Consider the following 72,089-nt stretch of genomic DNA (forward strand, 5'->3'; position numbering starts at 1 on the left):
AAGACCAAAAAAGTTGTGTAATGCTAAAAAAAATTAATTTGGTTAATTGGCAACAGGTCAGTAACATGATTGGGTATAAAAAGAGCATCCTAGAGAGGTGGAGTCTCTCAGAAGTAAAGATGGGGAGAGGTTCACCGCTCTGTGAAAGACTGCATAGGCAAACAGTGCAACAATTTAAGAATAACATTCCTCAATGTAAAATTGCAAATAATTTGGGGATCACATCATGTATGGTACATCATATCATGAAAAGTTTCAGAGAATCTGGAGAAATCTCTGGATACAAGAGACAAGGCTGAAAACTGACATTGGATGCCTGTGATCTTCAGGCCCTCAGGCGACACTGCATTAAAAGCAGACATGTGTCTGTAGTGGAAATCACTGTATGGGCTCAGGAACACTTTAGAAAATCATTGTCTGTAAAAACAGTTCATTAGTGCATTCACAAATGCAGGTTAAAACCATATATAAACAATATCCAGAAACACCGCCACCTTCTCTGGGCCCGAGCTCTTTTACAATGGACTGAGGCAAAAAATTGTCCCGAGGTCTGACGAACCAAAAGTAGAAATTCTTTGTAGAAATCATGGACACCACATCCTCCAAGCTAAAGAGGAGAGGGACCATCGGGCTTGTTATCAGTGCACAGTTCAAAAGCCAGCATCTGTGATGGTGTGAGGGTGCATTACTGCACATGACATGGGTAGCTTGTACATCTGGGAAAGCATCATTAATGTTGAATGATCTATACATGTTTCAGAGCAATATGCTGCCATCCAGACAAATCTTTTTCAGGGAAGACCTTCTTTCTTTCAGCAAGACAATGCCAAACCGCTTTCTGCACATATTAAAACTGCAAGGCTCCGTAGTAAGAGAGTCCGGGTGCTAAACTGGCCTGCCTACAGTCCAGACCTGTCTCCCATTTAAAACATTTGCCGCATTATGAAGCGCAAAATATGACAAAGGAGACCCCGAACTGTTGAGCAACTGAAATTGTATATCAGACAAGAATGGGACAACATTTCTCTTTCAGAACTACAGCAATTGGTCTCCTCTGTTATTAAAAGTGGTAAACGTGCCCCTATCCAAACTTTTTTGAAACGTGTTGCAGACATCAAATTCAAAATGAGTATGTATTTAAAAAAAAACAACAACATTTCTCAGTTTCAACATTTTATATGTTGTCTTTGTACTATTTTCAATGAAATATAGGGTTTCCAAGATTTGAAAATCATCATATTGTTTTTTTATTTACGTTTTACACAGTGTCCCAACTTTATGGATTTGGGGTTGTAGAAGATTCCATTGAACCTCTAAGTCCTGGATACCCATGGCTAAGCAGAACTCAGTTGTGGAAGGCTTATTAAAGGGTGCCTTTACAACACAATTTGTTCAGCATCAAAAGCCTCTGCTCATGCAACCACAACTAAGATCAGTAAGTCAAAGAAGATCAAGCTTACCAGCATTGGCTGGGTTTTTCATTGTTATTAAAAAAGGAAATAGCACTTCGACCCTGTATTGATAATTAGGGCATACAAAAAAAAATGACCATCTTCCACGGTTGTGAGGTTCCTGTTTTTTTTTTAAACCAAATTAGATTTGATTATCATATTCTGAGAAATTGTGATGAAGGGAAGAAGTAGAAAGTGGCTTTTAATTCACCTAGTGGTCACTTCAAATATTTAATGGTGCCGGTTGGTTCAGCTGCCTTACAAGTCTTTGTCAAACCATTCAGTCTATACCTGTATATTTGGATAATGTTAATAATTTTTCTAACCAAACATTTTTAAAAGCAAATTATTTGCCTGTTGGTAGAGATGAAATGTGTTAAATCTCACATTCTTCGAGTTAATATTGTAATGGAGCCTGACATGGTGAAAGCAGGACAGAACTGGTCGATCCCACTGATCATCTGTAACTGCTTATCCTGTACAGGGTCACAGGTAAGCTGCAGCCTATCCCAGTTGACTATGGGTGAGAGGCAGGGTACACCCCGGACAAGTCGCCAGATCGTTGCAGGACTGACACACAGAGAAAAACAACCATTCACACTCACATTCACACCTACGGTCAATTTAGAGCCACCAGTTAGCCTAACCTACATGTCTTTGGACTGTGGGGGAAACCAGAGCACCCAGAGGAAACCCACACAGACACGGGGAGAACATGCAAACTCCACACAGAAAGGCCCCTGTCGGCCACTGGGCTCAAACCAAGAACCTTCTTGTTGTGAGGTGACAGTGCTAACCACTACACCACCGTGCCACTCTTGGTAAATCCCCTCAAGTGTAAAAACAAGTACAGCAGTTTCTATGTTTTGGATACATGTGCTGCAGGTTCATCTTCAATTTTAACTCTATTGAAGCTCTCCTTAATGAATTACCTTGTGGAGCACTCACTTGCATTGAATAGACATCTGAGGTTCAAGAAGCTTTGGAGATAATTAAGATAATTATGTGTTTGACCTCAGAGTCTACATTAGTCCGCCCAGGTCCTGCTCGAACAGTTCTTGAAAAGTGGACATTCCTTTTTTCTCTTCTTCTTTCTCCATGTGCTTTCTTCACATACTGTCACCTACTGAACAAAATCAAGGGGCTAAAGGCAAAGAACTGCTAGCTATCAAATTAGCTAGAAGCCTTTTGCCACTGGATTTAGGGAGCAGTTTACCCATTGGAAGAGATCACTGATCATAACAACCAGCAATACCTGAGGAAAGCCAAGAAACTAAATCCCAATTAGACCAGGTGGGCATGATTTTTCAATCAAGTTAACTTTACTGTTACATACAGTATCAGGCTAGGACAAAAACACAAAGGCTGGTGCTTTGTCTTATCAGTTTGATTTTTCAGGCTTTGAACCTGTCCCAGAGAATGTGATTTCCAATAAGTGGGTTGTGGGCCAAGCTTGTTTAATGCTACAAGTCAGTACATACAGCCCAGCAACTGGACCTAGATCCAGGAGGTGGATTGAAGAGGTGCCTACTTGACCAGTGGATGTCAGAAAACAAATATTACTGTAGGGACATAATACATCTGTGGTAGGTCAACCATATATAATTTATATTAAAAATTATGCTTATGTTAATGCTTATATTGTTTGGGCCTCACAAAAGTCCTTCAACTAGGTATCTGCAAGAATGTTACACCTGTTACCTGTCAGGTTTAGACCCTGGTCACATGCCAATGAACTTCAAAATTGCTCTCCCAACATCTTATAGTTTCACAGCTATTCTAAAAATTGTGGATTATTTTTCTAAATAGCCCATTTTCTGGCTCTACCTCAATTGCCCTGAGCACAGCAAGTGGCAGAAGTGCTTTTAAGAGAAGTAGTGCATTATTTTGGGGGTGCCCATAGAGATTTTCACACTTTGGAGGCCCAGTTCACTGTGGGGTTGTGGTAGGCATTCTAGTCCCTTTTAAACCCATCCCCTGGACACTACCCTCAATCTAATGGCCAGAGAAAAAGACTTCACTAAGAGCTAGAGAAGAAGTTGAGTTGTATAGTGTATGATAAGTCCTGGAGCACGACGTTAATTTCAGCAGTAGTAGCTCATAATCAGTTGATTATCATCGCTAATGGAATGTCACCCTTTGAAGTGAGATATGGTTTTACCCTTCACGTCTTTCTAAACCAGCAGCCCCAACTGTCAGTCCAGTCTGCTCTGTTAATGCTTCTACACACTGAGGTGAAGGATTACTATTGTTGTGTTGTTATCAACCCTATTGTGTGTTTCCAATAATAATAATAATAATAATAATAATAATAATAATAAGTTTAACTTATATAGCGCCTTTCTCACACCTAAGGTCGCTTTACAATTACAAAAAAAAAAGAATTCTAAGTTTATTCATTCATTATTACATATTATTATACATACAGGCCACTTTTTCCATGGAATAAAAATGTATATTCTATTCCCTTCTAGTGGGTTTATAGATAGCATGCAATATTGTTATCATATCGCTGATCTTCCATGGATTACGCCACTCTCCCCAGTGGAGAATGAACGTGCAATATTGTTATAATATTGCATGTTGTCAAGACAACATGACGTCACACATTGAAGCTCATGCGAAGATCCAGTGACAAAACTTTTGTGCTGCGCATGTGCACAATGATTTCTTTGTTGGCCGGGAAAGAGAGAAGATCCAGTGCTAGGTTTAAGCACTAAATAAATAAACTGAAAACTGAAACTAAAGACGTGCTGAGCACCCGAAAGGCTACCGAAACTTCATTATATAGTCTTCACACATATTTACAAGAGAAAAACATACCAACGGACATCGAAAAACTGGAAAAGAGACACATCGGAGATATAAAACTTTCGCCCTAGCAATTGACTGACAGTTTGTACACAAACATGGCTGCAAGGTTTGCTTCACTAAAAGCAGAAGATTTAAAGAGAAAGATGCACTGAACACCCAAAAGGCTACCAAAACTTCACTGGATATTCTTCACGAATGTTTACAAGAAAAAAACTTACCAACAGACATCAAAAAACTGGAAAAGACAGCAACAGCAGAAATATTTTCAAAGTTCTACTTGGAAGTGAGGAAAAGTGATGGAGACTTTTATAAGAGGACTTCACTCATGGACTTCACTCAACAAAGCCCTTTTGTTTTGAACAACTGTAATGTAACAATTAACTACGACCAAAAGTAACGTTGAACTTGAACTGTCAACCTGTATATAGCTTGTACAGTGGGGCAAAAAAGTATTTAGTCAGCCACTAATTGTGCAAGTTCTCCCACTTAAAAAGATGAGAGAGGCCTGTAATTTTCATCATAGGTACACTTCAACTATGAGAGACAGAATGGGGGGAAAGAATCCAGGAAATCACATTGTAGGATTTTTAATGAATTAATTGGTAAATTCCTCAGTAAAATAAGTATTTGGTCACCTACAAACAAGCAAGATTTCTGGCTCTCGCAGACCTGTAACAACTTCTTTAAGAGGCTCCTCTGTCCTCCACTCGTTACCTGTATTAATGGCACCTGTTTGAACTCGTTATCAGTATAAAAGACACCTGTCCACAACCTCAAACAGTCACACTCCAAACTCCACTATAGCCAAGACCAAAGAGCTGTCAAAGGACACCAGAAACAAAATTGTAGACCTGCACCAGGCTGGGAAGACTGAATCTGCAATAGGTAAGCAGCTTGGTGTGAAGAAATCAACTGTGGGAGCAATTATTAGAAAATGGAAGACATACAAGACCACTGATAATCTCCCTCGATCTGGGGCTCCACGCAAGATCTCACCCCGTGGGGTCAGAATGATCACAAGAACGGTGAGCAAAAATCCCAGAACCACACGGGGGGACCTAGTGAATGACCTGCAGAGAGCTGGGACCAAAGTAACAAAGGCTACCATCAGTAACACACTACGCCGCCAGGGACTCAAATCCTGCAGTGCCAGACGTGTCCCCCTGCTTAAGCCAGTACATGTCCAGGCCCGTCTGAAGTTTGCTAGAGAGCATTTGGATGATCCAGAAGAGGATTGGGAGAATGCCATATGGTCAGATGAAACCAAAATAGAACCTTTTGGCAAAAACTCAACTTGTTGTGTTTGGAGGAGAAAGAATGCTGAGTTGCATCCAAAGAACACCATACCTACTGTGAAGCATGGGGGTGGAAACATCATGCTTTGGGGCTGTTTTTCTGCAAAGGGTCCAGGACGACTGATCCGTGTAAAGGAAAGAATGAATGGGGCCATGTATCGTGAGATTTTGAGTGAAAACCTCCTTCCATCAGCAAGGGCATTGAAGATGAAACGTGGCTGGGTCTTTCAGCATGACAATGATCCCAAACACACCGCCCAGGCAACGAAGGAGTGGCTTCGTAAGAAGCATTTCAAGGTCCTGGAGTGGCCTAGCCAGTCTCCAGATCTCAACCCCATAGAAAATCTTTGGAGGGAGTTGAAAGTCCGTGTTGCCCAGCAACAGCCCCAAAACATCACTGCTCTAGAGGAGATCTGCATGGAGGAATGGGCCAAGATACCAGCAACAGTGTGTGAAAACCTTGTGAAGACTTACAGAAAACGTTTGACCTCTGTCATTGCCAACAAAGGGTATATAACAAAGTATTGAGATGAACTTTTGTTATTGACCAAATACTTATTTTCCACCATAATTTGCAAATAAATTATTTAAAAATCAGACAATGTGATTTTCTGGATTTTTTTTCTCATTCTGTCTCTCATAGTTGAGGTATACCTATGATGAAACTTACAGGCCTCTCTCATCTTTTTAAGTGGGAGAACTTGCACAATTGGTGACTGACTAAATACTTTTTTGCCCCACTGTATATAAGTTGGGTTGTTGTTCAGGCTTTTTGGACTTGTACCATTTTTAGTGTTAGAACTTTGACTCTGTACATGTACATTAGATTGACAGAACATTGAATTACATTCAATCAGAATCAGCATTCAATATTGGTAAGTTACTCCCCTGTTCTTAAGTTTTTGTAAAATCTGTAATTGTTCCATCAAATGTGTATGTATAATAATAATAATAATAATGGCTTTTTTTGTGGTATATCAGATATATTCCATTCAGCGAGCATGATATTGAACTCGTCTTTGACTCATTCAATATCATGTTAGATGAATGGAATATATCTGATATACCATGAAAAAAGCCAGCCAATATTATTTAATTATTCACTAACTAATGTGAAATGTCTTGTAAATACTGACAACTAGGATGAAAGGAGTTGAAGAGGGTTAAATAAAGGCCGGAATGGTGTCACAGTAAACAAGTACTCTAAAGAACTTCAAAAGGCATTATACAATAAAAAAATAAAAATAAAAACAGGATAAACACTACATCAAGGTAAAGTTGAACTACTACCAGAGCGTCAGCGATGCAGCAGCTCACAAAGCCTACCAATCACAAACCCAGGGAGTAACTATTGTGCAGACTGATTAGATGTTCCGAACAAAACAATCAGAATCAAAATCCGCTATAAACTCAGGAAGGAGTAGCGATTCTCCTGAAAGTTCGTTAATTGGCCTAATTAGCAACCTGTTAATGAGAAATCACAAAACCAAGGAGTAACTATTGTGCAGACTGATTTGGTCTTCTAAACAAAACAATCAAAATCCATTGAAAACTCAGGGAGGAGTATCAATTTTTGTGAATTGTGGATGGACGGACGCTGGACGCCATGTGATGGCAATAGCTCATCGCGTACGATCGGTGAACTAATAATGTTCTTGCTTCGGAACTCTCGGGTTCAGGGTGCAATCCTGAGCTGTTACTGTTTATGCTGAGTTTCTCATGTTCTCCCTGTGTTTGCATGGGGTTCTTCTGTGTATACCTGTTTCTTTTCACCTCCCAAAAAAACATCATGGCAGGTGAACTGGCTACTCTAAATTGTCCCCAGGTTTGAATGAAAGTGTGTGTGTGTGTGTGTGTGTGTGTGTGTGTGTGTGTGTGTGTGTGTGTGTGTGTGTGTGTACTGAATGGAGTAAGCCTTGCACCTGGTGTCTCCCTGATATACTCTGAGCCCATGTTTACATTAGACCGTATCAGTGGATCATCAGATTAACGTTTTTAAAACGATTAGTGTGCACACAGCAACACCAATACACGATTCGCGTGCACACAACAATACCAATACGCGGATACGCTCGGCTCCGCAGGCATCCTGCGCTCCAAATCACTCCGCCCTGAACAGCGAGTCCCCTCTGGAGGGTGCGCACTCCGGCCCTGCACAGCTCACAGAGCGCGCGAGTGAAGCACACTAGCAGTGTTTTCGGGACTGAGCCGCTGTGTGTGTGATCCCAGCGCATATCACTTACCACTTGCAAGTGGAAGGATGGCAAGCCTAAAGACAATCATAACTACACAATGGGCAGTATTTGCATCAGTATTTGCAGTATTTTCATACTTTTATACTCTTTAATGAAAGGTGATACAAGGCGGAAGTCCGTGCCGTTTTTCAGCAGTCGCGTCACATGACCAACGCCAGCGAATCAGGAAGGTGGATGTCACAGTGACGTTGTCCAATGAGGACGCCAGCTAGAGCTCAGCACAGCGTATTCGCGTATCTCAATGTTTACACAGCACTGGACCAGATACGATCTAGATTGAATACGTGGACGCTGGCGGATTCCCGTTTCCCGGCGTTTCCAGGTGGTTTAATGTAAACGGACAGTGCATCCGCGAAGAAAACGAGACAGATACGGTCTAATGTAAACGTAGCCTGAATCCACCAATCCACAGCACCATGACCCAGATAAAATTACTGAAGTTGAATGAATGACTTTAAAGTAGTTACTGTGAGTGATAAAGCAGTATAATGATGACAAACTGGCTAGACAACAGCTATTAATTGTTAAATGGTTTGGGGTGAGCGACTATATAACGAAATGCATTTTCATAACTAAATAATCATTTGGGGGTGGCATGGTGGTGTAGTGGTTAGCGCTGTCGCCTCACAGCAAGAAGGTTCTGGGTTCGAGCCCCGTGGCCGGCGAGGGCCTTTCTGTGCGGAGTTTGCATGTTCTCCCCGTGTCCGCGTGGGTTTCCTCCGGGTGCTCCGGTTTCCCCCACAGTCCAAAGACATGCAGGTTAGGTTAACTGGTGACTCTAAATTGACCGTAGGTGTGAATGTGATTGTGAATGGTTGTCTGTGTCTATGTGTCAGCCCTGTGATGACCTGGCGACTTGTCCAGGGTGTACCCCGCCTTTCGCCCGTAGTCAGCTGGGATAGGCTCCAGCTTGCCTGCGACCCTGTAGAACAGGATAAAGCAGCCACAGATAATGAGATGAGATGAGATGAAATAATCATTTGATCTTTCTATTTATTGGATATATTTTGATAAGAGTATCCTGTAGGATAATCCATTACCATCTAACTAACTGATTTTGATTCTGTAACTAATAAGCAAGTTATTTTTGTCCAAATGACATTACCTTGTCTTTAAAGTTCTCATGTGTAGGGTAGGGTTTTGTTTTGTTTTTCTAAAAATGACCAAAACATGATTATTGAGTCAAGGTAAAATGGTAGAATGAATATCTTTTCAGTGTGATATTTGTAGGCTGTTGATAATCCATCCATTATCTGTAGCCACTTATCCTGTACAGGATTCGCAGGCAAGCTGGAGCCTATCCCAGCTGACTATAGGCGAGAGGCGGAGTACACTCTGGACAAGTCGCCAGGTCATCGCAGGGCTGACACATAGAAACAAACAACCATTCACATTCACACCTACAGTCAATTTAGAGCCACCAATTAGCCTAACCTGCATGCCTTTGGACTGTGGGGGAAACCGGAGCACCCAGAGGAAACCCACACAGACACGGGGAGAACATGCAAACTCCGCACAGAAAGGCCCTCGTTGGCCACTGGGCTCGAACCCAGGACCTTCTTGCTGTGAGGCAACAGTGCTAACCACTACACCACCATACTGCCCCCGTTGATAATCCTGTAATAGTAATTCAATCAACATTGTGTTAGGGCTGTCAGGTAGCACTTGACAAAAAATTTGTATGCATACATTATATACCAGCTGAAATAGGTCAACCATCATCATGCCTCAACAAAAAATACAAAACAAATCTGACTACATGGTTATTGGCAGGTACTGCAGCCAACCAAGTCAGAGAATGAGCATGATAGAAAACAGGAGTGAGACTGTGTCCAGTGGAAGAACAAAAAAAAAATTACAAAATGTTCTTCCACGAGTAGCTTGCTGCAGCATTTTCCAAGAAGAGAATGTAAAATTAAGTGAAAAAATTAAAATTATTATCCTCATCATAAAATAACCTTGTGCATGATTGCAATGACGAGGTGTTGCAGCACCAACAGAGCATAAACAGGAGACTGGCATATGGTGGAGAATTTACCATGCATGTTAAATAGTTAGGTGATAATGACTTTGCACACTTTCAACATGTGTGTTTATTATAGCTATGCAAAAGGCTCCAAATGGCCAAGGTCGGGACCCATTTATTCAGTTGTCTATTAAAAGTAGATGGCCTTTTGATTTTTAGTTCCCTCTGAAATTTGGTCATTGTGATATATGTTTATTTCTGTAATATCTAACAACAACAAAATATCAGGCCATTCTGTGGCTGGGAAGTTATTTAATTTGAGGGGATTCCCTAGCAAATAATATGCATGAAATTGCTCGCTTCACGCAGTCAAGGAGACAGAGGAAGTTTGCGTGCACATGCACAGGTTTACCTTTTGGCGTCGGCGTCTTCTTCTTTTAGGTTTTATGGCAGTTGGCATCCAGTGTTGCGTTACTGCCATCTCCAGGTTTACCTTGACTGTGCACTGACAGTTACATCATTCTGTTGCTAAACGAACAGCTGATCACACCGAGGTACTCGCTGGCCACCGATATTAATTAATTTGGTTCTGCGTTTCCTTTCTTTCACAACATAATGTCTTTTCTTCTCGCTTTCCATTACTGTAATCAGTCTTTCATGTTTCATTCGCATCCTCCATTTTCCTTTCCTGTTTCAAATTTGTATCTCATAATGCCTTGTGCAAACAGGGAAAGCCCACCACATGATGCATGATGTAATATCTTGTATTGTGTCATGGTGAAGCAAGAAATAATAGCAGAGAATTTAGGGCCACGCGGCCTTAAATTCATTAATTGTTCTATTAAAAAAAACTAATAAAATTGGAAGTCTGTGACTTGAATTCAGTAGCTTTCAGTCCACCCAACAAAAATAATTGGGTGTCGGGGAAAATTCTTTTTATGACCTAAATCTGAAAAATCTGAAAGTCAGTCTACCTTTTAAAGATACCTTTGTAGCAAACTCATGTACTGATGTCACGCTATCACAGCTTGCTACTTGGAATGTTACACTGTACTGAGGCATGTACCGTAAGCCATGCGTGATGTTCAACAGATGCACAGTTCACATGAAAATATTACACAACACATCTGACAAGAACAGCAAACACTCAAACTTTGAGTTTGCACAGTTCAACTCAGGTAATAGGAATGGCTATAAACAGACATGCAGGATTATCAAACTACATTACTCCAGTGAATGATAGACTCATTCGTGTCAGAGACTGGAGACTAGAGCAGGCATGACATACCCCAGGGCATACCACACACCTGACCAGGACCTTTCCCCTGCTGTCCAATTAAGAGAAAACAGGTTGCATACTGTTTTTCTTCACTTCTATAACCTTCGTTTGATTTTCAGTTTAGCAACACAAAACTGATGCTTTCTCCTGTAGTTGAGAGCACTTTTTTTTTTAAGAAGAAGAAGCCTTTATTTGTCACATGCACATTCAAGCACAGGGAAAGTCCTCCTCTGCATTTAACCCATCTGAAGCAGTGAATACACGCATGCACACACACAAGTGAGCAATGAGCACACACACAACCCCAGAGAAGTATTTGATCTTCTGTATATATACAGGTATACACGGTACTGTGCAAAAGTCTTAGGTACATGTAAAGAAATGCTGGAGACCAAAAATGGCTTAAAAATAATGGAATTAAATGTTTCAACATTAAAATAAATATTATAAACAGCAGTAAGCCCATAATAAATGAAATAAAGTCAGTATTTGGTGTGAGACGACCCTTTGCTTTAAAAAAAAAAAATAGTAGTCTCAGGTACAATGATTGCAGTTTTATAAGGAAACAAGAAGACAGGGTCATCTATATCCCCCGCTCTATATACCAAGTTTCAAGATATTATTTGTCACATTTTTCAAGTTTTGTTGCAGGAAACCAACCCTACCTCTTTACACTGACCTCAGCAGCCTGTGACATAAGCCCACTGGACCTTTGGTCCAGGTGAGCTAAAAATTAAAATTTCTTAGTATCAAAAGGCACATATATAGTACATTACTTAATCAACACATACACCAATTTTCAAGACCATACCACTCATAGTTTTGAAGTTCTGCTCTGGAAACAAAACCTACCCCTAAGACTAAGCTGAGAGACTAAGTCTGGAATTGTTTCCATGGAAACATGAAAAATTAAAAATTCTCAAATTTCTTAGTATGAAAAGGCATATCCACATCACCTTATTAACATGTATACCAAGTTTCAAATCTGTATCATGAATAGTTTTGGATATATGCTCTGGAAACGAACATTGCTCTTAGAAACTAAGTCAAAATGTAATTTTTTATGTAAAAATTTGAAAAAGTACTTTTTTTCAAAAATCCAAAGTAGCAAAAGGCATCAGTTCACATGCTGCTTGATATGTATACAAAGTTTCACGAAGATATCTTCAGTAGTTTTAAAGGTATGGCCCAGAAACGAAAACGTGACCGGACGGACAGACGGAACCCATTTCTAAAAGGCACATATAAAAGGCACATAAAACCCGTTTCTATATCCCCCACCAAACTTCGTTTGGGTGTGGGATAATGAGCTGTAGGTTTTACTGAGCATCTTACAGAACCAGCCACAGTTCTTCTGGACACTTTGTCACACTTGCTTCTTAATTTTGCACCAAAACCCAGTAGCCTTCATTATGTTTTCTTTTTTAATCTGAAAAGTGCTCTCTTAGGTAATATGCTGCTCAGATACAAACTTTTTTTTCTGTAACATTTAATTTTGTGTTGGAAAATTAATGTTTGGAACTCCATAATTCTTATATTTTTGTCATCAGTAATTTCATCTTTTAATATTTTTAGCAAGCAAGAAAAAAGATCTTTCACTGGGTCATCAATTTCCAGCTTCTCCAATAATTACAGCACCCACTTAGCTCAATCCTGAGCACCACACATTTGATATACACAGACCATCCAATTCACACGTCCTCCTAATTTGAATTCGTATACTGTATGTACCCAGTAAGGTGTCAGACACTTTGGCATAGTTTTGTTGTGATCATAACTGTTTTACCCAAATAATACCCTGTCCACACTAGGGATTTTGTACCGATACGATACTACTTTCGTACCGCAACACCTGTCCACACTAGCAACTATACCGGTACTGTAGCGGTATAACTGTATCGGTACGAAACCCACAAATGTATGGGTTTTGTACCGGTACAGTATCGGTACTGTAGCGCTTCGCTGTAGTGTGGACAGATGAAGCGGTTCTGTATCGATACAAATATAATGCGCATGCGCAATGAACCGTTCCTACTTCCAGCAATACGCACGTACTTTCCAGCTGTAAATACGTCAAAATGGCTCAAAACGACTGTGGAGCTACATGGAGCAAAGAAAGGGGGGAAAAAGGAGGGAGGAAGAAAGGAGGAAGAGGGGAAAAGGGAGAGAAAGGGAGGGGAAGAGAAGGGAAGAGGGAGAAAGTGTTTGTTTCTTTCTCAACTGCCTTGCGCGTTTTATACGATTCGACTGAATAAATGACCACCAGAAATACAGACTGTACATTGACAACAAAAAGCACACACACGTTGTTTCATCCGCCATATTCTCGGAAGGAAGTTACTCGGTAACCACGGAAACATTTCACGCGCATTTCAACTACCGTGAAAGAAAACCGCAAACATTTCTCGCTAGTGTGGACAGATGCACTAAACTGTACCGGTATACTTTGTATCGATACAGTTATACCACTTTCGTACCGGTATAAGTGTGAACACAGCATATCAAGCACTAATTTGCATGTGCAATCAGATAAACTGTATGAATGACATCACTTAAAAAGTAGAGGTAGAAACCAATAAGTGTTTGAGGATTTTGCATGATCTAAGTGTTCTTTGATCTCAAACTGACTAGCAGAATTGTAAAACTAAAATGAAACTGAAATATAAAGGCAATTAAAGGTGGTGAGATGCTGTGTAATGAAAAGAGTGCTGACGTGAGTGTGCATTTTATTAATAAGGAAAATGTACATGAAAACCTTTTCAAAGACTCTGTTTAAATACTGCTGACACTGGAGGTGTACATCTGTCATGTCAAAGCTGGGATCGACATCAATAAAAGTGTGCCGTGAGACAGTGGGAACGTGAACAAACAACATATTTTCTGGTTGTCCATGAGAATCAAGTCAAAGTCCCTCTCATGCCAGAATCTGGTCTTCCCAGGCAGCCTCCTGTCCCAGTACTAACCAACTCTTGTGCGACGTCGATCTCCGTTTCGGTAGCCCTCAGCCTCTCGCCTATACAGCTAGGGTTACAGTGGGGGGCTAGTCCTCTGATAACCATGAGAGTTTGACTTCCCCACTCGCATCTGTATTGCAGCGTGCCTTGCCAGACAGTAGTAGGTACCATTTTTATGATGGTCTTTGGTATGACCCAACCGCGAGTAGAACTCACGATCTCCCAGTCGAGAAGCAGACATGCTAACCACTAGGCCAACTCACAGTCTCCATGAGAATCACTACGGTACAAATAGTTGCTGTGCAACTGCATAAAAAATCGTTCAAGGTGAATTGACATTAAATGTCCTCAAGAATCCAACGGAATCCACAAAATAAGAATCCACAAAAATAAAAAGAAAATGAAAGAAAATCTCTGTTCTAAAAGAAGTGGGTTAATTAGATGGTTTGAACTGGATCTTGAGTAGCACAAAAGCAAAGCATTCATTTTACTGTTGGGAGATCATGAGTGCAACTGAACAAATGGTACAGATCATGCTTTCTTCACAATTATTCTGCTTTGTGATACAGTACAAGCAGAACTTTGAAAAGATGCTGTTAGTATCAAGTATCTCAGAGGAAGCATGCTAGCCTTCACCTTCCCAAGTTTGTAACTGTGGGGAGAACTGGCTGGTTGCTGGAAATTGGTAGGTGACCAAATTGAGGGAGAAAATAGGGGGAAAAAAGATAGTTTAAATATTCATGCAGGGGGCAGCACGGTGGTGTAGTGGTTAGCGCTGTCGCCTCACAGCAAGAAGCTCCTGGGTTCGAGCCCCGGGGCCGGTGAGGGCCTTTCTGTGTGGAGTTTGCATGTTCTCCCCGTGTCCGTGTGGGTTTCCTCCGGGTGCTCCGGTTTCCCCCACAGTCCAAAGACATGCAGGTTACGTTAACTGGTGACTCTAAATTGACCGTAGGTGTGATTGTGAATGGTTGTCTGTGTCTATGTGTCAGCCCTGTGATGACCTGGCGACTTGTCCAGGGTGTACCCCGCCTTTCGCCCGTAGTCAGCTGGGATAGGCTCCAGCTTGCCTGCGACCCTGTAGAACAGGACAAAGCAGCCACAGATAATGAGATGAGATTAAATAATCATTTGATCTTTCTATTTATTGGATATATTTTGATAAGAGTATCCTGTAGGATAATCCATTACCATCTAACTAACAGCTGGGAGAGGCTCCAGCTTGCCTGCGACCCTGTAGAAGGATAAAGCGGCTAGAGATAATGAGATGAGAAATATTCATGCATAGATGCCCCTCACCACCTTAATCCATCACTGTTTTATACTCACACTTTGAATGGGGTCTATGGGGTCTATTTACGAGACTGTCAATGACGGCGTAGCTCACTCCAGCCCCGTCTAGCCCAGAAGGAATGATCTAAGGTGGGGTTTACATTAGACCGTATCAGCGGATCATCAGATTAACGTTTTTAAAACGATTAGTGTGCACACAGCAACACCAATACACGATTCGCGTGCACACAGCAACACCAATACACGGATATGCTCGGCTCCGCAGGCATCCTGCGCTCCAAATCACTCCGCCCTGAACAGCGAGTGCCCTCTGGAGGGTGCGCACTCCGGCCCTGCGCAGCTCACAGAGCGCGCGAGTGAAGTGCACAAGCAGTGATTCGGGACTGAGCCGCTGTGTGTGTGATCCCAGCGCATATCACTTACCACTTGCAAGTGGAAGGATGGCAAGCCTAAAGACAATCATAACTACACAATGGGCAGTATTTGCATCAGTATTTGCAGTATTTTCATACTTTTATACTCTTTAATGAAAGGTGATACAAGGCGGAAGTCCGCGCCATTTTTCAGCAGTCGCGTCACATGACCAACGCCAGCGAATCAGGAAGGTGGATGTCACAGTGACGTTGTCCAATGACGACGCCAGCTAGAGCTCAGCACAGCGTATCCGCGTATTCTCAATGTTTACACAGCACCGGACCAGACACGATCTGGATTGAATACGTGGACCCTGGTGGATTCCCGTTTCCCGGCGTTTCCAGGCGTTTTAATGTAAACGGACAGTGCATCCGCGAAGAAAACGAGACAGATACGGTCTAATGTAAACTTGGCCTAAAGTGCACAATAAATGTTCCAAGCTATATACACTATATACAAGCTATATATAGAAGCTATATACACCGTAAGAACACCTGCCTATTTGCCAGAAAGAATCCAATATGGTGAGGAATTGACCAAAAAGCAATTTTTGTTGAACTGTTCATTAAGGCTTAATTAGTCCATAACTTCATTAATAATTGTAATTAAGCAAATCTGGGTAGAAGTTATATGCACCCTAGGTCCCCCATCTTCATGAAAGAAAGAATCAAAATCAGTGAAGAACTGAGGGAGAAGAAGAGATTTGTGTGGAAACTGCTCATTAGGGCTTAATTATTCCATATCTTCATTATTAATTGCAATTATGCAAACTTGGGTAGAAGCTATATGCACCCCAAGCAGACCTACCTTCCTGCCAAAAAGAATAAAAATCAGTGAAGAACTGAGGGAGAAAAGTGATTTTTCTGAAATGTGGACGACGCCAGATGGACGACAGACAACACATGATGGTATAACTCATCACCTGTCGGCCAGATGAGCTAATAAACCATTCAGTTATGGCTAATAAATGTGAATCAGACCATTACATATCATTATGCCCAGGACGTCCTATAATTAATACAAACATTAAAAGTCAAACAAATCTATTTTGTTACATAGCATGGTGTAGGATATTTTAGCAGGCCGTTATATCTACTACTAACACGTTTATGTTCAGTTTAGCCTCCTGAGACCCCACTGTCTTCATATTACTATGTTAGATTTTCTTCCAACTATTTTATGTATATATCCTCATGAGACCCTCATAGCTGGGTACTTTCCAAACAGCTCCCTGCTTAAAGAAACTAATCAATTTCCATTTTCAGGTGCTAATACACAGACATAGTGAGCGTATGGGTGAAATCTAATCATATATCATTTTGAAAATTTCACTACGCTGAAGAGCTGGCATACACTCAAGTTTTAAAGAGGACTGAAGGAGCTGATTTGACAGAATAATGCAGCACATTTCCTGATAATGTGTTCATTGTAACTCCAGTTATATCTGTGTGTGTGTGTGTGTGTGTGTGTGTGTGTGTGTGTGTGTGTGTGTGTGTGTGTGTGTGTGTGAGGTTACCTAATGTGGCAATGAGCACAAAAAAGGATATACTTGCTATATACTCACACATGCCAACAGCAGGATCATTATTTTTGTGCTTACTTTATGACCATGAAAAGACGACTTATTTTCAGTAATGATGGAAGGAAGTGAACAGGGAAAAAAATCACCAAAGAAAGGCTTAGCAAAGCTCCAACTATATTATTTTACATACATAACTTTCCTATTGTTCAGAGAAAGCAGGAGAGGCACTGGTATGAGAGGAAAAATGTAAGATGAGCTAAGTTTCTGTAGGAAACTTCATTATTTATTTTATTTCTTTGATTCACTTTGAAGCAAACAGCTGACATTCTCCATGCTCCTTCCTCCACTTATGTCTCATTTCCCTAACATTTCTGTCTGTCTCACTCTCTCAGTCTTTCTCTCTGCTCCTCCAAGCCTTATTCCATACTGTTGTCCTTTTCTCCTTCTCTTCTACACCATTCAACATGGTCCATTGGAACCCGCGATCTGACACAGGCTCTGAACCCAGACTAATTATCATGATAGGTCACAAGAAGTAGCATCAGAAATTCAGATCATCAGTCAACAAGCTACCAAATAAAAAAAAAATAATTATGTGTCAAATGGGGTGGAGGTGGTGAGAAGTTAATTACGCAAACTCAGAGAATGACATCAACCCACATAGCGCTTATTTTTGGTCTGCACCATTTAGGCCAACAGCCAAATTGACATGTCAGCTCCTCCAAATATAAACTAACACACAGAAAGAGATCATGGCTGAGCTTAAGCTATAAATACGCTGAGATATATAACAGTGCCAATAATGCACTAAAGGAATAAAAAATGAACCAGTGCAGCCCACATCATGAGGGAATAGATTTCATTGCCAATTATTTCCATTGCTCGGTTTGTGAATGACAGTGCCATGGGAAGGCAGGTAAGTCTTTGTCCTTGTTCGGCTGTCAAGAGCTATTCAAGCAAGCTCCATTACAGGTAAAGCTTGCTATCTAACGCTCAACTATTCACATCAACATCAAGGATGCAAACATCATGTATTATATTTCCCAAGCATCTGAAGCTGAATGGCATCTTAAACAGCTGGTGCATGATGAGAGACCCTTTAATAAATAAGCATTTCTGATACCTCCTCTGACAAACACACAATTTTGCTGTTGTTCTTCCTCTCTCTCTGATTGATGTACGTATATTTCATGGGCAGCTTCTGAAGCATCTCCTTTTGAGTTAAAGAAAGCTGCTAGGAGTTGACAGGCTGTCTATTAAATAAATAAGCTCTTAAATATTGCACTCTCTCTGGTGTTTTCACCCCAATTGGAGCACATCCTCACAATCCCTGTACGTCAGATTGCTTTTATTACATAAATAAAATGGCTGTAATGTTTTTGTTTGAACATAAAGCTGTTCCTTTTTTTTTTTTTTTTACTATCTTAACCTGAATAGCAGAGTTAATAATCTCTTAATAATATCTTGACAGAATAGTGACAGTCAGGAAACTTCCAGAGTTTCTGAGTGTGTGCTGCTTTTCTGCTGCCTAATTCTCGAAGGGCATGAATGTGAACATGAACATTTTGTATAAGGAAAGCTCCTATGAGCATGCCAAGCTGGAGAGTGAAACGCATGGAATTAATGGACACCAAATTAGGCAAGCTGTTGTTGTAGACAGAATATATGAAACTGCTAGCACTGCATTGTGCAGAAGCCTGCAATAAACAATGAAAAAATATTCACAAAAGGTGGCATGCCAGATATTAATTGTAGACTGACACCTTTGCTGAAATACCCAAGCATAGACCAGCAAAAAAAAAAGAAAATAAAAAAACCTCCACTACTGTCACAGTGTTAATTATGCTGTGTTAAAATAAAAGAGCATTTGATACTTAATGTTGCACTGCTATAGAGAGTGGTGATTCCTAAAAGTCAGTCTGTTGTTATGAAATTAGCTATATCGATGAGTCAGATTAAAAAAGCTAGTCATGCTAGTCAATACCATATGGCTCCTTTTGCTATATTATAAAAGTGTTATACAATTCAATTTGTATATTTTTACTGCTCCAGATATCTGTATCTGCATTTGAATTTAAACCCAAAGTGGGTGCATTATCATTGGGGGGGGTGTTAATAATCCCTACTACAACCCCGATTCCAAAAAAGTTGGGACAAAGTACAAATTGTAAATAAAAATGGAATGCAATAATTTACAAATCTCAAAAACTGATATTGTATTCACAATAGAACATAGACAACATATCAAATGTCGAAAGTGAAACATTTTGAAATTTCATGCCAAATATTGGCTCATTTGAAATTTCATGACAGCAACACATCTCAAAAAAGTTGGGACAGGGGCAATAAGAGGCTGGAAAAGTTAAAGGTACAAAAAAGGAACAGCTGGAGGACCAAATTGCAACTCATTAGGTCAATTGGCAATAGGTCATTAACATGACTGGGTATAAAAAGAGCATCTTGGAGTGGCAGCAGCTCTCAGAAGTAAAGAGGATCACCAGTCCCCCTAATTCTGCGCCGACAAATAGTGGAGCAATATCAGAAAAGACTTCGACAGTGTAAAATTGCAAAGAGTTTGAACATATCATCTACAGTGCATAATATCATCAAAAGATTCAGAGAATCTGGAAGAATCTCTGTGCGTAAGGGTCAAGGCTGGAAAACCATACTGGGTGCCCATGATCTTCGGGCCCTTAGACGGCACTGCATCACAAACAGGCATGCGTCTGTATTGGAAATCACAAAATGGGCTCAGGAATATTTCCAGAGAACATTATCTGTGAACACAATTCACCGTGCCATCTGCCGTTGCCAGCTAAAACTCTATAGTTCAAAGAAGAAGCCGTATCTAAACATGATCCAGAAGCGCAGGCGTCTTCTCTGGGCCAAGGCTCATTTAAAATGGACTGTGGCAAAGTGGAAAACTGTTCTGTGGTCAGACGAATCAAAATTTGAAGCTCTTTATGGAAATCAGGGACGCCGTGTCATTGGGACTAAAGAGGAGAAGGACGACCCAAGTTGTTATCAGTGCTCAGTTCAGAAGCCTGCATCTCTGATGGTATGGGGTTGCATTAGTGCATGTGGCATGGGCAGCTTACACATCTAGAAAGACACCATCAATGCTGAAAGGTATATCCAGGTTCTAGAGCAACATGTGCTCCCATCCAGACGACGTCTCTTTCAGGGAAGACCTTGCATTTTCCAACATGACAATGCCAAACCACATACTGCATCAATTACAGCATCATCGCTGCGTAGAAGAAGGGTCCAGGTACTGAACTGGCCAGCCTGCAGTCTAGATCTTTCACCCATAGAAAACATTTGGCGCACCATAAAACGCAAGATACGACAAAAAAAAGACCTAAGACAGTTGAGCAACTAGAATCCTACATTAGACAAGAATGGGTTGTAAAGAGAAAAGGGGATGTCTCACAGTGGTAAACATGGCCTTGTCCCAACTTTTTTGAGATGTGTTGTTGTCATGAAATTTAAAATCACCTAATTTTTCTCTTTAAATGATACATTTTCTCAGTTTAAACATTTGATATGTCATCTATGTTCTATTCTGAATAAAATATGGAATTTTGAAACTTCCACATCATTGCATTCCGTTTTTATTTACAATTTGTACTTTGTCCCAACTTTTTTGGAATCAGGGTTGTACTATGCTCTGAGAAACAATGGAAAATAGGCATGCAATGATTCACCCAATTCACACTTTGATTCGATTCACAATACTGAGGTCATGATTCAATTTTCCCACAATATTTTTGAAAAAATATTACATGAAGAAAGCTTTATTACAAAAAAAACACATTTATTTCTGTATTCTTTATCAATATTTGATATCAAAATTTCATTTTATATTAATATCTTTATAAGTATTCCTTTTGTTAAATAAAAAAACCCTTTTGTTTCATTTTCTTAACAACCAACAATTATTGTTTACCCACATTTGTAAAGGTTGGAATAAAATATAATTCACTAAAATATCCATTTTATTAAAATGAAAATAAAAATTTAATAACAAATGTGCCTTTTTTAATAACCTTTTATGGGCATTTACTACTTCCATTTTTCTTCTCTTTTCTTTAGCTTTTGGCAGTCTGTAAAAAGACAGCTCCGATTTTTTGTTAAATCTTTGTACAGTCAATCATACAGCAGCTCTTTCCCATTTTAGATGTATTTTTCATGTGCTTTGGTGGCATTAGCACTGTGTTACTTTCACCTATGGTGAAGTCACTGCATTCGCGCTATTATGTTATACGTTTGAACAGCCCTCTGCTGTTTAAACAACGCAATTACAGCTAGGAAAAACTAAGAGATTACACAGCCGTTGGCATCACTACCAAACCCAAGCCAGGCTTGAGGCAAACCATGTTTGGTTGACTTGGCCAGAATTGCAGCAGTTGGGTGGCGAGTTACTTTCTGCACACTCACCCCCCCCCCCCCCCCCCCCCCCCCATGGCAGTAACTACAGTAGCCAGTTAACCTAACCGTATGTCTTTGGGGGAAACCGGAGCACCCGAAGAAAACCCACGCAGACACGGGGAGAACATACAAACTCCACACAGAAAGGCCCCCATCAGCCACTGGGCTCAAACTCAGAAACTTCTTGCTATGATGTGACAGTGATAATCACTGCACCACTGTGCTGCCCAGCCTGATAACATTTATCATTTATTTCATTGATTTGGATCGACATAAATTTGTATTGTGATTTATTGTTGCATGATATATTGTTACATGCCTACTGAAAAATATTCACAAAAAAAAGAAAAAAAATAGAAATGCCATCACTGTCAGCATGGTCTGTGAATTCTGGCTCTGACAGTCCCTCAACTTAACCCCATTTCATAACTGGTCTCAACCAAAAATGAGTTCAGGACTTTTTTTAAAATCCCACATACAGTACTGTGCAAAAGTCTTAGGCACCCTATTTTCCTGTACAAACTTTGCTATAGATTTCTATTTTATGACTTCTACATTATCGAGTCAGTACAAAAACATTTTAGAGTCCAAACGTTTGTTTTCCAGAACAAAATTAAATGTTACAGGAAAAAAAGTTTGTATCTGAGCAGCATATTCCATAAGAGAGCACTTTTCAGATTAAAAAAGAAAACATAATGAAGGCTACTGGGTTTTGGTGCAAAATTAAGAAGCGAGTGTGACAAAGTGTCCAGAAGAACTGTGGCTGGTTCTGCAAGATGCTCAGTAAAACCTACGGCTCATTTCTTTATAAAACTGCACTCATTGTACCTGAGACTACTATTTTTTTTAAGCAAAGGGTCATCTCATCTCATCTCATTATCTCTAGCCGCTTTATCCTTCTACAGGGTCGCAGGCAAGCTGGAGCCTATCCCAGCTGACTACGGGCGAAAGGCAGGGTACACCCTGGACAAGTCGCCAGGTCATCGCAGGGCTGACACATAGACACAGACAACCATTCACACTCACATTCACACCTACGGTCAATTTAGAGTCACCAGTTAACCTAACCTGCATGTCTTTGGACTGTGGGGGAAACCGGAGCACCCGGAGGAAACCCACGCGGACACGGGGAGAACATGCAAACTCCACACAGAAAGGCCCTCGCCGGCCCCGGGGCTCAAACCCAGGACCTTCTTGCTGTGAGGCGACAGCGCTAACCACTACACCACCGTGCCGCCCCGAGCAAAGGGTCATCTCACACCAAATACTGACTTTGTTTCATTTATTATGGCTTACTGCTGTTTATAGCATTTATTTTAATGTTGAAACATTTCATTATTTTTAAGCCATTTTTGGTCTCCAGCATTTCTGTACATGTGTCTAGACTTTTGCACAGTACTGTAGCTTTTTTTTTGGATAACAAATTTAGTTGGTTCTATTTCACAAAATATATATAACAAAAAATAATAGTCACCTAATTTAAACTACTGTAGCTCTGACCAGACAATTACTAAGGATAAATGAAGAAAATAAATGCATGTTAATGAACATGGTCTTTGTTTGTCCTGAGAGCTTCATATCTGACTCGTATATTAATCCTGCCCTCAGGAAAGTAAAAGCCTCTCACTCATGTGACATTTTTGCTCCATTCATGAAGCAGACCACTGTTCTCAACCTTTATGGCAAACTTTCTTTTTTTTAAAAAAGTATTGCTCCTATTTATAATACATATTTGAATCCATCCATCCATCATCTGTAGCCGCTTATCCTGTTCTACAGGGTGGCAGGCAAGCTGGAGCCTATCCCAGCTGACTATGGGCAAGAGGTGGGGTACACCCTGGACAAGTCGCCAGGTTATCGCAGGGCTGACACACAGAGACAAACAATCATTCACACCTACAGTCAATTTAGAGCCAACAATTAACCTAGCCTGCATATATTTGGGGTAAACCAGAGCACCCGGAGGGAATCCACACAGACACGGGGAGAACATGCAAACTCCACACAGAAAGGCCCCCGCCGGCCACTGGGCTCGAACTAGGACCTTCTTGCTGTGAGGTGGCAGCGCTAACTACTACACCACCATCTCATCTCACTCATCATCTCTAGCCGCTTTATCCTGTTCTACAGGGTCGCAGGCAAGCTGGAGCCTATCCCAGCTGACTACGGGCGAGAGGCGGGGTACACCCTGGACAAGTCGCCAGGTCATCACAGGGCTGACACATAGACACAGACAACCATTCACACTCACATTCACACCTACGGTCAATTTAGAGTCACCAGTTAACCTAACCTGCATGTCTTTGGACTGTGGGGGAAACCGGAGCACCCGGAGGAAACCCACGCGGACACGGGGAGAACATGCAAACTCCGCACAGAAAGGCCCTCGCCGGCCCCGGGGCTCGAACCCAGGACCTTCTTGCTGTGAGGCGACAGCGCTAACCACTACACCACCGTGCCGCCCCATATTTGAATCCATTTAGGAGAAATTCTCTCTTCGTTCCAAACACTGTATTTGTATTCGGTTACATTCCTACATGTTTTCCTACTATACTGTTAAATAAACACCAGAGGATATTTTTTCTCAAATGCAATTGCTTAGTATATATGTAATGATTTGAAAACAAGCTTACTGTTAAACATCTGTTAAATAAACAACAACAAAAACCCCCGTATCTTTTGTTTCTTTCAGAATTTGTAGTGATAGATTATGTACTGTTTCCAACTGGATTTAAGAAAAATCCATTTTTCCGGATAACATTATGATGCACTTTTGTCACATACTGTGACAAACTGGATAGAGTTGAGATTTCTCCTTTTGAGGATGGTCAGCAGTTGGAAAGAGCTGCAAAGTCTGAAGGGGAACATATCATGCAAGCCTAGGTTGAATCTTCGAAGTTTTAAACCATAAATGTGTGAAAATTTTAGGGCATATACCAAAGCACAGTGCTACCCAGCTTACTACTACTGTAGTACAAGTACTTTGGATAAGTTCAAATGGCATTATACAATTAAAAAATAATAAGAATAAAAGCGGGCAGCACGGTGGTGTAGTGGTTAGCGCTGTCGCCTCACAGCAAGAAGGTCCGGGTTCGAGCCCCGTGGCCGGCGAGGGCCTTTCTGTGCGGAGTTTGCATGTTCTCCCCGTGTCTGCGTGGGTTTCCTCCGGGTGCTCCGGTTTCCCCCACAGTCCAAAGACATGCAGGTTAGGTTAACTGGTGACTGTAAATTGACCGTAGGTGTGAATGTGAGTGTGAATGGTTGTCTGTGTCTATGTGTCAGCCCTGTGATGACCTGACGACTTGTCCAGGGTGTACCCTGCCTTTCGCCCGTAGTCAGCTGGGATAGGCTCCAGCTTGCCTGCGACCCTGTAGAACAGGATAAAGCGGCTAGAGATAATGAGATGAGATAAGAATAAAAACATGATAAAGACTACATCAAGGTAAAGTTGAACTATAACTGTGGAGTCATTAGAGGATTGGAGGAACGAGCTCAAAATAAAATGACCAAAGGAAGCGCATGAAGATGAATATATTGCCATGGGTTGTAAATATATGGTATAAGCCTGTTAGCATGTTTGTCATACAGAGAACATTAAAATATTATAGTGTGTTAGGATTTATTATTAGGAGGAATGGCAAAGCCAGTTAATGACCATTAAAATGGGTCACTGCATAAACAGAGCAGGTTTCTACACTACAGCTGCACCAGGTTATATAAATGGATGTCAAAACTAAGCTTGATTTCTATTATTTTATTGCGTCAGAAAGGCACCACTTGTTATACACAGAATAAAAAGAACAGTATCAATCTGTAGATATTGTTATTGTTATGTTATCATGAATGGCAATTACAGACATTCTCCAGCCACATGGGCTCAAGAGCTGTGCTGGTGTATCTAATCACACCATGATCTACCACTCCATCATGCTATACCACTTCTCATGCGCCCAGCGTATCGCAATAAGGCAAAGAAGAGGTAAACCAGATCAAGTACTCACTTGCAGTTGAGTTTGTAGCTAATATAAGGAAATAAAACCCTATAAACATCTCTCGGCTTGATCATGTATGTTTATGTAATTGTTTAGTGTTACTGTTTTTCAAAAAACAAAAATTATTTGCTGTCTAACAGATGGCCCAGATCACTCCCACCTTCCTCTCCCTTATGACTGCACTGTGACTCTTCCTTCCATCATCTCTGCTTGCATTCATCAAACCTCATGCTGCCAAAAAACTGTGGCTCTTTAAACTGCTTCCTCATGCAGAGAAAATTCAATTCACCTACGTCGAGAGCCCTGTGGAAAAGGTAATTTCGCCATTTACAGAGAGAAAGACAGACACAATTAGGGCTTTTGCAAGCATCACACCAGCAGCACTACAGCAGAACTCCCACACAAGCAGACACCACCTTGCCCTTGTTAAATCGCTTGCTTAAAAAGAGTGACAGAAAAAGCTGCTTAAGGAAGCAACTTCATCATTCCCAATGTCATAACCACAGACTGTGCTATGTACAGGTTAATAGCAGAATAACAACTATTCTGGCTGTTCTTTCTTAGCATATAAAGGGGGAAATCAATGGTCATGTTCAGTCCCAGTGTGAAGACCATGTTGATACAATAGCAGCTAGTTTGGGTCACCTCGGCCAGCTTGCTCCATTTTACAATGTATTTCCTGAAACCTTAGTAATGAGAGTGTGTTGTGATGTTATGTTTCTATGTGTGTAACTGTCTGTTGAATAATGCTTTTTTCATTTTTTTATTTTTAACTCAGACTCCACTCACTCGCTTAAGAAAAGACAGTCATGGGAAAATAAAGCCATTTGCAAGACACTAAGGTTGAAGGCATGCGAGGATCCTACATACAGTTGTGGTCAGAAGTTTACATACAGTGACATGAATGTCATCTTGGATATGAATGTCATGGCAATATGTGGGTTTTCAGTAATTTCTCTGAACTGTTCTTTTTCTGTGGCAGAATGATTGTATAGCATACATCTTTAATTTAAAAAAAACACTAGAATTTGGTGCACACGTTTTAATTTTCTTTGGGTTTTCTGAAATCAACACAGGGTCAAAATTATACATACATGGTCAAAAATTTACATACGCTCACTTAGATTATTAATTCAGAGGTGCTGAAACTTCCAAAATGTCTCTTGTCTTGCCAAGGCCGAGGTCTCTTAACTTCCTGTTAGTAATCATGATTGACTACATCTGGTAGCTTCTCTGTGCCTTCATAAAAAGAGTTTGTTTACAGCACTCATTGGATTGACCAGCACACAATAAAATGGGAAAGTCCAAGGAGCTCAGTGCAGATCTGAGAAAGAGGATCGCAGATGTACACAACTCCAGAATGTCTCTTGGAGCCATTTCTAAACAACTGCAAATCCCAAGATCAGTTCAAACAATTGTATGCAAGTTATTGTGAGGTGTAGTCACTTTGCCAAGCCACTTTGCTTCAAGAAAACCCAAACTGTCACCCTCAGCTGAAAGAAAATTGGTTTGGATGGTCAGGAACAACCTGGGAACCACCATGGCACAGCCCTGCCATAAACTGGAAGCTGATAGATCACTATCTACAGTTCAGATCACCATGGACTAAGAGGCTGCTATCCAAGAAATAACCCCCTGCTCCAAAATTGACACCTTCAATCTTAACTAAAGTTTGAAGCTGACCACACAGACAAAGAAAAAGCCTTCTGGAGGACAGCTGTATGATCAGATGAGACAAAGATTGAGTTGTTTGGCCACAATGACCACCATGTACAGAGGGACACTGGACCAACTGGTGATGGTGATGGTGGTAGGGTCATCATGCACTGGGGCTGTTTTGCTGCCAGTGGAACTGGTTCATTGCACAAAGTGAATGAAATAATGAAGAAGGAGGACTACCTCAGAATTCTTCAGCATAAACCATCAGAAACTTGAACACGACTTGGAACTTGGGAGCTACAACAGGACAATGAACCCAAACACGCATCAGAGCTGGTTGCGGAGGATAAAGCAGGCCAACATTAAGCTTAAAACAAGTCCTGACTTCAGCCCAATTGAAAATATATGAACCATGCTTATAAGTCAAGTCCATACCAAGAAAAAAAAATTTAATTGAACTCTACCAATTCTACTTTGAAGAGTCGTGAAACATCCAACCAGAATTCTGCCAGAAGCTTGTTCATGGTAAACAAAAATGTTTGGTCAAGGTGAATCTTGCGAAGAGACATTTTACCCAAATATTAGGTGTGCTGTATGTACATTTTTGACCCTGTATGTATAATTTTGACCCTGTGATTTCAGAAAACCCAAAGAAAATTAGAACTTGTGCACCAAATTCTAGTGTTTTTTTTTTTTATTAAAGACGTATGCTGTACATTCTGCCACAGAAACAGTTCAAAGAAATTACTGAAAGCCCAAATATTGCCATGAGATTCATATCCAAGATGACATTCAGGTCACTGTATGTAAACTTCTGACCACACTGTACTGTAATTGAAAAAAACCCAAACATATTATTGAATTATAAAATGCAATACCTTTACAAATACACAGACATTCTCTTGACGTTTTCAATACTCCATATTCTTGAATAGGTTTCACTCACATTTTCATTCCAGCAAGAGCAAAGCATTCAGAAAAAGCCACTGGAGTGTATTCCACATTCTCTAAGTCGACATCCAAATTCCAGCTGTCTGGGGCAGGGCAAGGGCAAAAGCAAAAGGTACAGCACGTCCCTGTCTTCGTATAATGAAAGCTGCCCTCAGTGGATTTGATGGTCTTCTCTTCACCTCTGGACAATGCAGAGCTGAGTGGAGTGGTATGATAAACCTGGAGTATGAATGTGAATTCACATCCTTTTTTTTTTCCCTCAGTGCATGGCACATATTCTTTCGCAAAAGTGTTATCGCATTTTAAATATTTTTCTCATTAGGCACATCCTTCTTAGCCACAAATACACATTGTTGATTCATTATACATGAAGGCTACTTCCAAATCCGACTGGCTGAGAGTATTTATGATGCCTTCCATAGTACTGTCTTGAATGTTTGATTTTATTTTTTTTTAAAGATATGTATAAAAGATTAAACTGTTTCTTAATTTTTAGGAACTGGGTCATAGTCATAGTACAACTCACAATTCAAACTGGATGACCTGATGTGATGAAACCTTTAGGACCTGCATGTTATCCTTCATTTCATTCAGCAATTTGAATATTACTAAAACTTTTTTGAACAAAAAAATAAGATATTATTAGGAGATCATTAAAAGCCAACACCACTTCAAGTAGCACGTTGAGAAATGCACTGTGTTCATTAGCTGCCTTTAGTCCATCTGGTCCTAACCAGCTAATTAGTGATATTGCTTCTGAGAGTTGTTTTTTTTTTTTTTAACCTAGATTTCACTTAGTAGTAACAACGACTGTCTTATGTTTCAGGCTATTCTGTGTTGTGATGCTGTATCTTTGATTGCTTTAGAGTGCAACATAAATGCACAAAAGCGAAGAAAGTAGAGTTAACCACTGCTGTCATTTAAAACAAGAATGATACTGCTGTTAAGGGGTCAGGTGGCACAGTGGTGTAGTGGTTAGCACTGTTGCCTCACCGCAAGAAGGTTCTGGGTTAGAGCCCAGTGGCTGACGGGGGCCTTTCTGTGTGGAGTTTGCATGTCTGTGTCTGCGTGGGTTTCCTCCGAGTGCTCCGGTTTCCCCCACAGCCCCAAAACATGCAGATTCAGTTAACTGATGGCTCTACATTGACCATGAGTGTGAATTGTTGTTTGTCTCTATGTGTCAGCCCTGCGATGATCTGGCAACTTGTCCAGGGTGTACCCCGCCTCTCGCCCATAGTCAGCTGGGATAGGCTCCAGCTTGCCCACAACCCTGCACAGGATAAGCAGTTACGGATAATTGATGGATGGATGGATGGATGGATGGATGGTTAAGGGATTATACTGATAGCACAGCTGAATTACTCATGAAGGTATCTGTAGCAGATATTCTGTTCCTGGTGATGGAAACAAAAAAGCATTTCACAAACATTTGAACTAATTTTCTGGAGACTATATTCAGTATAAGCAAATTCTGCAGCCGTATGCCCCAAAAAGATTGCATGTCTGTATTCAAATACTGTAACAGTTTCTGTATTCCTCTACCGTAAGCACAGAGACATTTATTCAGAATAGAAAAAGATCTAGCTAACGAAGTCTGCTAAAGATATAATAGTTAACACTGGGATGAGTTCCTACTGCTCGGAGGTGGAATAAAATGTCAAACTGGCTCAGGAAAAAACAGATACTGTACAGAATAAGTCTGTGTGTAAACTGTGTAGTGTAATCTGAACCAGGAGAGGATTTCTTAAGCACATATACCCATGGTCTGATGTGTGTTAGGTTAACATTGGAGACTGTGAGTTTCACGGGCTCATCAAGAACCCGAAAGACATCTTTTGACCACACGAACACAGGTGTGCATTTTATTATATAACAGTAATGCATTTTTATGGCAAGCTTGTGTCATCTGAGTTCAAGTTAAAGAAGTGAAAGAAGTCTCTACAGAGTTCTGCATGACTCATCCATAGTCCTGTTTCACATTCATAAGAAAAACAGTGCATAAGGTATATTTCACAGAAGAAAAAAAAAACAAGCTGTATTGAATGAAGGTTTAGTTGTTTATATGGACACAAGTCATGGGGTCTGCCAGAGACTCGCCTATTCTCTCTGAAACACATGAACATGAAAAATTATTATGAGATTTAAAAAAAATAAGAAGAAATGATTTGGAAGAGCTGTGCACTGGAGACCTCCATGTGTGGGAAATGTGGCTTGCCTTTACAGCCGAATATCGCGTGTTCGAGCCGGTCTCGACAAAATCCTACACCAAAATCACGCTGTCGATTGATGATAAACAAAAGAAAGTGTCTCTCTTACCGTCCAAAGTGCCCGGTGAGATGTGGAGAGACATCCGGACTGACATGTCTGAACTTCCGCGCTCCGCATTCGCTCTGTGCGCTTCCTGAGACGCAGCAGCAGCAGCAGAGAAAAGATGCTTCAGCAGGGATCGACCAAACGTCAATAAATCACGCGGAGAAATTTTGTCCGGGTCTCTCCTTCTCTGCTACACACGACGTCTTGAAAAACACCTCGAGTCTGAATGCAGAATTAAAAAAAAAGACCTGCATAGATAGACAGACAGACAGACAGACAGACTACATATTGTAGGCTAATATGAGTGTGTTATCATGGTGAGCTTGTTCCTCTCAGCCTGCTGCTCAGTGAGACAATACAAAAGATGCTTCAGCAGCCACTATCAGTCAGCTGCTTTTAAGGAACACTGCTCTCCAATGCTGAGAGAGAGAGGGAGAGAGACCCATCAAACAATATTTAGTAAGCGGCACTGTCGTGTAAGCCTCACAGCAAGAAGGTCCTGGGTTCGAGCCCAGCAGCCGGTGAGGGCCTTTCTGTGTGGAGTTTGCATGTTTTCCCCGTGTCCGCGTGGGTTTCCTCTGGGTGCTCCGGTTTCCCCGACAGTCCAAAGACATGCAGGTTAGGTTAACTGGTGACTCTAAATTGACCGTAGGTGTGAATGTGAGCGTGAATCTGTGAGTCTGTGTCTATGACTTGTCCAGGGTGTACCCCACTTCTCGCGCATAGTCAGCTGGGATAGCTTGCCTGCGACCCTGTAGGACAGGATAAGCGGCTACAGATAATGGATGGATGGATGCTCTCCAATGCTGAGAGAGAGAAAAAAATACCCATTAAACAATATTTAGTAAGTGTCACGGTGGTGTAAGTGATTAGCACGGTCACCTCACAGCAAGAAGATTATGGGTTCAAGCCCAGCGGCCGGCGGGGTGTGTGGAGTTTGTGTGTTCTCTGCATGGGTTTCCTCCGGGTGCTCCGGTTTCCCCCAAACACATGCGGTTAGGTTAATATGGGACGGCCTTGGGCAGAGGTGTCCTTGAGCGAGGCACCTAACTCCCAACTGCTCCCTGGGCACTGTTAGCATGGCTGCCTAATGCTCTGGGTATGTGAATGGTTGTCTGTGTCTATGTGTCAGCCCTGCGATGACCTGTCGACTTGTTGTACCCCGCCTCTCGCCCATAGTCAGCTGGGATAGCTTGCCTGCGACCCTGTAGGACATGATAAGCGGCTACAGATAATGGATGGATGCTCTCCAATGCTGAGAGAGAAAAAAAATACCCATTAAACAATATTTAGTAAGCGGCACGGTGGTGTAAGTGATTAGCACGGTCACCTCACAGCAAGAAGATTATGGGTTCAAGCCCAGCGGCCGGCGGGGTGTGTGGAGTTTGTGTGTTCTCTGCGTGGGTTTCCTCCGGGTGCTCCGGTTTCCCCCAAACACATGCGGTTAGGTTAATATGGGACGGCCTTGGGCAGAGGTGTCCTTGAGCGAGACACCTAACTCCCAACTGCTCCCTGGGCACTGTTAGCATGGCTGCCCACTGCTCTGAGTATGTGAATGGTTGTCTGTGTCTATGTGTCAGCCCTGCGATGACCTGGCAACTTGTCCAGGGTGTACCCCGCTTCTCACGCATAGTCAGCTGGGATAGCTTGCCTGCGACACTGTAGGACAGGATAAGCGGCTACAGATAATGGATGGATGGATGCTCTCCAATGCTGAGAGAGAGAGAAAAAAATACCCATTAAACAATATTTAGTAAGCGGCATGGTGGTGTAAGTGATTAGCATGGTCATCTCACAGCAAGAAGGTTATGGGTTCAAGCCCAGCGGCCGGCAGGGTGTGTGGAGTTTGTGTGTTCTCTGCATGGGTTTCCTCCGGGTGCTCCGGTTTCCCCCAAACACATCCGGTTAGGTTAATATGGGACGACCTTGGGCTGAGGTGCCCTTGAGTGAGGCACCTAACTCCCAACTGCTCCCTGGGCACTGTTAGCATGGCTGCCCACTGCTCTGGGTATGTGAATGTTTGTCTGTGTCTATGTGTCAGCCCTGCGATGACCTGGCGACTTGTCCAGGGTGTACCCCGCTTCTCCCCCATAGTCAGCTGGGATAGCTTGCCTGCGACCCTGTAGGACACGATAAGCGGCTACAGATAATGGATGGATGCTCTCCAATGCTGAGAGAGAGAAAAAAATACTCATCAAACAATATTTATTAAGCGGCACAGTGGTGTAAGTGATTAGCATGGTCACCTCACAGCAAGAAGGTTATGGGTTCAAGCCCAGCGGCCGGCGGGGTGTGTGGAGTTTGTGTGTTGTCTGCGTGGGTTTCCTCTGGGTGCTCCGGTTTCCCCCAAACACATGCAGTTAGGTTAACATGGGACGGCCTTGGGCTGAGGTGCCCTTGAGCGAGGCACCTACAGTAACTCCCAACTGCTCCCCAGGCGCTGTTAGCATGGCTGCCCGCTGCTCTGGGTATGTGTGTGTTCACTGCTTCAGATGGGTTAAATGCAGAGAGGAATTTCACAAGCTTGTGATGAATAAAGTTGTGCTTTTTTCTTTCATTACTGTTGTTTTGAATTTGTATAGCAATATATATATATATATATATCTCATCTCATTATCTCTAGCCGCTTTATCCTTCTACAGGGTCGCAGGCAAGCTGGAGCCTATCCCAGCTGACTATGGGCGAAAGGCGGGGTACACCCTGGACAAGTCGCCAGGTCATCACAGGGCTGACACATAGACACAGACAACCATTCACACTCACACCTATGGTCAATTTAGAGTCACCGGTTAACCTAACCTGCATGTCTTTGGACTGTGGGGGAAACCGGAGCTCCCAGAGGAAACCCACGCGGACACGGGGAGAACATGCAAACTCCACACAGAAAGGCCCTCGCCGGCCCCGGGGCTTGAACCCAGGACCTTCTTGCTGTGAGGCGACAGCGCTAACCACTACACCACCGTGCCGCCCATGTTTTCCCACCTTAGGCATGAAATCCCAAACATTATTAGGAATTTCTTTGTCACTTAGGTTGTTTTAAATTCAACCCCATAACAGGACAATTTGATTGCTCTATGAGTGTAATTTTAAAACATATTAAAACCATTTCTTCCAAAGCCTTGGTAATCATGTGTCCCTTGTTAAAAATAACTTATTATAAATATATTTTATTTGATTTTAAATAATAATAATTTGACTGTCAAGTAGGATATGGCAACTTAATGTACAAGTGGTCTTAATAAATCATGAAAATATACTTTAAGATAAACTTTAGATTAGGTTTTCATCTATTTTGTTTTTGTCCTCTAAAATTTGCATACAGTTCAACAAACATTTATCTTATATTTGTTATTATTATCAAAAAATGTGTGATAATATATCAAGTTACAGGGTTGGACACACTGTAACAGGGTTGAACATACTGCAACAGGGTTGAATGAATAACAACATTTAATCAAATTGAAATTGACTTTAATTCATTAAAACAAACAACGGGAAAGAAACATATCATTAGGCATGTAATATTTAACTCTTAAAAATGTCATCATATTTGTATTGAATGGATCTGGCCTACGAGAAGAAAAAATGAAGACCTTAAATGACTGAAAGCTGTATACCAATGACAATTGATGTCACAACACAGGCCCCTATCTCATTCGCCCATCCCTTAGGACTGACTGACCCATGTTCAACTGCTGTTCACATGGAACCCTTCTCCACTTCGGCCTTCAAAGCTCTCGTTTGAATATTTGCTACGACCACCAAGATCTGCACCTGCGGTGGCTCCACCCAGGCTCGCGCCCGAGGCTTCCGCACCACAGCAGCGGCCCTCCTACTTGTCGCGGCTTATGGCCCACACGAGGCGGGGGGGGGCCCCCCCTCTCCACGTTCTGCCGGCAACAGCCGGGTATGGGCCCAACGCTCCAGCGCCATCCATTTTCAGGGCTAGCTGATTCGGCAGGTGAGTTGTTACACACTACTTAGCGGATTCCGACCTCCATGGCCACCGTCCTGCTGTCTATATCAACCAACACCTTTTATGGGGTCTGATGAGCGTCGGCATCGGGTGCCTTAACCCGGCGTTCGGTTCATCCTGCAGTGCCAGTTCTGCTTACCAAATATTCCCCATGAACCAGAAATTCCCAGTAAGCTCGGGTCATAAGCTCGCATTGATTAAGTCCCTGCCCTTTGTACACACCGCCCGTCGCTATTACCGATCGGATGGTTTAGTGAGGTCCTCGGATCGGCCCCGCCAGGGCTCCTCGCGGGCCTTGGCGGAGCGCCGAGAAGTCGATCAAACTTGACTATCTAGAGGAAGTAAAAGTCGTAACAAGGTTTCCATAGGTGAACCTGCGGAAGGATCATTAACGGGTAGCACGGCGGCGCGCGCCTCCTCCTCTGCTCTCGAGGGGGGACCTTAACTATGAACTTTAAACTTGAAATCATTTCATATGTTCTTCAGAGATGTTAATAGAATGAATCTGTCATCTGTAGTATTGGGGCGGCACGGTGGTGTAGTGGGTAGAACTGTCGCCTCACAGCAAGAAGGTCCAGGTTCGAGCCCCGTGGCCGGCGAGGGCCTTTCTGTGCAGAGTTTGCATGTTGTCCGCGTGAGTTTCCTCCGGGTGCTCCGGTTTCCCCCACAGTCCAAAGACATGCAGGTTAGGTTAACTGGTGACTCTAAATTGACCATAGGTGTGAGTGTGAATGGTTGTCTGTGTCTATGTGTCAGCCCTGTGATGACCTGGCGACTTGTCCAGGGTGTACCCCGCCTTTCGCCCGTAGTCAGCTGGGATAGGCTCCAGCTTGCCTGCGACCCTGTAGAACAGGATAAAATGGCTACAGATAATGAGATGAGATTTGTAGTATCAGCAGATACTGCTGTTTATTTATGGTTCTTCATCCTTTAAACAGTCTGTCCCAGATCTCTTTCTGAATTTGCATGTGACGTGAATCACGTCCTGTCACGGGCTGAGGAGGTGGGATGAGCTCAGGCACATCATCAAATGGATACCACAGTACATCCTCTTGTAGAGGCCAAAAGAACCTGTTTTTAGTTATTCCGGCATGGTGCATGCATTTGACTTGAACATCGGTTTTGTCTGTGGCAAGGATTATTCCTGGATACAATGCTTGATCATAAGTGAGCACACACCACTCCCCTATTACCTCTGGGTCATCCCAATTGATTTGTTTGTGCATTTGTGACACAGTAGCTGAGACCTTCCTGACAAAGCTGAAATGCTTTGTATTCCAACATTCACATTCAAGCTTTCCATAGGTAGAGCACATGCAGCTGACATCTCGCGATGTTATCTCCCCTCGAGCAAGAGTGATGACCTGATGAATGCACATGGTTCCTGGGACTGGTGGAATGGTGGACGGCATCCTATGCTTTTCTTTTCTGTCTTTCTTTAGCCTTCCGCCACTCCTTCTGCTTTCGTCTTTGAGCTCTCTTACTCAGGTCATTGATTGATTTCTTTTTCCCTGCTTCTGTATCTCTTTTCCATTGTTCACGCTCTTTCCTGAGGTATTTTTCCCTTCTCTGTGGATCTGCATTTCTTCTTGCCCTGTACTCTCTTTGCCTCTCTGCATTTGATTTAGCCATCTGCTATCTGAGAATAATGGACATGAAATAACATTTAGAGAAAAGGGGCTGGCTTGCTTAAGAACAGTCCAACTTTCAACCCCGTAACAGTGTTTTTTGTTACGGGGTTGAATGTTACGGGGTTGAAGATTTTAGCTAAAAGTAGCCATAAATACACATTAGCTAGGGTATGGAGCACTACATGGCATGAGGAAAACAAGAAATTAATATATTTTTCCAAGACAATTGTATAATTTTTCCCAAACAATAATAAATATTGTTTATGTATTTAACAGTGTTGAAAGGGTGAGGTTGACGATGTCAACTTGATGATAAAAACAATGAAATATAGACCAGAAAGTATGTTAACTCTTACCTCTCTTTACAGTGTGAGCGGGAAAAGACTTGAGTGATGTCACTTCCTGGGTGCTGAGGAAGTTGGACTGAACCATTATTTTTATAAAGGGAGGGATTGGTATGCTGTTACGGGGTTGAACAAAACTGGGGGGCATGATTAAATTGTGCTAATTTATGAATAATTCATACATTTTTCTCATATTTCTTTTATTTAGGTAAAAGTAGACAGACAAATGATTACATTAGCAGAAAAAACTTGTGGTTACTGGCTATTTTTATTTGTTTTATATTCAAAGAAAAAGTAATTTTGGGCAGTGGGGACATGCTCATTTGGCTCACCCCTATGCCTCAACAATCCATAAAACTTTTCAAAACATAATTTTTAAAATAAGTTTGTGTGTTATAATGCAAAGACACATGGATATTTCCATTTCTTGTATTAAAAAGCAATTGTGGTTTACTTTATATGAAAATCTTTCAGGAACACCTGTGGGACACAAAGTGCACCGAATTCAGAGAATAATCCATTTCCATGTTGTTGAAAACACACTTCTTCTTCTTCTTCTTCATCCTTCTCCTCCTCCTTGTCCAGCGCTGTTGCCAGATCAGGGTCTATGTGGACCCTGTTGAGCCACATGTCATATTAAGTGGAGCATAGTTTTACGCCAGATGCCCTTCCTGCCACAACCCTCCCATCTCTAGGCTTGGGAAACAACCATTGATACAGACAATTTAGAGTAGCCAATTAGCCTAACTGCATGTCTTTGAACTGTGAGGGAAACCGGAGCACCCGGAGAACATGCAAACTGCACACAGAAAGGCCCCCATCGGCCGCTTCATTTCTGGCTGAATGAATTTATAAACATTAATGTGACTATGAAACCTATGAAAAATCCAGCTTGGTGTGACCAGCTACCAGCTTCCAAGCTTCTACGAGCTGGTCAAACTAGTAGATCATCTGTGCCAGCTGATAAGCTATTTTCCAGTTTCCTTATTACTTGGCTAAGTTAATCAATAAATATTTGAGGTTTTCTTTTCTTACTGTTGTGTTGTTTTCCTTTTTTTAATTTATAGATAGGTAAGACAATGCTTGTATTCTGTTTGGTGTTTAAAGACTTTACTGTATCATGTACCATTGTTTTGGGGGGAAAAAACAGATACCTTGACATTTTGATGTTAAAACTGATAAAGAATGAAAACTCAAGGTGGAAATTAAAGGTGTGACCACCCATTTGTAGTCAGTTAAATTAAGCCCATATATGTACAGTTAGGTCCATATATATTTGGACACTGACACAAATTTTCTTTTTTTACCTGTTTACTGAAACATATTCAAGTTATAGTTATATAATGGACATAAAGTCCAGACTTTCAGCTTTCATTTGAGGGTATCCACATTAAAACTGGATGAAGGGTTTAGGAGTTTCAGCTCCTTAACATGTGCCACCCTGTTTTTAAAGGGACCAAAAGTAATTGGACAATTGACTCAAAGGCTATTTCATGGGCAGGTGTGGGCAATTCCTTCGTTATGTCATTCTCAATTAAGCAGATAAAAGGCCTGGAGTTGATTTGAGGTGTGGTGCTTGCATTTGGAAGATTTTGCTGTGAAGAAAACATGCGGTCAAAGGAGCTCTCCATGCAGGTGAAACAAGCCATCCTTAAGCTGCGAAAACAGAAAAAACCCATCCGAGAAATTGCTATAATATTAGGAGCGGCAAAATCTACAGTTTGGTACATCCTGAGAAAGAAAGAAAGCACTGGTGAACTCATCAATGTAAAAAGACCTGGATGCCCACAGAAGACAACAGTGGTGGATGATCGCAGAATAATTTCCATGGTGAAGAGAAACCCCTTCACAACAGCCAACCAAGTGAACAACATTCTCCAGGAAGTAGGCGTATCAATATCCAAATCTACCATAAAGAGAAGACTGTATGAAAATAAATACAGAGGGTTCACTGCACGGTGCAAGCCACTCATAAGCCTCAAGAATAAAAAGGCTAGATTGGACTTTGCTAAAAAAACATCTAAAAAAGCCAGCACAGTTCTGGAAGAACATTCTTTGGACAGATGAAACCAAGATCAACCTCTACCAGAATGATGGAAAGAAAAAAGTATGGTGAAGGCGTGGTACAGCTCATGATCCAAAGCATACCACATCATCTGTAAAACACAGTGGCGGCAGTGTGATGGCTTGGGCATGCATGGCTGCCAGTGGCATAGTGTTTATTGATGATGTGACACAGGACAGAAGCAGCCGGATGAATTCTGAGGTATTCAGAGACATACTGTGTGCTCAAATCCAGCCAAATGCAGCCAAACTGATCGGTCGGCGTTTCATAATACAGATGGACAGTGACCCAAAACATAAAGCCAAAGCAACCCAGGAGTTTATTAAAGCAAAGAAGTGGAATATTCTTGAATGGCCAAGTCAGTCACCTGATCTCAACCCAACTGAGTATGCATTTCACTTGTTAAAGACTAAACTTCAGACAGAAAGACCCACAAACAAACAGCAACTGAAAACCGCTGCAGTAAAGGCCTGGCAGAGCATTAAAAAGGAGGAAACACAGCGTCTGGTGATGTCCATGAGTTCAAGACTTCAGGCAGTCATTGCCAACAAAGCGTTTTCAACCAAGTATTAGAAATGAACATTGTATTTACAATTATTTAATTTGTCCAATTACTTTTGAGCCCCTGAAATGAAGGGATTGTGTTTAAAAAATGCTTTAGTTCCTCACATTTTTATGCAATCATTTTGTTCAACCCACTAAATTAAAGCTGAAAGTCTGAACTTCAACTGCATCTGAGTTGTTTTGTTCAAAATTCACTGTGGTAATGTACAGAACCAAAATTAGAAAAATGTTGTCTCTGTCCAAATATTTGTGGACCTAACTGTATATCAGAAGGTCTAATTACATCCATCCATTACCGCTTATCCTGTGCAGGGTCGCAGGCAAGCTGGAGCCTATCCCAGCTGACTATGGGCAAGAGGCAGGATACACCCTGAACAAGTCGCCAGATCATCGCAGGACTGACACACAGAGACAAACAACCATTCACATTCACACCTACGGTCAATTTAGAGTCACCAGTTAACCTAACCTGCATGTCTTTGGACTGTGGGGGAAACCAGAGCACCCGGAGGAAACCCACGCAGACACGGGGAGAACATGCAAACTCCACACAGAAAGGTCCCCGTTGGCCACCAGGCTCGAACCCAGAACCTTTTTGATTTGAGGCAACAGTGCTAACCACTACACCACCATGCCGCCCCAGGTCTAGTTTCAGTTACATGATATTAGTGATGAGAGTTTCATATAATAATATTAAGCTTAATTGTTGGCTTCCATAAAAGAAACAGAGCTTCTTCATCTCTTAAATCTCAATTTAAGCCCTGAGGAAGAGGACATGGTTTAAGAAATGGTTTGAAAATGCTTTTCCATTTTCATTCCATATGGAATACATTGCTAAAATGTAGGCTATCTGAAAAAGGAAAAGATCCTATGTGTTGATCTTTAAGTGCCAACACCACTTACAATAGTACACAGGTTTTTTGTTTGTTTGCTTGTTTGTTTTTCCCCATTAGCCCCTTATTGCATCCTTTCCAAATCAGTTAACTAGTGACAGCGCCTTTCAGACTTTTTTTTTAAAGATTCTGACTTTATATCAGGCTATTCTGTGTTGTGATACTATATTTTTTTTTCCATTGGCGCTCTCTGCCACCCACAGATCACCCTAACGACTCTCGAAGCTGCTAACACCGTTCACACCCGGCCTCCAGTGACCCTAACACCTACAGGATGACTCAATGACCCAGGTGACCTCAACAACTCTCCTTAGGGTTTCTTTTGGTCCAATAGAGGATAAATATCTGGAACTCCCCACTAGTCAGACAGAACTGAAGAAGCCTTTCGGATGAGAGGTGAAACGTCTTCAAGAATTTCAAGCAAGTCCAGTTGCTTTCTTGAGCACCTATGGTTTACTATGACCTGGATGACTGAGAACCTTCACAGACACAGTTCAGTGCTTAATTTGAGCTAGCTGAGCTTCGTTTCCATGAATTCAAAAACCGGTCAAATGCAGAATATTGAGTCGGCACTAAATGAATAATAATGAAATTTTATAAACAATATTTTGTGTATCACATCAAGCATTATTTATCTTCTCTTTTTAGGCATTCTTCCAACTATTCAGAACACATTGCATTTCTGCAGTGCTACAGCTCTGTTTTTTGGAGTTTGCTCCTCGCCAGTCAGCATCTCACACAATAAATGTTGTCTACCGGTACAACCATACAAACACACCATGTTTAGTTCATTTCCTGTATTTGGATCAATTCTGAGTCAAATTGGTTTCTCGTTGCAATTGAAACACACAAGAATTTAGGTGGAACCAGACCGAGACCACCTCACTCACAAGATCTCAGAGCAGTTGTTTCAGTCTGCATCGGAGTGTTGTTTTCACCTGCTTAAACAGACTTGACCAAGGGAGAAACCATACCAGTGTTGGTTTGGTGGTCAGTAGTTTCAGACTTCTGATCGGATTTTTTTTTTTAAATTTATAATAATGTCTATGAAGGGCGGCACGGTGGTGTAGTGGTTAGCGCTGTCGCCTCACAGCAAGAAGGTCCTGGGTTCGAGCCCCGGGGCCGGCGAGGGCCTTTCTGTGCGGAGTTTGCATGTTCTCCCCGTGTCCGCGTGGGTTTCCTCCGGGTGCTCCGGTTTCCCCCACAGTCCAAAGACATGCAGGTTAGGTTAACTGGTGACTCTAAATTGACCGTAGGTGTGAATGTGAGCGTGAATGGTTGTCTGTGTCTATGTGTCAGCCCTGTGATGACCTGGAGACTTGTCCAGGGTGTACCCCGCCTTTCGCCCGTAGTCAGCTGGGATAGGCTCCAGCTTGCCTGCGACCCTGTAGAAGGATAAAGCGGCTAGAGATAATGAGATGAGATGAGATAATGTCTATGAAGCTGACTCGTGGAAAACGCTCAAGAATTCCAATGTACCTGTACTGCAGTGTATTTGTGCAAATGGCAATAAACTGTAAACTAAACAGAAGGTTGTGAGTTCAAATCCCAGCACTGCCATGGCTGGATCCTTGAGCAAGACCCTTAAACTTCAACTACTCAGTTATATCAGTCACCTTGAACAAAAGTGTCAGGCAAAAAGTAAAAGCATGTGCATGGTTTGATTCAAACTGACTAAATGCTGCACATGTGAAAGCACTTTTAAATTGACCTTATCTGACTTTAGTCTCCATTTTATCTCTTACAGCCAAAAACATCTCTGATCTTTGGTAAAACCCTTCTGATCTAATCTTTCGATATTGTGTCTTTTAGGACATTTGTGTTTACTTGTATATTTTTTATCTTTGTTTTTTTTATTGTTATTTTATATTTGTCCTGAGAGCTCATAAACGTTTAAACATTCTCTTGCTTGAATATATATAAGTTATATGATTACAACTGCTACATACTTGGTGAGAACATGCTTTAGTCTCATGAGTGTAGCTCAGTGAAGGATTTAAGGAGGAAATAAAAGCACCAAATGAGCTCAAGAAGGATGTTAATTAATGGCTGGCTTTTTTTCTGCCATAGTGCTGTTAGGATTTTTCTAATTTTTAAACTAAGCCTTTTTCTGAACTTCATTTAGAAGCTGAAAATAATGTCCAGCAGCTCTGGCCCGATTAGGACTCATCCCTGTTTTGAGATTTTTTTAAACTTGCTTTCCTAATTTTTAAAATCCTTTTTTTTTGCTAATTATAGTCTCATCCTCTGAATACCTGTTTGTACATCAAACTGAAAGGTACATTAAGGTACACAAATGTACCTTTCAGTTTGATGTACCTTAAATGGTACAAAACTGGACCTTTGTGGTACGACACTGTACCTTTCAAGGTACAAAATTGGAGAAGGTACGTGTTGGAGAATGGTACTTTGAGCTGCTAGGGGGAGGAGTCCAAAAAGCAACTAACGGTCCTGCTCTAGATGCTAGCGCAAGACAAAATTCTACTACTACTCGCGTGGTCGCCTGAAGGATGGCGACTTTGTCCGCCCTCTCCACCGAAGAGCTTTTGGACTTCTTAGTAAAAGCAGGCCTGGAAATAACAGACGACGACAGAAGGAAATTTACAGGTGAGTTACCATACTGTTGTTCTGATTGTTTGATGCTGAAGCTTTTTACACACATGTAATTATTGTTTTTATTTTTTGGAAGAAAATGAAATTTGTTGTACAATTTCTATGAATATTAATGTGCAGTGTAAATGTCAAAGTTTTATTGTTTTTACATTTGAAAAAAAAATAAACAAGATTTTTTTATTAAAAAATGTGTTAAGTTTGTATGTGCTGGCTTTTAAACATATTTATGTACATTGCTATGGGCAGATCATGTACCTTAAAGGTACAAATTAACTTGTCTCTGTGGTGGTACCATTGTGGTACAGATTTGTACCATTGTTAAAGGTACAGCATTTGTACCATCCACTAAAGGTACAAACTTGATCTTGAAGGTACAGATGAGGCACTTAAAGGTACAAAGCATGAAGGTACAAATATGTACCCCTTTTGAAAGGTACAGCTCTGTACCCTCTAAAGGTACTGCCACAGAGACAAGAGTTTGTACCTTTTAAGGTACGGATCAGTACCTTTTTTTCTGAGAGTCAGAATGTAGAGTAAAAATTATTTCTTGTTTTAATGTAAAAAGATAGTAACTGGGCTGCCTTAAAATTTTGAGTTCACTGAAACACATGTAGGAAGTTAGCACAATGAGGCCATCAATTTAACTGACTATATTAGTTTCAATGAACTCAACATTTTAAGGCAGTCCAGTTCCTAACTTTTTTAAGTTAAAACAATAAATCATTTTTTACGATGCATAATACCATTATTTTCTTCACATATCCAGAAGAAATCTAGGATCAGAGTACAGGGTTAGACATTGAGAGTTAAGGGCATTATTTAAGCTCCAAACTGCCAACATTGTAGTGCTGGTATTGAACCACATCTTCCCATCAGAAAATATGCATTTTCCATTTTATAAATGTCCCTTTTGTATTGTGTGTTTTGCTTTTTTTCCCATTTTAAGTAAGTTCAACAGGCTACAGTATATGGATGTTTGCCAAACCACAGATGAGTGTGCTTTAATTAAAGCCTAGCTGTGCATTATGAGACAATCATGGACAAAATCATGAAGAAGATTTGGCTACATCATGTTATTATGTTATTATGTTATGTTATATGTGCACTCTGGACAAAGTGTCCTGGCTGGGGCTGAAATCCCAGTGGTCACCCAGGGTGGTATATCAATTTTGTTAGAACATCTCTTGCTGCTGTACTGAATTTACTGTACTCCTGGTTAGTCAAAGAAAACCTTCATTAATGGTCAGTCATTGCTTAAAATACCAGAACTATTACCTAAATCTACATCCACAATGAACCATAATTATATCAGTGTTTGCTAAATACACTTCTCTCATTAGGCACAGTAGAAGTAAAAAATCTAGACACCTACTCATTTATAGGTTTGTCTGTATTTTGACTATTTTCTACATTGTAGGACAATACTGAAGGCATCAAAACTATGAAATAACATATGCAACATATATGGAATTATGTGGTAAGCAAAAGAGTGTTAAAAAATGAAATACATTTCATATATTAGATTCTTCAAAGTAGCCACCGTTTACCTTGATGATGCTTTACACACTATTGGCATTATCTTAACCAGGTTCATGAGGTCGTCACCTGGAATGTTTTTCAATTAACAGCTGTGCCTCATCAAAAGTTAATTAGTGACATTTCTTGCCTTCTTAATACGTTTGAGAGAAAACAGTAAATAGTAAATAATAAAAATACAGTAAATAGCCCTATTCCACAACTGTAGTAATGCATATTATGTCAAGAACCGCTCAACTAAATAAGGAGAAACAACATCCATCATTACTTTTAGACATTGTTTATTAATAAAACAAAAATAAAGAAACCCATTGAATTTGATGGTGTGTCCAAATTTTTGACAAGTACTTAGTAATTATTACTTAATCATTACTGTATTCACTCGATGGCAATATTACAGTACAATAATTCATATCAAGGGACTACATATATGATGCACTTGTATGGATTTTAATTATTCATGTTTTATGGATAGTTGGTCACTGTATGTTTATAAGATAAACTTGGGGCATTGCTCTAATTTTGTTGTATGCAGAGCTATACAATGACAGTGAAGGCATTCTATTCTATTCTATTCTATTCTATTCTATTCTATTCTATTCTATTCTTAACAAAACAGAAAATAGACATCATCAGACACACACACACACACACACACACACACACACACAGTCTTTGTGGGGACACTCATTGATATAATGCATTCCCTAGCCTCTTAGCCTAACCTTAACCATCACAACTAAATGCCTAACCCCAATCTTCACGCTAACCCTAACCTCCTAACCTAAACCTAATTCTAAACTGAACCCTAAAAGTAAGTTTTAACTCTCAAACAGCCCTTTGAAGAAATGAGGACCAGCCAAAACATCCTCACTTCCCCAAAACATCCTAACTCTGTTGGTTAAAAATGTGTTCTGGTACTCAATATGTAGCAAGTACACGTGTCTCCCATAACCCGGTACAGAAAGTATGAACTGGAATGGGACGGTACATTACAATAACGTTTCATTTTCTAAATATTCAGGGGTTTTATACTTAACATCTTGTACTCACACATATCACCGTCATGTGTTGTTTGATTATCCAGTATTATTATATCCCGTCACATTGTATTAATGTTATATTCACGATATTTTCAATCGAAATTTATCTAAAAGCCCAGGCTACATCCACACGACAACGGCAACGAGATTTTATTTAAAAAAATATCGCGTCCACATGGGCAACGGATCAGTAAAATATCAGGTACTATGGCAAAGCAACGCTTGCTGAAAACGATGCAATACACATGCCACACCTCTACGTGCGCTGTAAGACGGTCCCATCGGAGACACCAGAACAAAAGAAGTAGGACGCATGCACATAAACCCCTTCCTCTACCCGGCGTGAAGCACTCACAGGAACACACAACAATAAGAAGAAGATGGCTGTGACTACACGAGGAAATCGTGCCTTCTGTGTGTACAAATTAGTTTTATTAGTGTGCATAGTTTTATATAACTTAATTTTCTTATTGTGTGTGAACATTTTGAAAAGCATTTTTATATAATTTATATAACTTTTTATATTGTGTGTGAACATTTTGAAAAGCAGTCTTATCCAATAAAAAAAAGAAATTCAAGAAATGGTTCAGTTACTTGTTTATTTAAAAGAAAAGCTGTATACAAAAGTGAATGCAATGCAGTGGTTCATACAAAACAGCAAGAGTGCTGCTTGTTCTAGTCATGTGGTTGTGACGTCATCGTAAACAAATCCATTCTACTCATCCAGACGACTTCGCAACGGCGCCATTGCCAGATTTTTCCACTCTGGAACCCGTTCTCAAAAAATATCGTTTTGGGTGCCCCAAAACGCCGGTGCCGTGTGGACGCCAGGCCGAAACGATAAACAATTTTATCAGATTCACCTGAATCCGTTGCCGTGTGGACAGCCTCTAAAAGCCTGGAACTCCAATTATGGAATATACCTCAGCATGATGTCACAAAGAAATCCTGTGTGGCGGAACAAGCGCCATCCTTTTGGGATGGGTTCTCACTGGATAGTTGTCTCCACTTTTAACTGTCATGATGGAGATGTTGATGTGTTAGACAGTGGAGGAGGCGACTATCTCAGGTTAACATGTTTAAGGTGGTGTTTACATTAGACCGTATCCGTCTCGTTTTCGTTGCGGATGCACTGTCCGTTCACATTAAAACGCCGGGAAATGACTCCACAGGCGGAACAACTTGAATCCGCCAGGGCCCACGTATTCAACCCAGTTCGTATCTGATCCGGTGCTGTGTAAACATTGAGGAACGCGGAAACGCTGTGCTGAGCTCTAACTGACGTCGTCATTGGACAACGTCACTGTGACATCCACCTTCCTGATTCGCTGGCGTTGGGATCACACACACAGCGGCTCAGTCCCGAATCACTGCTCGTGCGCTTCACTCGCGTGCTCTGTGAGCTGCGCAGGGCCGGAGTGCGCACCCTCCAGAGGGCACTCGCTGTTCAGGGCGGAGTGATTTGTAGCGCAGGAGGAAGCGCTGAGCCGCACTGAGGTTTATTTACACATTTCAACTTATTTACCTCCTTCAGGTGCTTAAACTCAGTGAGAACATGAACATCACAGCCAGGTGTGTTTATCTGCTGGAGAAGGTGTTCGCTTGCCATCCTTCCACTTGCAAGTGGTGAGTGACTTGCGCATGCCCGATATGCACTGGGATCATGTGACGTGCCGTCTAATTAGTCATGTGATTAGCATATCCGTGTATTGGCGTTGCTGTGTGCACGCGAATCGTGTATTGGCGTTGCTGTGTGCACGCAAATCGTTTTAAAAACGTTAATCTGATGATCCGCTGATACGGTCTAATGTAAACACCACCTAAGAAGTGTGGCTCAGTTTGCAAGACAATGTCACTAGTTTTAAAATTTGTAGATGTTCAATCCCAACCTGATACTAATTCCTGTGGTGTATTTGCCATAGCAAACTGTGTCAGTATGTTACATGGCATTGACCCATGTACTGTCGAGTATGATGTTGGGGTCATGAGAGAGCATTTACAGTACATACTTGTATGCAAAACAAACTCTTTACCATGTTCCCACATAAAATTGTTGAGAAAACTGATAGATATAGAACCATTCATGTAGAAAGGCTTTACTGTAGTTGTAAGTTACCAGAAGATTCAGATTTGTATTTTATGTGCAATGAATGTAAAATGTGGTTTCACACTGATTGTGAAAACATGGGTCATATAACAGAAGCACATCAAAAAAGATAAGAACTTGAAATGTATACAATGTCAGCTGAAGAAACGAAAAGGTAGAGGTGGGGAAGAGGCAAGAAATTGTAAAATAGATGAATAAATAGTAGTTAAGTTATATGTTTTGACAGTAAAACAACTAAACAATATATTTTGTTTTTCTTCTAACTATATTTATCATATGTGACGGGACGGGTTCATCTATAAAGGCGGGATGACAAATGTTAGTACCGATTAATAAAATGGTGGATGTGACGGATGTCTCTGTGAAACTGGAACAAGAAAGGTAAGATTATACATTATGTAAATAAATGTCACAAAAATGGTATTGCGGGACAGAACACTTGTTCTACATGGGACGGAACAGCATATAAAAACCCGGAAGGCAAATATAAGAAAATACATGACATCACATTAAAATACGTGACGGTACTGTTCCGTCCCATTCTGTTCCATACCGGGTTATGGTAGATGCGCAAGTACAGGCACACACACACACACACACACACGCAATTAAGAATTAAAAGTAAAATGCAAATCACTTGAACTAAATTGGCCGATTGGTAGTAAGTTATCTAATGGCTATGAACATAAAGGCACAAAGTTACTCAAACCTGGGTAATCTCTATGATGACATCCTTTCATTCTGATCTAAAGCCAGCATTTTTCCTGGAATTCTTAAGATTTGAGGAACTGAGCTTTGACATGTGCTGTAGTTATCAGAGAATACAATCATGATTGGAAGGCCTTGGTTGAATGGTGGTTATTCAAATGTTAATATAAATATTGCCAAGTCCATTAGTGCCAAGAAATAATTAAACTGTATACATGTAAACATAGATTGTTGTTGTTGCTGAGAGAGATATTGTGAAATATTTTGCCAGCTAACAAAATAAAATGTTTTGATTCATGTTGGTAATTTACTGCATATTCTTCCCATGCCTGTGTGGATTCCCTCTGGGTACTCTGGTTTCCTCCCACAGTCCAAAGACATGCAGATTAGGTCAACTAGCTACTCTAAATTGCACATAAGTGTGAATGATCGTTCATCTATATATTAGTCCTGCGATAGATTGGCAATCTACCCAGGGTGTACCCTGCCTATCACCCAAAGTTAGGTTGGATTGGTTCCAGCCCACCCATGACCCTGATGGATAAGCGGCATAGCTAGTGGATGGATGGATGGATGGATGGATGGATGGATGGTAGTTCACTTCTCTAACTATATGGATAAGCCATTTTTATGTGTGTATGGTTTATCACTATTCATGAGCAGTTCAAAGGAGAAATTTTTATATGAAGATAATATTTTTCAAAACAGACATGGTAAAATATGAAGCATTGCATGTCTGAGTTTTGCACCTTTTCGAAGTATTTTGTGTTTAATTTCTTCACTGTAAAACTCATGCAAAGTTAGAGACTAAAATGACTAAAAAGACAATAATTTCATGTCTCAATTAGTAATTATGTGGGACAAGTATTTAATTAAACACTTCCTGTCTCTAAATTAATAAGAACATGTCTCGAAAGTGAATTCAGAAAATAGGAAAAATGTTAAATATTGCACTCATTACTTCATATAGCAATCATTACTTGCTACATTGAATATGCTCTGTGCTTAAATAGTAACCAGGATTAGACATGGCTTGTAGCAGCAGGACCACTCGGCATAAAAATAGTACACTGTTAGCCTTCATCGGTGTGATATAAAATAGGATAAGTAATTAGCATTGCTAATTAAGTGACCTATTCAAACCTCTACATACCACTTGCTTTTCTTTAAATCACCTGGAAAGTGTTTTTGTCCGAAGTGGCTTACATTTTAAATAGGGTACAACCCAAGCATAGAGCTGGTGCAGATAAAAGTTATAGTCCTTGCTCAAGAGCCCAACAGTGGTCTCTGGAAACCCTGGGATTTGAGTTAATGATCTTTCTATCGCTAGTACAGAATTCTGACCACTGAGCCACCACTGCCCCCTAGTTCTGACTGCCTTACAGTTAGTGTGCATAGCAGGCTGCATGATCATGCCATCTGTTTCTATAACCTGTCTTATGTATAAGAGTACAACTATAATGCACATTAAGAAGGAAATAAGATGCAAAACACTGATCGGAAAGGAAACTGTTCCAGTTCAGTGTGGAACAGTATCCATGACTATTGCAGAACAAATTTGATTTGAGCATTACCATATTCCTAAATGGGATGAAATATCCTTTTTTTGTGTGTGGGCCAGAATTGCCAAGTGAAACAAGTTACATGATAATTAAAGAACATAATTTATGCACTAACAGGCCATTCTGCCTCATTACAGCTTCTCATGCATACAAGTGTAAGAGTTTGAAAAGTTTTAGAATTTTACTTAATCTTAATGAGGTAGGCTACTGCAATTTATGATAATTTAAGGCAATTACCAGCTATACCTTTTTTTTTTCCTTAGGTCTGTGACTTTAATCCAGTATATATAAATTAGCAGTCCATAGTTATCATTCCAGAACAAATAAATTTCTAAATATTATCAAGCTGTCTTTATGTCCTAAAGTAGTCCTGTTTAAATTAAACCCACAATAATGTAGTAACTACACTGTGTGATGGCTTTGTACTGTGTTGTTATTGTATGAGTCCGTAACATTGATATTTATAATTTGTTAATCCAGGTTATCTGATTATTTGGACAAATTACAAAGATTCATCATGATTCTTTCATCCTATTCAATCATTCAAACAATACGTTACAAATTACATTAGCAAACCTCCTCTGGTTAAAGTAATCCAGTTTGTATAATGCTCTAATTCTCTGCACTACCTTGTTTCACACCTTGCACCTATTTGGTTTTTGTTTCATGGTCCTATTAAACCCAGATCATTTTATTATGTGGTTATTCTTGTATTGTTGTTAACTCTTACTTTTAGACAAGACGCCTTTTTTTATCACATGTACACTCAAGCACGGAGAAATTCCTCCTCTGCATTTAACCCATCTGAAGCAGTGAACACACACATACACACACAAGTGAGCAATGAGCACACACACATACCCAGAGCAGTGAGCAGCTCTGCTACAGCACCCGGGGAACAGTTGGGGTAACAGTTGGGGTTAGGTGCTTTGCTCAAGTGCACTTCAGTCCAACTTTCAGGCCATGGCTGCCCTATGTTAACCTAACCACATGTCTTTGTGACCGGTTGATGAGAAAAACACAAAACGCAAATTTTTTTGCAAAATTGTGTACAAATTGTTTTTCAACAAGACGTTTTTCCAAAATCAGTGAACATAACATTAACATGATTTATGGCTGACATGGTCTCAAGTTAACCTTAGCTATTGTAAGCTATGTCATGACAACTTAAGTCAATGGTACACAAATGCATATCCACATAACATGAAGAACATTAGCTGGAATAAGTATTAAACAAATACATTCACAGTCCACACTGTTACATTAATTAATGCTAAGTTAATTTCACAGTGGTGTGTGTCTATATTCCTGAAGATGATCAAGCAGCTGCTTCACAGTGAAAAATAGGAACATAATTTTTTCCAGGATCTGACCTGCATATCTACTGAGTACAGAGATCTATAAAATAAAATCAATTATGTACAAATTACCTAACCTTTTTCCTATTAGCATGATATTGGTAGTCTTGTACCCAGTTAAGGAAAACTCATGCATCTTTTAGTAGTGCAAATTAAGACTTCTGCTTACAGAGAAGCAGGTGTTATAATACAGTTGGAGTGTCTGAGTCAGCTATGCAATTAATGTGCCTTCCTGTTAGCACAGCATATAAATATACCGTGTTAAAGCATATCTGTTCTCTTCCATGATCATTCTGACCTCAGTATATAGGGAACAAGCAGCCCTGAATGATTTAGAGTGTGAAAATGATGCAAACTGTGTGCCATTATCGACCTGAACACTGACTAGAAGTCGAAGCAACTGGTGTCTTGCATTATTAAAAATGGTTCATGGTATCCCTCTATAGAAAAAGTAAGGGGAGAAAATGGGAAAAGTGGAAAAAAGTTCAAATAATTCAATTCAATTCACTTCAATTTTATTACCTCACCCATGACAGAGTAAGTGGGGCGAGGTATTGTAATCAGTGCGGTTTGTTTGTGTGTCTGTCTGTTAACAATATAGCGTCTAGACGGTTGCACCGGTTGACTTCAAATTTTCAGGGTAGGTGGGAAATGGTCCATAGATTATCTGATTAAATTTTGGGGGTAATCGGGTCAAGGTGAAGATCAAGGTCACTGGAAAGGTCAACCTTTTGGTCAAAATAACATTTTCCATTATAACTCAAAAACGGTTGCCGATAGACAGATGTTTACTATTATTAGCATTTAGGAAGTCCCATATGGCCTTTCATTTGGCACCATGATCTTTGACCTTGAGTGACCATGAAAGGTCAAACTCAAGGTCACAGATTTTCAGAGGGCTGTAACTTGAAAACAGTTGATGGTAGACAGATATTTATTATTATCAACTGCTAGGAAGTGCCATATGGGCTTTCCTTTGGTATCATGATCTTTGACCTTGAGTGACCTTGAAAGGTCAAACTGAAGATCATGGGTTTTCAAAGGGCTATAACTTTAAAATGGTTCATGATAGCCAGATGTTTACCATTATCAACATATAAGAAATCCCATATGGGCTTTCAGTTGCCACCATGACTTTGACCTTGAATTACTTTGAAATGTCAAACTCAAGGTCATGGATTTTCATAGGACTATAATCTGACAGGTAATGATTGAGAAATATTATCATCAACATATAGGTATAAAATAAGTGCTTGCGGGTGAGGTTTGTTTTGCCTGGCAAGACTTGTTTGTATAGTGCTTTTAACAATAGATGTCACAAACCAGCTTTGCAGTACCTATAATATATCAAAGTTTTGCTCAAGGACCTCTGAGTGCTTTTTTAAGTCATTTAAGCTTTTTTAAGTATTTTATGATCAGTGTATTGTGGAAAAAGAAGGGCAATACAGTCAAGCCTTCCTAGCAAGGACTGCTGCATTTTGGACTCCCTGAAGATTGTTTATGTAACTACTGGAAGATCCAGACAGCAAAGCTTTACAATTGTCCAACCATTAGTTTTGCTGAAAAATACATCAGCATAGTAGTGGAAGCTATTACCATGTTTAAAAATACAACAACAAATCAGAAAAAGTTGGGATGGTATGTTGAAATTGAAATTAAAAGTGAAAACAATTATTTGTAAATAATCTTTGACCTGTATTGCACTCAAAAGACCACAACAACACATTATTTGACGTTTTACCACGAGTTTTATTGTTTTCCAAAAATAATCACTTCTTGCAATTTTGAAGCTTGCAACATGTTTCAAAAACAGTTCAAAAAAAGGGATGGCAAAGTATTTACCACTTTCTAATGTTGTCATTCCTTCTCACAACAGTTAAAAGATGTTTAGGGACTGAAGACACCAAGTGATGAAGCGTTTCCAGGTGTTATTTTGTTCCGTTTTTCCTACAAACAGGTCTTCAACTTTGCAACAGTATTTGTCTTGTTGAAATATCCCTAGAAAAATGTCATATTGAAGGCAGGATATTTTGATCCAAAATCTCAGTGTACTTTTCTGCATTAATGCTGCCATCACAGAAGTGTAAATTACTTTTGTCAAGAGCACTGACACAACCCCATACCATGACATACCCTGGCTTTTGGACTTGTTGCTGGTAACAGTCTGGATGGTCCTTTTCATCTTTGGTCTGGAGCACATGGCATGAATGTCTTCCAAAAAAAGACCTGGAATACTGATTCATCTGACTACAATACACATTTCCACTGTGTGATGGTCCATCCCAGATGTCTCTGAGACCAGAGAAATCAAAAGCATCTATGGACACAGTTAACATAAGGCTTCCTTTTTGCACAGTAAAGTTTTGACTGGCATTTGTGGATGTAACTCTGTATTGTAGTGATTGACAAAGGTTTGCCAAACTAATTCCAAGTCCATGTGGTTATATCAGCTATAGATGAATGATGGCTCTTGATGCAGTGCTGCCTGAGGGATCAGAGATCATGGGTGTTCAGCTTAGGCTTGTGCCCTTGACCTTCATGCAACAGAATTCCTCCATATTTCTTGAAACATTTAATAATATTATGCACCGTAGATGGCAAAATATCCAAATCCCTTTGTATCTTTCTTTGAGGAACATTGTTTTTAAACATTTTAATAATTTTCTCATACATTTGTTGACAAACTGGAGATCCTCGGCCCATCTTTGCTCCTGAAAGACTAGGCCTTTCCTGGATACTGATTTCGTACCAAATCATGATTACAATCACCTGTTAACATCACCTATTTCAAATCACATCATTATTTAATTGTTTTACCTCATTAGTAGCCCTAAATTGCCCCAGCCCCAACTTTTTTTGGGATGTGCTGCAGGCCTGAAATGCAGGAATGGATCTACAGAAACAAATTAAATGAAGTTGACCAGATAAAACATGAAATATCTTGGGTTCTTGCTGTCTGCAATGAAATACAAGTAAAAATAAATTTAGAAATCACTGATTTCCTTTTTTATTTGCATTTTTCATACCATCCCAACTTTTTTCTGATTCGGGGTTGTAATTGTACCCAGGTGTAGCATATATAGAAATAAAAAGCAGTAGCCCTAGAATAGAACCTTGTGGAACACCAAAGTTTAACTTTGTATATATAGATAAATTACCATTACCATTTGCTAGTTAGATAAGACCTGAGCCATTTCTTTAACTCCAGCAAAAAGTTCATCAGAATTTTTTTTAATGATCTATGGTATCACAAACTGCATTGAGATCTAGTAATACAAGCTAAGAGACACAACCTTGATCAGATGCCAGTAGTAGGTCATTTACTACTTTAACCAGTGCTGTTAATGCATCCTGTCAATATATCTTCTTTATTTTATTTTATTTTTTTTTTCCTTGGTAACTAAACACTGTACTAATTGATCAACATTACCTAGTGCAAAGCAAAATATTGAATCTAAGCAATGAGTCAGGTCTGTGATGTCAGAGAGTGAACCAAAGTCAATAAATATGGAAGATTTTCAATAAAACTGGGTAAAGAAGCTGATGTTACTGTGGTATTATGGCAAAGTGCATATACAGTATTATGACTAAGCTTCATTTTAAAGCGTTACATCTGTCATAAAATTGAGTTCTGTTATATTCTGATTGACCTGTACTTATAGACACAAATGCTACTCTTAGAAGGCCTTATGCATTATCAAAACAATATTTAATTAGATTACCAGAACAAACATTTTGAGATTTCCAGTGTTTAAAGAAAGAATTGCTCACAGCAGCCAGCAGATGGTCAGTATAGCCATTCTTTCTGTTGTATGGCTCTGGCTCTTTTGTCACGTATTAACTAGGTCTATCATGAGGATATGGGCTATGTTACACGAAATGAGAGCAGCACCTTCTTGAGTAGGAGGTGAGTGAAAGCATGAAGCCTAAACATAAACAAAGGTAGACGTCTCATTGGGTTAAGCCAAACACATGAACCGCATTGTTCTCTTTGAGTGAGCAACTTTCCAGTTTGAGTTAACTGTCTTGAATTGAATGTAGATTTTCACTAAAATTTCTAAAGGTTCACTAAAAGGCACACTATGAAGCATTTCCAGACAACAAATATATGCTACACCAGATTACAGAAAAACATTGCATCTGCTCTGGATCTACATAATACTACTGGCCTGGTGTCTTTTTTGCACAGTGGTTCAGTACCAGAACTGATCCCAGTCTGATTCTAAACAGATAGAGAACTTAGTCAGGTTAACAAAGAATACTGATTATTTTTAATTGTTATATTTTATATATGTCATTTTTAATATTTAACTCAAATATGAAAGATACAGATCAATGGTTCAAACTCAAACCTAATTAACCAAATCATCAAAATGATAATTCATTAAACAAAATTATTGTTGTTAATAAAATATTTAATTGCAAAAACAAATATGAAACCTGGGGCGACACAGTGGTGTAGTGGTTAATGCTGTCGCCTCACAGCAAGAAGGTCCAGGTTTGAGGCAGGCAAGGAGTTTAAATTAGATGAATTAAAAAAATGTGGGAAAGTGAATATGCAATATTTTGCTTTTTTATTAGGTATTATAAAATAATAAGAGCACCTGTAAAGTCCTGTTATTCCTAATCAGAGCAGGTTCTCCATAAAAAAAGAGTTTAAAAAATAGAGTTTAATAGTTTAATTGGGAGAATTGTAGGCAGCACATCATGTTTTATCTCTTTATACAGCACCACTGATTATCTCTCAATCAGCAGATGTGGTCACCATGAAAACTACTCCCCTGTGTAATTAGAAAACATAGTGTTGTATTTAGAGTAACTCAACAATGCATACTGTCTGGGGAAAAATAATAATAATAATAATAAAAATAATAATAAAAAACCTTTTTAAAATCTTTGAGGATATATCAGACTTAATCCTATCTTAACCATTGGGAAATAAAGGTGGAAGTTTCTGATTCCAGAGGCGCTTTGGCAAAAATTGCTAAGTTGGTTAAATCCAGTGATAGAAAGAGATCAATAAGCACTAAAATGGGTGATGTTTGACCTGTGAGATTGATATGTATTTGTATTACCCTGTGGTTGGATGTGAATGCTACATTAGATTTAACACTCGTCATTACACCAGTCAGCCTTGACCCAGAGTTTAAATGTGTGATCAGCAAAGAAGAGACAGGTTTAAAGAATTCTATGTTTTTAGTGAAGCCAACAGAGGACATGCTGGTGAAGAGATAAAGGTTGGTATGCTTGGTATGATTCAGTAATAAATAAACAGCAATAAAGAGTATCTCTCTCTCTCTCTCACACACACACACCTTATATATATATATATATATATATATATATATATATATATATATATATATATATATATATATATAATGTATGTATATATGTATGATATTGCACAGTGAAGATATGAAGTTTATCTTCAAGTGGTGAATGTTTATATCACAAGTGAGCAAAGTGAATGAGTGATATATTTTGCAACACGAGAAGATAAACTTCATATCTTTGTGCCACCATGTAATTTTTTTTATATTATATAGACACATCCACAAAAATATGCAAGTTAATCAAAAGAATTTTAATTTTGAACCAGTTCGCCATTTTAACAATGCGTGTCCAGTCAGCGGGAAAACACTGGGAGTGACGTCATCGAAGTGAAATATCGGGAAGTATGTCACTCAGATCCGCAATGTATTTCGTATGAAAAATACGAGTTTTTCAACACGAGAAGATAAACTTCATATCTTCAAGCCAAGGTGTGGTTTTCTTTTTATTATATAGGCACATTCACAAATAAAGTACCTAAATTTATCAAAACAATTCATCGATTTCAAGGTCTGGGTTCGAGCCCCATGGCCGGCGAGGGCCTTTCTGTGTGGAGTTTGCATGTTCTCCCCGTGTCCACGTGGGTTTCCTCCGGGTGCTCCGGTTTCCCCCACAGTCCAAAGACATGCAGGTTAGGCTAACTAGTGGCTCTAAATTGACCGTAGGTGTGAATGTGAGTGTGAATGGTTGTCTGTGTCTATGTGTCAGCCCTGTGATGACCTGGCGACTTGTCCAGGGTGTACCCCACCTTTCGCCTGTAGTCAGCTGGGATAGGCTCCAGCTTGCCTGCGACCCTGTAGAACAGGATAAAGCAGCTACAGATAATGAGATGAGATGAGATATATATATATACACACACACACACACACACTGAGTATTTTTAGACTCATTATTCAAATAGCAGTGCATTTTGCAATTGGCAGTTCAATGTGCAATTTGGTCATGAAACGTGATAACAAATTTTGCAATCAGCAAATGCAATCCTCAACTCACTTTGAATTATTTTGATTAAAAATGTGAGTGAAAATGTAATGAATTGCATTTCATATTGCCATGTTTTTTTTTTTTTTTGGCCTCTTTATTCTAAAGGTAATGCATAAACAGCAAAACAATGCCCCAGTCTATTGCACTGCATGTCACCACACACTTTTCGGATCAAAATGCAATTCAGAATGCAATCATTCCTCTCATCAAGGCAGGTCTTCAGTTAGGACTTCAGCACTTTGAATTGCCAATGGCAAAACGAATTACCATTTGAATAAAGAGGCCAAAAACTGTGTGTGTGTGTGAAATTTGATTATTTGTCATTTATTACTGGTCTCTCCATTAGTCTTTTTTTTTAATGCCAAGTTGGTGTTTTCCCAGGTTGAAATGTCATTATAATAATGGCCACTCTGTCACTCGGCAATGTGAATCAAATTAAGTAATTAGCTTAACTGGCAGAAATCTACAGTATACTGTCATTATGTTGCAATTATATGACTGTAATTATTATTTTTTTATCCAGTTAATTGATTGGCACAAATAAGAGCGTGTTTGCAGATACTGAAATTTAAAAAGTGAAAAAAAAGTTGAATTTGTATGAAGTATTTTAGTACCAGCATGAGCAGAGTCAAGTAAATGTTCATGCCTATTACTACAAAAGTGATTTCTATGTCGATTTAAAAAAAAAATAGATTTGTTGTTGACAGGATTCCAGGGTAGGTTAAGAATATGTCAGAGGATACTCCCTCTGTTCCATACATTGTCCGTTTGACAGGTAAGCAGTAATGCAAAAAGACACGTATTTCAGCATCCTAAGAAAAACAACCTTAGGAGAAATAAGGTTTTATTTGAAGGTTTTTTCACTTGTTTTTGAAGTGAGGTGTTTTGAACTTAAAAGGAAAAGACAGAGCTGAATGTACTTGTCTACATTCCACATACTGGGACTGCGAGTCTCACAGAGGCATGAAAAATACACTTTTTCTGTGATAGAGGGTTTTTTCCCGCATGTCCCTTTCATCTTTTGAAATGAGAAGTGGGCATTCACATTGATTATTCTATGACATCAAATAGTTTGAAGTGTAAAGTCAAACTACCCTATACATGCATTATTCAAATTTCTAAATGAATATTATTCGTGCCATTTAATATCACTGTATGATCCTGTGTAACACATGGACACTTTTCAGACATGGGTTCACAACGACAGAAATTAACCAGCTTTATTCACTCTCTTGTAACTTTCAAAGTCCATCTGAAGATTCAGGTCATTCAGGAATGTAAACCTGCTCTTACCTACCTGTTAATACTAAGCTAGCCTTATACTTTTTGTAACTCAGTCACTTAACACTCAAACGCAAGTTATACTTCATTGTCTTGTTGTCATTTGGTCTTGACAAGGCCAAGCCAATACTTTTACCAGTCAAGATCAAGACAAAACCTAAACTAAAGAATATTAGACCTATATTGCAAAACAGGCAGACAGCACTGGGCTTATCGTGGCTCAATGGGAAAATATCTCATCTCATCTCATTATCTCTAGCTGCTTTATCCTTCTACAGGGTCGCAGGCAAGCTGGAGCCTATCCCAGCTGACTACGGGCGAAAGGCGGGGTACACCCTGGACAAGTCGCCAGGTCATCACAGGGCTGACACATAGACACAGACAACCATTCACACTCACATCTACGGTCAATTTAGAGTCACCAGTTAACCTGCATGTCTTTGGACTGTGGGGGAAACCGGAGCACCCGGAGGAAACCCACGCGGACACGGGGAGAACATGCAAACTCCGCACAGAAGGGCCCTCGCCGGCCACGGGGCTCGAACCCGGACCTTCTTGCTGTGAGGCGACAGCGCTAACCACTACACCACCGTGCCGCCATGGGAAAATATTTGTTCTTTAAAATTACACCAGTATTACAGACCATGACAATGCATCTGAAGAGACTGTGTTAAAGAAGCACTAGTGGACAGATCTAGAACGGCAAAAGTGACCTAGATCAATATTTGATCAAGCACTACAACTTAGATTTGCTCTAAGCACTACAACCTTTACACTTACCTTGAATACTGACCCTTACTTCAACATTCATGTTTAATTTTGGCACTTTTTCAGTTGGCTCATTTAACAGCTGGAACTGGAGTCTACCTCATTTGCATTTCACTTTGGTAAAAGTATCTACAAAATTAATAACTGTAAATGTAAATTGCTCTAATAGGTACAATTTAGCAAGGCTTCAGTTCTCAAACTGTTTCTTTTTGTCTGCTTTGATCAGTATCTACATTACTGCTAAATCCCAATCACTCTTCTCTTAGGTGGTCATTTGGAGTGACATGAAGCATCATTTTAGTCAAATGTTGGTGTTTCACTGTGCTATGAGTCAGAAAGTGATGTATAAGCATCTTTTCAGACCTGCTGACGGATACATTCTTGAGGCACGACTCAGTCAAGAGGAACTGTGGAAAAGTGGATGTTGACTGTACTCTCGCATGATGGAAGGTACTGACCCAAGATGATAGATTACTTGAGCTTGTTTATTTCCCTCAATGCAAAGTTGGTAGAGAAACAGCAGACTAATTCCAGCTGTTTCTGAGTGTATTCTGACAAAAGAAACTTGATCTTGAAATGAAAATCTTTGTTAAATTTAAAATTTGTCTATTGTCTGTTTTCTTCCCAAAATCAAGGGAGAAAACCCTCAGTTCTCTGTTATATAACAGCATTACATTTTATTTTTTTTCCCTTGGCTAATACTAAGCTAAATAAATGAAGTAAATAAATTGTGTAGATAGCCATTAAAAGGCCTCTATCAGCTATACAGGAATCTGAGGGATGGTTTGTACAAAATGACTTAAATGTTCAAAGACCTTTTAAGATTTTCAGATGTGTTTCTGGAAAAAAAGTTTAAATCGGAAAGCTGCGCATATTTGCGCAGTCCTGCACACCGCTCGGGCTGCGCAAATGTGCGCAGCTTTCCGATTTAAACTGTTTTTTTCTCATCCTTATACTTCCTGTTTCATGGACTGTAACGGATTTGCTTATTTAGTAATTTTAATACAGAATTTATTTTGAAATTATAATCAGACACTCCAACGCCCCTCCTAAAAAAAAATCGTATCTGCGCGATTCAGGCGGCATCCGCCAAAAGGCGCGCTGTGAATATATAAAGTTGTATATATCAGACAGCCTTTAAAGTTTGATGAAGTCAGTTTCAGGCTTTGGAGCAGGCTTTGGTAGTTTCAGGCTTTGGCAGCCCTGCATAGTCACTTGAAAATGCATCTTTGTCCACTTCGTAGGGGTCAATTCCCCCAATCAAGGCCAGTTTGGCTGCATACCGTTGTCGTGAGATGTCGTCTAATGTATCTATATACTTCTGTTTGCTTTATTTTGCCAACAATGATCTTTATTTTAGAAAACTGACTATATAACTTCATAAATTCATCCGAGATAACGTAGCTGGTAGTGGCAATGGTCCGTTTTGTTTGCCCCGCAAGATGGCGGCTGGGGGGCGTTCCCTGGAATGCCGTGACATCAGTGAAAACTATCTATAGCTTCTATTGGTGAAGTAAAGATTAAGTTAAATCAATGGTGTTGATCCCAAATTTTACACAGTGTTACTTTATTCTGATCATGGTCTCAGTCATGTTTGGGGATCAGGTGAACTTCCATTCATCTTGAAATTTTAAGTGCCAGAGCTAGCACATCTAGGATAGTGCCCACTTTAGCCAGACACAAAAAGTAGCCATATTGGTGAAAAAGTTGTAATTCCAAAGCACATTCACATTTATTGTTAATTGTGGGTGGTTTCATTCTTTGGGGGGAAAAACAAACAAACTAAGGGCTATTATAGACATTATTAAAAAGAGAGACAGAAAGCAAAAATAAAAAATAACAATAGACACTCTATATTTTTTCTTCTCCTAAACACAAGTACTACTGCCTTAGTCAGCAACTGTTAGTACTAAGACACAAAAGCTCCTATTTCCTATACTACCCACTGGTTAGTTATGACATCACTCCAGTACTAATATCATGCAATAGAGATAGTTTCTAGGACAGTAGATCATAAATGCAGGACTCATTACTCTCATAATGTTCTCTAGAATATACTCCTCTTACATCACAATGTAGGGCGGCACAGTGGTGTAGTGGTTAGCGCTGTCGCCTCACAGCAAGAAGGTCCGGGTTCGAGCCCCGTGGCCGACGAGGGCCTTTCTGTGCGGAGTTTGCATGTTGTTCGCGTGGGTTTCCTCTGGGTGCTCCAGTTTCCCCCACAGTACAAAGACATGCGGGTTAGGTTAACTGGTGACTCTAAATTGACCAAAGGTGTGAATGGTTGTCTGTGTCTATGTGTCAGCCCTGTGATGACCTGGTGACTTGTCCAGGGTGTACCCCACCTTTCGCCCATAGTCAGCTGGGATAGGCTCCAGCTTGCCTGCGACCCTGTAGAACAGGATAAAGCGGCTATATGAGATGAGAGACATCACAATGTTTATGATACAGTAAATATTTGAAAAGATTTTTTTTTCTTTTTAACATCAACTGACTTTTTTCTATGAGTTTTTTTTTTTAATAACAGTAACTACATGACACACTAACAGCCATTATCTCTGCCTTTTTCATACTTGCCAACCCTCCCAATATCGGCAGGAGGCTCCCGATTTTAGCCTCTGTCTTCCGCCTCCTGATTGTATTTGTTAAAAACTGGATAATCTCCCGGTTTTGGGAAATCCCTACCGCCAAATTAAAAATACTCCCGATTATGTCCAATCAGAATCGTATGAGAAACACTGCTGGCATCAACTGATTTTTAACTAATCAACGAACAGAACGACAGAATGTAGGATTCACCCAGGCTGTCCGACATTTTTTACAAACAGTCATTCATCATGGCCACTAAACCCAATACCAAATGACAAAAATATGAATGCAAAGACCAGGTTGCATGGGAGAATGAATTTCCATGGAAGCAAATGTTTGACCAGCCAGTTACACATTTTAAGGTAAAGATACTTTAAATCAGAATATAATGGACATTTGAGTGTGAAATTAAACTAGTCTTCCATACCATTTCAGAAACAAACTGTACAACTTCTAAAGTGTTTAGTGAAATTTTGCATGACAGAGAATTTGTTTGGTGAGTGTATTTGAATAGTGTGGTAGTGTCTTAGTGCTATTTTGAATTTATGTTTGAAAGTTTTAAGTGAAAGTTTACAAGTGAATTCTCTGGAAAGTGATTGATTTTGATAGAGTTTTGAGGCTTTAAGTGAAAGATTACTAGTGAGTGTATTTTGGTAGTACTAAAATTGTGCATTCAAGTGAATTTCTTTGTGGAGTATATTTTGATAGTATGGTAGGATTTATAGTGCCATTTTTAAATTTTGTTTGAAAACTTTCAGTCAAAGTTTGCAAATGAGCAAATTCCTTTGATGCATTCTGATAGGATTTGGATAGTATTTCTAGTGCTTTTTAAAAATTCTGTTGGAAAGTGTTTAGTGAGAGATGCATTTTAGTAGTACTAAGACAGTGCAGTATTTATTTAATTGAGTTGTTACTATTTTGGTCAAATCTTATTAAAATTTAATTTATATATGATATTATAGTTCTCTGTATTTTTACATGAGCTTACAGAAGGAAAACACATTTGATGCAATCCAATAATACTTTCATTCACTGTGACTATTTTAAGAAATTATAAACATTCTTCTAAAGCATCACTTGTGTTATTTTCTGTGGGTCTCTGTATGGACAGTGGTGCTTGAAAGTTTGTGAACCCTTTAGAATTTTCCATATTTCTGTATAAATATGACCTAAAACATCATCAGATTTTCATACAAGTCCTAAAAGTAGATAAAGAGAACCCAGTTAAACAAATGAGACAAAAATATTATACTTGGTAATTTATTTATTGAGGAAAATAATCCAATATTACATGTCTGTGAGTGGCAAAAGTATGTGAATCTCTAGGATTAGCAGTTAATTTGAAGGTTAAATTAGAGTCAGGTGTTTTTTTTTAATCAATGGGATGACAATCAGGTGTGAGTGGGCACCCTGTTTTATTTAAAGAACAGGGATCTATCAAAGTCTGATCTTCACCACACGTTTGTCGAAGTGTATCATGGCACGAACAAAGGAGATTTCTGAGGACCTCAGAAAAAGCTTTGTTGATGCTCATCAGGCTGGAAAAGGTTATAAAACCACCTCTAAAGAGTTTGGACTCCACCAATACACAGTCAGGCAGATTGTGTACAAATGGAGGAAATTCAAGACCATTGTTACCCTCCCCAGGAGTGGTCGACCAACAAATATCACTCCAAGAGCAAGGCGTGTAATAGTCGGCGAGGTCACAAAGGACCCCAGGGTAACTTCTAAGCAACTGAAGGCCTCTCTCACATTGGCTAATGTTCATGGGTCCACCATCAGGAGAACACTGAACAACAAATGGTGTGCATGGCAGGGTTGCAAGTAGAAAGCCACTGCTCTCCAAAAAGAACATTGCTGCTCATCTGCAGTTTGCTAAAGATCATGTGGACAGGCCAGAAGGCTATTGGAAAAATGTTTTGTGGACAGATGAGACCAAAATAGAACTTTTTGGTTTCAATGAAAAACATTGTATTTGGAGAAAGGAAAACACTGCATTCCAGCATAAGAACCTTATCCCATCTGTGAAACATCGTGGTGGTAGTATCATGGTTTGGGCCTGTTTTGCTGCATTTGGGCCAGGACGGCTTACCATCATTGATGGAACAATGAATTCTGAATCATACCAGCAAATTCTAAAGGAAAATATCAGGACATCTGTCCATGAACTGAATCTCAAGAGAAGGTGGGTCATGCAGCAAGACAATGACTAGAAGCACACAAGTCATTCTACCAAAGAATGATTAAAGAAGAATACAGTTAATGTTTTGGAATGGCCAAGTCAAAGTCCTGACCTTAATCCAATTGAAATGTTGTGGAAGGACCTGAAGCGAGCAGTTCATGTGAGGAAACCCACCAACATCCCAGAGTTGAAGCTGTTCTGTACGGAGGAATGGGCTAAAATTCCTCCAAGCTGGTGTGCAGGACTGATCAACAGTTACTGGAAACGTTTAGTTCCAGTTATTGCTGCACAAGGGGGTCACATCAGCTACTGAAAGCAAAGGTTCACATACTTTTGCCACTCACATATGTAATATTGGATCATTTTCCTCAATAAATAAATGACCAAGTATAATATTTTTGTCTCATTTGTTTAACTGGGTCCTCTTTATCTACTTTTAGGACTTGTATGAAAATCTGATGATGTTTTAGGTCATATTTATGCAGAAATATAGAAAATTCTAAAGGGTTCACAAACTTTCAAGCACCACTGTATATAATATTCAGGCATGAGATTTTTCAGCTAAAAATCTGATTTAAAACTTCCCTTTCATTGTTATTATATTAAAATTCAAGATGAGTATTATTTCAGATTTTTCACTCTGAGCTCTCTCATGCCTGATACATGAATCCCATAACCTACAGTAATTGATAGAACAATATCAACAATTCAAAAACTCTTTAATTGTATAAATTTCAAATGGTTTGCAGTTAATTGGGATCCACTGTTTTTATCGTTTCAACCGTGCATCAGACTCTCGACCAACTGAAAATGTCGTTCACGCACTTTTGAATTTTGAAAAGCTGGCAAGTATGCTTTTTCCTTGCCTCTCTGTCTGGCAAGACAAACTAATCACCTATGGACCTATCTGGGGGTTTTCCACTCTGTTTGGGCCTCCCTGTAGGCATTTGGGTCACAGGGGATTCAGTAAAAGCTCACTGGAATTTTGTCTGTTCATTGCTACCTCCACTATTGTGATCCCCAGGGGAAGTTTTGGGTACAAGAGGAGGAGAGACAAATAAGCTAACAGAACTTTGAGGGGTGGACCTAAGACCATCCATCCATCCTCCATTCCTATTTTGTCATCAAAGCGGTGGGACAGGTCCCAGTTGGGTTCAGTACCCATTGCAGGCAGCAGAGTTTCTTAAGGTTTTCTTTGTAGTCCGATAAACCATAACTGCATGCAATTAGCTGTAGTGTCTAACATCCTTTGCAGGTGGCACTGGAACATTCAATCTGCCCATCCTACTATGATCTGAAAGCAAATGTGTGTTTTGTTTTTTTTTTTTTTCGTGATACACAGCTCACACAGTCTTTGGAATATTTCAGACATAAAAATTGGACTTGTGATCACTGTGCAAGATATGGGGAGCTCCATAGTGTGTTTACCCACTCTGTACTGAATATATCAGACACTGTCACAGCTTCTTTGTTGACCCATTTTGTGAAATAATCATACACCAGCAATATGTATCAGTTACGGTATTTCATTCCATCTTGCTCAAGGGGCCCATTAGATCAATGATGCTGTTTTACAGGGGTGTGCTATCTTTGCAGCCTTGGTTGTACAGCTGACGTAATACAGCACCATAGCAAGACATCCTCATTTATGTGGGACCAGTTTTTCTGAGTTTGAAGAAGGCTTAGGGTACTCTCTAAATGTGTTTCACATTCAAGTATGCACTAAATGGTTATGGCAGCCATATCTGTGCATATCCTCAATACAGTAAAAACACCTTAACAGAATATTCTCCTGGAAATACATTACATTCCAATGAATCTTGTATGCTTTGGTTGCTGGAATGCAGGGTGACATCTCTGGGCACTTCCTGCCCTGCTGCAGCCAACTCTGCAGAGGTAATGTCCATGTTTGATTGATGTGTCTCATGCAGCTGCGGACCTCACTGGATGGCTCAAACAAATAGGCAGACACTGACATTAAGATTTCAGTGGCTCACACACTGCCACATGATGGAAGTTATCACCACCTAAGAACATGTTTCTCAAGCCAAAAAGCCAGCTGCCTCTCAGGTTCATACTGAAGTCTTGGGTTTCAGTCACATGACTTTTCTTAGCGATTTCACTTCCAGTAAAACAGCTGGTGGTCAAGCAAACTAAAATGGCTGCCATAGTGCAAACAACTAGCAATAACTTATCAGAGTACAGTGGTGTTTGAAAGTTTGTGAACCCTTTAGAATTTTCTATATTTCTGCATAAATATGACCTAAAACATTATCAGATTTTCACACAAGTCCTAAAAGTAGATAAAGAGAACCCAGTTAAACAAATGAGACAAAAATATGATATTTGGTCATTTATTAATTGAGGAAAATTATCCAGTATTACATATCTGTGAGTGGCAAAAGTATGTGAACCTTTACTTTCAGTATCTGGTGTGACCTCTTTGTGCAGCAATAACTGCAACTAAACGTTTCTGGTAACTGTTGATCAGTCCTTCACACCGGCTTGGAGGAATTTTAGCCCATTCTTCTGTACAGAACAGCTTCAACTCTGGGATGTTGGTGGGTTTCCTCACTTGAACTGCTCGCTTCAGGTCCTTCCACAACATTTCAATTGGATTAAGGTCAGGACTTTGACTTGGCCATTCCAAAACATTAACTTTAATCTTCTTTAACCATTCTTTGGTAGAACGACTTGTTTGCTTAGGGTCGTTGTCTTGCTGAATGACCCACCTTCTCTTGAGATTCAGTTCATGGACAGATGTCCTGACATTTTCCTTTAGAATTCACTGGTATAATTCAGAATTCATTGTTCTATCAATGATGGCAAGCTGTCCTGGCCCAGATGCAGCAAAACAGGCCCAAACCATAATACCACCACGATGTTTCACAGATGGGATAAGGTTCTTATACTGGAATGCAATCTTTTCCTTTCTCCAAACATAACGCTTCTCATTTAAACCAAAAAGTTCTGTTTTGGTCTCATCCATCCACAAAACATTTTACCAATAGCCTTCTGGCTTGTCCACATGATCTTTAGCAAACTGCAGACAAGCAGCAATGTTCTTTTTGGACAACAGTGGCTTTCTCCTTACAACCCTGCCATTTACACCACTGTTGTTCAGTGTTCTCCTGGTGGTGGGCTCATAAACATTAACATTAGCCAAAGTGAGAGAGGCCTTCAGTTGCTTAGAAGTTACCCTGGGGTTCTTTGTGACTTCGCCGATTATTACATGCCTTGCTCTAGGAGTGATCTTTGTTGGTCGACCACTCCTGGGGAGGGTAACAATGGTCTTGAATTTCCTCCATTTGTACACAATCTGTCTGACTGTGGATTGGTGGAGTCCAAACTCTTTAGAGATGGTTTTGTAAACTTTTCCAGCCTGATGAGCATCAACAACACTTTTTCTGAGGTCCTCAGAAATCTCCTTTGTTCGTGCCATGATACACTTCCACAAACATGTGTTGTGAAGATCAGACTTTGATAGATCCCCGTTCTTTAAATAAAACAGGGTGCCCACTCACACCTGATTGTCATCCCTTTGATTGAAAACACCTGACTCTAATTTCACCTTCAAATTAACTGCTAATCCTAGAGGTTCACATAGTTTTGCCACTCACAGATATGTAATATTGGATCATTTACCTCAATAAATAAATGACCAAGTATAATATTTTTGTCTCGTTTGTTTAACTGAGTTCTTTTTATCTACTTTTAGGACTGGTGTGAAAATCTGATGATGTTTTAGGTCATATTTATGCAGAAATATAGAAAATTCTAAAGGGTTCACAAACTTTCAAGCACCACTGTATGCTCGGAATCTCGAAGCCACTGCTCACTTTAGATATATTCAGAAGATTGCTATGTGCAATGGAATTGACCCATACAGTCTGGGAAAGAAGGGCTTGTCATACGATCTTGAAAACTACCCTTCAGTCGAGTTCCCCGACATCTTGAACTATCTGGTATTGCGGACATCCTTCTACACCGCAAAACACATGAAAGTGTGGTAGAGTATGGAGGCTTACAACTTTTTTGTATGTGGCTGGGTAAAGGACCTCAGTATCAAGTCGCTGCCAAATGAATCCTGTATTATTTTTGCCCATGTATGTTTTTTCAAGCTTTTCTTTTGCATCTTTACAATGAAGTGCTGCAAGTTGAAGTGTAAACAGACAACAGTTCACTTGATTCTCACTTGTGTTGGCTCTTATCTCTCAGGTAAATAATTCACAAAGATCATCAGAAACCCCTTTAAAGACCTGGATCTTAGTTAAACAAGGTGGAGAAGTGATCATGGCACATTGTAACTGTATGGCTTCATGACTAAAGAAAAGTACAGTAAAATAACAACATATAGCAAGAAAAATACTTGGAAAACACTAACAACATAGCTGAGAGGGATATACAAACCTTTCATGAAGTGATCACTGTAAACTCGAGCATGTTTTGACTCGGCTCCCTTCAATTTCAGTGAGAGGTTCAAAAGCCACCTTTCTCAATGTCTTTTTGTGAAATCCTGTGTTTGTTAACTCTTTTTTATTAGTTCATGAGGAACCCTGAAGAAAACTTTTATCAGTTTCATGGTTTGATTGATTCGAACAACCTAAAACAACGCAAGCGTAAAGCATTTTTCATGCGAGCAATGCACCTTCTCCGTGCAAACACTTTGTCAACTGACCTTTGGTTGACCACCAGCTAAAGTTTTGAATAACTAATGAGGTGGATGTGACATCACTTGAAACCCAATATGCATATGAGCCAGTACAAGCTGCTGTGGTTTGTTCATACAGTGAAAGTTCAGCCCAGGAGGTATTGCTGGAAATGGGGTGTCAATTCCACAACAGTAAGTTGTGTAACAGTCTTTACGTGGGGAAAAAAAATTGCTCCAGATGGGACATTTAGCATCTGTTGTAGGCAGTTGTACTGTATTTATGACAGTACAGTGGTGATGATGAAATCACTAGCATCCATGCCAAAAATAAGGTCACCACCATTCAAAGAATTGGACAGTATGGGAACCAAAGTAAGCCTTCCTTTGAGCTGTTCAAATGCTTTGTGGCACTTTCAGTCCCTTGAAATCTGGAATACATTCTCGTCAGTGGGAAATGGCTGGGCCGTGTAAGCAAAGTCTCTTACAAATCAATAGTCCTCTGAAGGAAGGGTGCCAAACTGATGAATGTCAGAAACATTGCTGGGCCATGTGAAAACTCTGGAGACATTCTGAGGGTCTGAAGAAATTTCCACTATGTGGCTGAGATGAGCAACCTGTCTTTGGAATAGACAGCACTTAGTAGGTTTTAGTTTTAGGTTGGCATGGCCTATTGAACACTTATTCAAGGTGCTCTAGCATCTCTGCCATTTCATCAAGGTACACTAGAAAAGGCTTCCCATTGTATGCTGGCCAGGATGTGATCCATCAAATTTTGGCTCATACTTAATTGAAAAGACATTAGGTTTGACTCAAAGAGGCTCTATCAGTTGCAGACAGCTGTGACTTTGAATGCTTGGTAGATGAATTCCACTTGTGTTCCACTGGTTAAATGCAAGGCCTAAGTTGCCGAACCATTTGGCAGTAGAACCTGTACACTGCAAAAAAGTGAAAACTGAATTTGAGGAGAAAATTACTTAATAGTAGTAAAATTATCTTGCTGCATGGACAGGTATTTTTACTTGATAAGACATCTTAGAATAAGTTGGTTGCAATCTAGAACTAGGTTTAATAATCTCAGAATTGGTTTCTTGTATTCTTCTAATAGGAAATGCTAGATCATTTCAACTATTTTCAAGATATTTTCACTTGCTAAGATATCATTTTTTGCAGTGTATTTAGTGCATCTTGTACACAGGACCATGAATATGTGTCATTGACAGTGCAATCACTCAGGGTCTTTCTTCAGCACCATAACAACTGGCAATGCTCAGCTACTGTGACAGTGATGGGTCAACCCCAAGTACAAGCTTTGTATCTGCTTGTCTTCACCCACCTGTTTTTTTAATCGGCCATTAAGCTTAGTGTCTGCTTCACTGGAGGTTCAACAATAACCATCTTGATCTATCATGCTTCACCAGAACCACCAGCACTCTGTGCTTCTGTACATAATCTTTTTTTTATAGGACCCAACACTACCTTTCCTGCTTCAGGCCCTCAGAAACAACATTTCCTAGCAAAATATATTCACAACTGACACTAAAACAGTTGTGCATGCTATTCTGGTGACATTCTTGGTTTGTAATGCTCCCCAGTCAGCACAATTTTCTGGCTCCCAAAATAAAGACATGTCCACAACTGCCTCTGAAAGCAGTGGCAACAAATAGCTTCATACAGCATCAGCCACAGTGAAATTGGCACTGACTGTGGGGTTGCCAATTTGGATGAATGAATGTAGTTCACCTAAAGCCTCACTCACAACCCGCCGTAAGTGTTTTGGACATGCACGGGTCGCAGGGTTTGGTAGCTCGCAGCCGTGCTGCAGGGTCGCAGTGAACCCGGGGGAAAGTTTGGGGGAGGAGTACGGGCAAAGTACTTGTCAAGTACAGGTTGCACGCCTGACTTCCTCGAGGCGTGGGAAAAATTGCGCCGTTAGCCCCTGGAAAGTGTATATCTGATGCACATGATCAGTGCGTGTTCAGTGAGTGTGGAGTGTGTGAGACTTGCATTTTACCAGTTTCCTGTGCTACGAGTTCGGGCCACGCTTGTGAAGCATGTGTGACGCATGTGATTAGCATGTTACAATCACTCAACTAGCATGTGATGCAAGCCAGGAGTGGGTATAAAACCTGCATGTCTGCAGCATTCTGCATCTGTCTTTCGACTGAAGAACAGTGGATATTTTGTGAAAATTTAAAAATTTTCAGTTTAAAGTTTAGAAAATGGGACCCAAGAAGAAGCGAGCAAACGTGAAGTAACCCAGCCTGAAACCGCAGAGGGGGAGGAGGAGGAAGAATTTGATGATGATGGTAGCAGCACCGGTGAGCCCTGCACAGACAGGGAGAAGTATGCCTTCAAGCCGGCAGAAAGCACAGCACCCCACCAGAGGTATTTTCACAGGTAAATACACATGCTTTAAACATTCATTTCAGTATCTATATGCTTATGTAATTAATATTATGTATGCTGATTTTCATGTATGTTTCAGCTAATGACACCCAGAAGTGAGGACACTGCAATCCCATCATCGCTGTCAGGCCATTGTGCCATGCTCAGTGATGAGGACAAGGACATCCCGACACCCTGTCCCACCACTCAGCAGGAGTAGGAGCAGGACAGTAGCTCGGAGTCAAAGTGTGTTTCAGTGCTCAAACTGTTGGACTATTTAGTTGGGATTTTTTACAGTGTAATAAAATGCATTATTCCCTTATACTCATGTTTTATTATTTGACGTTTGCATGGTAAATTAACATGTACTCAAATAAAAACAGCAAATGAAGTGGTCTTCTTCCTTTCTACAATGCTACATGCTACATGATCGGTTCCTTGGTTCCTCCCCAATATATATACCCAGAGTCTTGCCCCTCATGTCACGTGCGGGTCGCGTGCGCTGCATGCAGGTTGCGTGCACGCCACACATAGGGGTAGAAAGTGAGATGCACTTCTGTCTTGTGTGCTGCCCAAATAGCAAGTGTGGAATACTTGTGTAGTACTTCTGAGGCACGTCACTCAAACAATGACCGTGCGTCACTCATGAGTCTTACTGTCATCGCAAAAAGCCCTTACTAGCCATGCTGCTGACTTGGTTCAGGTGTACAAAAGGAGTACAGGTCCCATACGTAGTGTATGCATTCTTGATTTGTCTCACGACCCGTAGAATTTGCACGTGCAGGACCAAAAGACTCCACGGGTAGTCTGCGACCTTCTACTGCGCTAAATACACGCAAGTGTCGCGCAAGTCTCAAGCACAGTTTTACCAAATTTTTTACCGTAGACCGCCCGTAGCAGCACATATGGCGGGTTGTGAGTGAGGCTTA

Source organism: Neoarius graeffei, chromosome 6, assembly GCF_027579695.1.
Source record: "Neoarius graeffei isolate fNeoGra1 chromosome 6, fNeoGra1.pri, whole genome shotgun sequence".
Taxonomy (NCBI): domain Eukaryota; kingdom Metazoa; phylum Chordata; class Actinopteri; order Siluriformes; family Ariidae; genus Neoarius; species Neoarius graeffei.